At 38.9% G+C, this 72,089-nt stretch overlaps 2 protein-coding genes across 2 annotated transcripts in view; one reads left to right on the plus strand and one right to left on the minus strand.

Moving 5' to 3' along the window:
* Nucleotides 1–28,941: 28,941 nt before the first annotated feature.
* On the plus strand, nucleotides 28,942–58,348 carry GRAMD2B (GRAM domain containing 2B). Its single transcript, XM_084224967.1, has 14 exons — nucleotides 28,942–29,083; nucleotides 42,077–42,199; nucleotides 43,221–43,302; nucleotides 43,622–43,688; nucleotides 44,517–44,620; nucleotides 48,024–48,119; nucleotides 48,814–48,885; nucleotides 49,003–49,083; nucleotides 49,823–49,934; nucleotides 51,586–51,708; nucleotides 51,898–51,985; nucleotides 52,498–52,599; nucleotides 54,073–54,166; nucleotides 57,201–58,348. Exons 1-14 carry the CDS (start codon nucleotides 28,992–28,994, stop codon nucleotides 57,240–57,242), a joined length of 1,278 nt encoding a protein of 425 aa, XP_084081093.1. The 5' UTR covers nucleotides 28,942–28,991; the 3' UTR covers nucleotides 57,243–58,348.
* Nucleotides 58,349–70,989: 12,641 nt separating this feature from the next.
* The window catches only part of ALDH7A1 (aldehyde dehydrogenase 7 family member A1), a 15,868-nt gene continuing 14,768 nt past the window's right edge, over nucleotides 70,990–72,089 (minus strand). The window contains exon 18 of the mRNA XM_084225071.1: nucleotides 70,990–71,490. Coding sequence (XP_084081197.1) covers nucleotides 71,436–71,490 — 55 coding nt within the window. The 3' untranslated portion in view covers nucleotides 70,990–71,435. The remainder of the gene's footprint in view (nucleotides 71,491–72,089) is intronic.

Genomic DNA, 72,089 nt, shown 5'->3' on the forward strand with positions numbered 1-72,089 from the left:
AGGAAGCCCCTCAGATACAACATGTCACCACAGCAAATGCTTACCGAAAACCTGCAATACCACTTGCTATTTATATTTTCAGGGTCAAAAATTCTATTATTATTATTAGTAGTAGTAGTAGTAGTAGTAGTAGTAGTAGTAGTAGTAGTAGTATTACATGTCTTAGCACACTACCAGGTGTGGTATGCAGTAATTATTCAGAAATAAGATGGTTTATGCAGTTCTGATTTCAGACACTTCTTAGGTAGGAAAAGCAAGCTTTCACACCTCAGTTGCCTATGATCTGCAGCTCTACTGAAGCAGCAGCCAAAGAATCAGCCTGAAAACACTCAAGAAGGAATATAAACCACTCCTGAGGAGAGGACTGCCTCCCCAGAAAGCAAGACAGTGGAGCTACTACTACTGATGTCTTTCATTTTTTAGAACCTGCTAATTGAGTATTGCGCCACTCAATAAAGAGATGTAGAAACACATGCTGTGAACATGATCGGCCTTTTTCTGTCTCAGGCTTTGTGGCACCTGCAGTTCTAAAAGCACTTGAATATCATGATCAAGATTAATTCAACTGGTGCTTCATAAATGCAAGGAAACAATTCCTTCATACTTTTCCAACAAACTGTAGCTCTCCCATTTTGGAGCCAAACTTTTCATCTTCACTTTCTTGTGATATCTTTAGACTCCATTCCAAAAAACTAGCATAAAAATTAAGTTTTAAAATCACTTTATTGAATGAAGAGTTTGTTGTTACAGTACTAATTTGGGAAAAGGATTTGAAAATACTCCATAGCAAAACAGATACTTCACAGAATAATGAAATAATATAATGCAGATGCATTATCATTAGCAGATCAGTTCAGAGCTACTGAGGCTTAATATGGTTATTAAAATTATATTATCATTATGAAGTAATAAATTTCAATACAGCATTAGGATTTGTTCATTAAGTAGCAGCTGCAGAAAAAAAACTTCAAGATTGTGGCAGAGTGTACAGAGTGTACATGTTTCTGCATGTGTGAATGGTCCAAAATACAACATTCACAAATTGAGTTCTCCTGTAGGGAATGCTTAATTTAGAATGTTTATAAGACATAACAGATTTTGCCGACTTGCTTTCTGAATTTTAAGTATAAAATGAAAGCATGGATCAATCCCATGCAAAGAAACTGGAGGCAGACATTGCATTCCTCTCATTTGGATTGTTTGCAAAATGCACTTAAATGGTTTAATTCCAGTTGCTGCTACAGAGCAGACATGGGGAGGCTGCTGAAATCTGGGAGCATCACAGGACTAAAGGAATGCTATTGAAATCACAGAGCTCTTGTAAGGCTCAAAGGAGAAGGAACTGGAGACATTGCATGTCATAGCTGAATCTCATACCTTTCTATGCCTGTGGTCAGGCACAGCAGCTCTGCAAGCCTCTGGGGCTCTCCCACCTCCCTTCAGGCATACATTCCTTCCCATGGTTGTCCATTCTGGCAGCAGCCTCTGCTCTGGCAATGCCAGGGCCACTCTATGCCCAAATCCCAGATGCTCCTCCTAGCCTGACTTGCCGATACAGCATAAATTACAATATCCAGGCCAAGAGTAACCCCACAACTCCAGCAGGCACTGGTTGAAGACCTGTCCATAACAACTCTGGCTCAGGAGGTTCTCAAGCAGGACCTTCAAAGCCACCACTTCAGCTAAAATGACAAGGACATTTCTGCATGGGGAGAAGGTGCCCAAGTGGCTTTCACAGTGGGGCACTTGAGATCTAATGCTGCAGTCTTCCCTCCTTGTCCCTGGCCAACATCTCTAACAGACAACAGGACTCTGCACTGCCCTGATATGGCCTACAGCATTTCACAGCAGTTGGATTTACTGCTTGACTCCTGAATCCAAACACCTGCAGCTCAGGAAATGAAAAGTGATAACTGCTATTTATCATCTTCCCCTCTTGCTGCTGCAGCATGCCAGGACACAAGCTCCAGATGCTCCACCATGGAGCATCATGGTGATATTTGAGAACTTCCCCTTGGAACCTGAAGCCAGCCAGTGCCAGTTCCTTGGCATTTGCTGTCTGGCAGGACCAAGCCCAGCTGCCCAGGAAAATGTCTATGGCTAGGAATCACTCTGCTCTAACCCTGACAAGAGAGTTTGAATGGGAGCCATCCTCAGGAAAAACATAATCTGCTTCTGCCCAGGATGAGTCCCTTCAGCTGAAAGACTCAGCTTCTCCTGTCCTTCCAGAATGTGACAAGAAAGCACCTTGTAAAGCTGGTCTAGCATCCCTCAAGGAAGAAGAGCATTTCCAAACATGCGCTGATAACCAAAGTACCAACAGAATTCATCTCCTTTATTAAAGAGGAGTGTTCTGGTGAAGCTGATGATTTTACCTTTCCAAACAGAGACATACATACATACACACCCCCCTTCCTAGATTCATTTGTGGATTCCCCAGGAACTCACATGGACCCTCTTATCTCACATACAGACTCACAGAATATTCTGAGTTGAAAGGGACCCTGCAAGGATCATCAAGTCCAGCTTGCAAGTAAATATACAGGGATTGCATCCACAAACCTTGATGTAATTAACACCATGTTCTGACCAAATGAGCTGATCTCTCAGTATCCCTTCATGGATGTCAGCCTTCTTTAATGCTGCATCACCTGAGGTACAAGGTGAAGTGTCTGGAAGTTGCAGTTCTGATGTGACAAAACTGCAGCCCTGCAACTGGTGCACAAGGTGTCCCAACCTCTTGCCCCCACACTTTTCCAACAGTGCACCAAGGCATGGGGGCTAACAGACTTCTAGGATCTCAGCACCTTTTTGCAACAGTCCTTTCCTCTGCATGTTTGCAAGCACAGCCCCCCATCCTGTGACCTTACCTAAAGCAACATGCTCAAAGTTACAGCACTTAGGCATCTGATTAAGTGAACCTGGAAATTTTCAGATTGTTCTGTGGTTTAGGGTGTGCAAGTATATGTGTTCTCCTTCTGTCTCCTTTTATTTTGTTGAAATCATATCCTAGAAACATGAAGATTCAAGAATTAGAACAGTACTTTGCTAGCAAACCTCTGCTGTTTGCACCCTCATTTCTAATAATTTCAAAAAATTAAATCCCATTCCTGATCATCCGAGGTATAGAATTATTTGATCAGGAAAACCAAATGTATTTCAATTACACAATCCATACATTTTTGTACACTGTGGAAAAACCTTCTTCTTTTAAATTATTTACCTTTTCTTTGTCTGTATTAGCTGTATTTTCAGATACAAAAACATTTTACAGGTGTTGCCAGCCATTAGTTCAGTTTAGAATGGCATTTATAACTCTACATGTGAAATTGAAGAGACAATTGCTCTGTTAAGTACAGCAAGAGCAAAGAACCAAAACAACTATACAGAGACTGAATGAGATATCAAAAATAAAAGCTGAAGCCTCACAGGATAAGCATGCATTTTTGATACTGCATAGCCCAAAAAGCAACACAGGACTCAGTGCAGCCTTTGCTGTGTACTCTCAATATAAGCAACACAGGCCAGGACAGCTTTCTTTCTTCACTACACTCCTTACACATTTCACCAACATACTCTTTAACCTTTTAAGGACTAGGTGTTCTGAACCCTGAAATAACAGCAAGGCATCATGAATTTCACATACCAGCCAAAGCTCCTCTGAGGATAAGTGAACACAGGCATGTTCAGCTAGCAGTTTTATCTAGCTTAATAACAGGCCTTGGAGATTATACATCACCATCTGCACACTTTGGATTTAATTTCCATGGTTTGCGATGAGCTGAAAGGCCAATTTGCCAACAGCATACAATTGCCTGCATTTTGATTGACTGGCAGATGAGGGAAGAGTTTTGTATTTACTACAATGAAATACATTCAATAAGTAACATTGGTAGCATTACCAAAATTAATAGTTCCATCTTGCCAATAGTACTCTTGCTGAAAGAAGTGTGCTGACGCCCTTCTGCCTTCCTGCACACAAAGGCTTCATACAACAAAATCAAACATAATAGGAAATCAAAACACCTCCAAGTCCTTCTTAGCACACACTAGCTCCTCCAGTTGTTACCATAACAACAACAATGAAAGATACACTGGATGAGACTTTACTTTTAACACTGAAATATCTGAAGAACTACTTTCCACGGGAAAAAATCAAGAGGATACTAGATATTCTCTTCTTCAGTGGCAAAAGGACTGCAACCTCTCACAAACCGAAAAGCTGCCTACAAGATGCAATTTAACAGAGGAAAAGAATATACTAATAGTCAGATTTGGAAAATTTGAAGCAAAGCTTCTTCTTCTAGCTGTGTCAAGGTCAAAGGAGCTGTGACAGTACACATAATGTCCACTAAAAAGATAATTAGTCCTGTATTTTTATGTAACTAAATAATGAGATTTAGCATATGATGAAACAGACCTTAAGCACACTCACTCTTTGTTTTAATTTCTGCAATACTGTTTCTCAAGACCACAAAGTTTGTTCATACAAGCAAAAGCACAAAATGTCTAGTTTAAATATGATTTAAATACAGGCAATCAGCTATTCTAGCTATCCAGAACCCTGACTGTGGACTTTGTGGATATCTGAAGGGAAGAGGTACAACTACTCACTGTGTAGAGAAATTGGGCAGAAAAATTCATTCTCCAGATTAGAAAATAAAGTCAAACACTGCAGAAGCCTTCAAAAGTCATGAGTTCAGAAACAGATAGATGTAGGTGAAAAGAAGGTAACGCATTAAGCACATTTAATGGAAAATTTGATATTTCTATCTCTTCAACCTCTTCTATCCATCTCCTTCAAGGAAGTGTAATTTATAAATTTTTTTTCTATACTTTTGGTCCTAAAGAATCTAAAAGTGAGTTTGGGGTTCTTTTTAGCCAGGGGGTGAGGAGTACTATTGAAAATGCAAAAGTCAAGCAAGAAAATCACACAAACATTTTTCCCTCCCACAAAGAATTCTAATGAAGAATGAATGAATTCATTCTTGCAATGAATTTTCAGAATTTTTAGATGTAGTCACGTCCACATATAATTTCAAGTACCCAATTAGTAGCACTTCTCGCTAATACCAACCAGCACTGTATATACTTCTATGTCAGCTTTAGGACTGTGCATGCTGGTTTACTGGGTTAATTTCCTTTCCTTCACAGTGGCTGGTGTGAGGCTGTGTTTTGAATTTGATCTGGACACAGGGTTAATAATACAGAAATATTTTTCTTATTGCTGAGCAGGGCTTACACAAAAAGCCAAGGCCTTTTCTACTGTTTGTACTTCCACTGACAAGGAAGTTGGGAGGGGGTGTGGGAGGATAGAAAGAGACACAGCTGGGATAGGTGATCTCTGTCTAGAGATTTCCAGGCCTTCATGCTCAGTACATAAGGCTGGAGGGAAGAAACAAAAAGGGGAGAATATTTTTCTACCCAAGTAAGTGTTACACATGATGGGGCCCGGCTCTCCCAGAGATGGCTGAAGACCTGCCTGCCATGGGAAGCAGTGAAATAACTTCTTTCTGCTTTTTTTGTGAATGTGGCCTTTGTTTTCCCTATTAAACCATTTTTATCTCAACTCACAAGTTTTCTCACCTTTGCCTTTCTGATTGTCTCTCTGCTGGTGGGGGAAGAGCATGTGGCTGGCTGGGGTGAAACCACAACACTGTGACATTTCTCTTCCTCCAGCTTCAAGCGGGGTTCCACTTAGTTATGCAAGCTCTGCGTTTCCAGCTGAATATTGCTACTAAGATTTTTTTTGCAGGTTTACATCCAGAGGTTCAGTCTGCCAACATGTTCTTCCACAATCATACTCCTTTGTCTTTAGTACTAAGCGGAGCTACAAAGGAAAGAAGCAATATCAAAACTAATGCATCTGTGCATCTGAAGAAATCTGAGACAGAGATTTAATGGGAAACAGGTTAAGAGCTTCACACTACTGAGTATATCAGTTCTTAAGTAAGAAATTCTTTACTGTGACGTGGCAAGGCGCTGGGACACTTGCCTGGAGAGGATGTGAATGCCCCATCCCCAGAAGCGTCAAAGAGCATGTTGAAATGGGGTCCTAAGCAACCTGATCTTGTGGAAGATGCCCCACCTGTGACATGAGGGTTGGAAATAGATGGCCTTTAAGGTCCCTTTCAACTTTTCTATGATTCTGATTCTATAAATTCTTCATCTTAACTTTTGTAACCTCCCTCATAAATGACAAACATCCCAATCACAAAAGAAGATACAGGTTATGCATCAGGATCTCACAAATACTCATACCTGGTGGACATATATTATCTGTTATCCAATAATCTCAAATGTAGAAAACACAATATTGACACACAATGCAGACAACATTGAGTAAAAAGCCACATAATAAACATGCTTTTTCTAGAAAGGAAAAATTTATGAATCTTCCTTCTGTTTATATAAGTTTCTTGATTTTGCACTAAAACTAACAAATGACACACAAAAAGTAAACTATTAAGCACTTGTTTTGACACCTGCCTGCCTTTGGATATCAACTTTCTTGTTTGTTTCATCATTCTTGCCTCAACCACTTAAAGTAGCTTTAACTTAAATTCTTGCTAGAATGATCTACATTTAAGGCACTCTACGAGAGTCAGAAGGGTGAATGACTTACAGTGGAAAAAGCTTTCTTTGAAAGAAAGACCATTGGTGAAGAGTTCTGTTAATATTCATAAATGCACTGCAGAGATAATCAAGAGCGTTCTCAAGTGGGGAACATTTGAAAAGGATGTTTCTAACTGTTATCAGAATAGGTCTTTTTGACAATTAAATTAATCAATGAATTCTTAAAGATCCTGAACTCACCCCAAGCTGTAGAAAAGTCATGCACTAAATTTCTGCATAATGCATTCCAAATTCACTGCAGGATCTGGAGCCTATCATTTGCATCAGGTCCCATCCCAGGCAGGTGGGAACTGATAGCTGCAGGGCCAGCCAGAGAGGTGCGGGCGGGGGTCCATGACTGCGGCTCCGCGGGAAGAGAAAAGCAAATGCCCCCCGGCACAGGCCACCGGGGTGATTGGACCCGCTAGATGGTGCTGTTTGACCACACATTTTGTGCCTTTGTCTTTGAAAAATACCAAAAAAAAAAAAAAAAGAAAAAGAAAAAGGACAGGAAAATAACCATTGCGTGCTACAATTTTTGTAAAAAAAAAAAAAAAAAGAAGAAGAAAATAGCATAAAGTTTCAGAAAAAAAATTTTTTTAAATCAGCTTTGTCCTCATCATTCATGTGAATGGGTGAATGGTACTGGTCTCCATCAAATCTCTTTCTTTAGGCAACATTAGATCATTAGAAAGCTAAACTTTGGCCTAGTGAGCTTAGAGACATGTTCTCTCTTTTTTAACTGTTGTTGTCTGAAATAATCCAATTCATAGGCTGCTCTAGTGATAATGTGTATTATTCAACCATATATTAAATTATAGCCTGGGAAAGACTACTCATTTTATTAATTCAAAGAAATAGTCAGGTTTGAAAATAATTTACATTTCAGATTAAATAAAAAGCAAAACCTAGATTGTAGGAAACAGAGCATGACCTTTTGCTTCCTGAACCTTTTCCAGTGTGCTCACTGACAAATATCATAAGTTCACTGCACAGAAAGACAAAGTTTAGTTTTTCCAAATGGCTTATTCCGCTTTGTCTTCACTTCAAAATAACAGTCTATAACAGTCTAACAGTTCCATAAACTTTGAGTTCCATAAAGCCTGCCAGGAAGGGGGCAGGGGGGAATTATGTAATATCTTCAGGAAATTTTGGTGCAAAAATGGCAGCTAACCCACAAAGGATGGTAATTTTCTCTTGGAAAAATAAAGTTACACACACACAAAACCTGTAGGATTAGGAGGCAAGAAAAATGGGTTGAGCCAAAAGGAAATTTTACTGAAGGGGGCAGGGACAAAGTATGTAAAGCCCTAAGCCATTAATATACAGCACACTGTAAAAGAAGAAGAGTGATAATGGGGACAGTGAAGGTGTAATCACTAGCAGATTCAATAGAATTTAGAAAATAGGTTGCTTATTGCTGGAGGCCTAAATAAAGTTCATGGAGAAGCATTCAAGGATCACATTACAATTTACTTTTCCTGCTTTCTTATGAAAAGCTCAGAAACAAGGCTGAACTCAAAAATTAGCTTCAACATCTTAGTGCTTGCCTGAGTAACAATACACAGGAAGCAAATATGCTGGTGAAAACTGCTTATATATGCAAAGTTACCATCATGCCTCTGGAACCTAGTATAAAACAGTGACTTTTAGAGCATTTTTAAAGACATTGTTTTAGAGACAAGACAAGAGGATGCAGCCTTAAGCTGCGCCAGGGGAGGTTCAGGATGGACATGAGGAAGAAGTTTTCCACTGAAAGGGTTTTTGTTAAAGGTTACCCATAAAACTAGGAATTGAGAAAATATTTTTGATATTTTCTGTCTTTGATTAGCACAAATAACTTACAACCAGATTAGATTATTCAGCAAACTAATAGGCATTATTTATTATAATTTTTAATTTCTAGTAATTAAAAACAACATCAGTGAAGTTAAAGATGTTAAAAGACTTGAAGCATTGTTTCCAGTTTTACTGGAACACTGGGCTGTGTCTTCTGTTTAAGCATAGCCTTTGTTCCCTGCTATACTACCAATAACAAATTGATAGCTTGGCGTAGCAAACTGACCTACAAAACATAGGTTTCAACATAAAAGATTTTTCTGTGCAAATCAACAACTTCTTATGCTATTAGTTTACCAGGTAGCCTACCACATATTTTATTGCTCACTGTAGAATACAGTGAGTACAGAGAGTAATGAGCTGATTAAAATTTCAATTCCTCTAATTTTTAATAGTAAACTATCTTAGTACTGAAAGGTAAAAAAGGGTTGCTATATAATGCTATATCTAGTAAAGATTTTAAAAGTGCTTCGTTATATTTTCAAACACATATCTGGGTATACTAATTACTTATAAAAATTTCTAGGTGTACTAATACTGATACAAAGCTGTCAACTTTGCTGCACTAATGTTTTTTAAATTTGTTCACCCTCATTCAAGGGTTAGGAAAATTTGCTGTAAGAATATTAAAAAAGATTTGTAGAAAATGTTGCTAAAAACCTAAACCCATTTACCCTAACCCCATCTAAGGAATGCATGCAGGCACGCACAGACTAAAATTACCATGGTTCAGCTCCTCTAAGTGATACTATCTACTGCAAACTGACCCAAAGCATAGCTTTATGTCATTCATCTAAAGTTGAATGGTTTTCATGGACACAGTCCTGTATTGCTGGTCAAATTGAAGAGTTGAAGTTTTGAAGGCTCTCCCTACCCCACTTATTTGAATGACATGGGCTGCTTGAATAGGCTTTTTAAACACTCAGCTTTAATTGGTAACAGAGACTAGATTGAAATCAGTCGAGTTCTTTTAACCTTTCCCAAATACCCTCACATCTTCAAGTTTCACTTAATGTAATTGTAAAAACAGGTCTACTGTTACTCAACTCTCAAGGGTGGCATTAACTTCATTAGGTGCTGTTTGTACAATGTGTTAAGCTCCTCATTAGAACATGCACAGAGGTATTTTAGACTAATGAGGCTCTATTGTTATAACCTATCCCTGCTTAATTGCAATTTCTTTATAAGTAGCTGATGTGGTGCAAACTCTCTTAAATGGCAAATACTGGTACAACAATCAGTTTTAATTGATGTGTACATTAAAATAAATCTTCCCATTAGGCTGCAGGCTGTATGCCTATTAGCCTCAGAGAATAAAAAAGTATTTTTAAAAGAGAAAAAATACATGTGTCCAACAATGGACCTCACCCATTTGCAGAAGGGTGCTGCAGACTCCTTCCTTCTCTGCAGCCCTACACAGCACCACCAGATGGGCCCTACAGCTACCAGTGAGATAAAAGCATGGAATCATTTAGACTGGAAAAGACCTCTAAGACCACTGAGGCCAGCACTGCCAAGTCCACACTAAACCATGTCCTCAAATGCCACATCTATGTGTCTTTTAAATACCTCCAGGAATGACAGATTTCAGTTCACCACATCTGTATTTTACAGCAGCAGCCTCCATTGTCACCCTCAGTTCAGTTGATTCACTGCCTTCTATCACACTAGAAAAGATACAGCCCCAGGGGGCAGGATAGACATTCTCTCACAGGACCTAAACTGTGGTATTGGAACTGTGCTTGTGGTGATAAAAGGGACAGATTAAATCACTCAGCTCGCAAATGCCTCAAAAAATGCTCTACACAGGACAAGTATATGGAACAAATCACCTGGAATGAAATAAATTAAGCAAATCAAGACAAAAACAAAAGCAAAATCAAATAAAGCAATATGCAGGCTGCAAGTATGAATTCTCTTTCTGAACAATGTCAATTCTGTGGTCTTCTGTCCTCTTCATGCACGAAGGATGTCATGCCTATGTAAATGTAAATCATGTCAAATATGAAACCTCCAAGGGAAAAGAAATGCACCTAAGCTTTAATTCTTTTGCATTGGTAAGGCTCCTTCAAATTATAATTCCTGGGCAAAAAAGTCTTTTGACTTTAACACAGAGAAAGACAGTATATAAAGCCATGTCTGTGTATACAGGGATAGAAATTAACCTCTGAAAAGGCATTCAAACGGAAAAAGTAACTTTTAAAACAAAACATATCTTTATATTTCACTTTCAGGAAGCACTCTACTGCATAATCACATAAGATTAATCTTGTATCTCTAACCCTTCCTCTTATTGTTTGTGTTTAAAAAAAATATATGGTAAGACATAGGAAGGGACTTTATAAACAAGCGGGGGAAAATTCTGCATGGGACTACATGAAGGCAGTAAACCACCACTTTTCTTATAGAGAACAGAAAAACAGGTTTGAAGTGCTTAACTTTCATGGATCTGTTAACTTTCTTCCGGGTCTAATCTAATCACTTCCTGAGAAAATCAAAGCAACCAAATCCATGAGTTGTTCAAATCATCTTTATGATTACTGTAGGCAAGTTTCTATCCAGCGAGGGTTTTCCATATTCCTACCTGCAAATTAAGTTCAGTGTTACAGCACAGGGTTGTCTGACCCTGTGATTGGATCAGAATTCTGATGACACTTCCATTCACCTAGGTGAGGTTTTGTATAATACCTCAAATGACATTCCTGTTTTAATTATTTGTTGCATGGATATATTAATAAAGCTCTCCTTGTTGGCTTCCTATAACCATGTTGTTGTTGCTTTGCTGACAGCTGTATTACCAGGTGCTATCTCCTTAATATTATTATGGTCTTATGCATCTTCTTTGTGCTGCTTCTTTGGCTGAACATTGCTGGAATTTCCTATTTTATTCACTAATGTCTTCACCCATGCACAACTTGAGAGGAGGTGTCACTATACAGTCAGCAATGATATTTTACATGGTGCATACCAATACCTCATTTACCAAATGAAATGTTTAATAAAGCAGAGGTCTAGCCAGGAGGCAGCTAGCTCACCACAAAGATGACAATAGTACAGATAAGCAGAAATTTCCAACATTTCACAATTGTTTTCACTGAATTGCTTTCTGCCTTTCAAGTCAGCAGCTTAGTAAAATAGTTACTTCTCACTCCTAGCAATATTTTACTCTAGGTCTGCCAGTAATCTTCATCATTAATACAGAAAATTTGAATACATGACCTGGACAAACTCATCAGATTCAGCTGTGCAAATAAAGATATTAACATTAGTATTACAGTACTGAAGAGACTAGATCAATTCACATTTTTTAGTGGATTGATAATACAGCAAGAGTCCAGGTATCATAATGGGTAACACAGTCATTTACAAAGCTGAATTTATTTAACATTTTAAAGCATATCCTACAAAGAGCCAGTCCTTATTAATAGTAATGGTATTTCAGTCAATCAGATGAAGTGGTTTTTTTCTTCTTAATAACAAACGCAAATCTCTCACACAGGGCAACAAATTTGGTTTTTTTGTCTCAGACACTTTTGTCTTACTTTTCCTTACTTGTCCTTACTTTTCCTTTCTCAACCTCAGGTGCTCAAGAATTAAAGCTTGAATTTTTAGATTTCAGTGTTTCCCTCTGTTGAAAGAAAATTTTTCAAAGTCTCATCTTCTAAGGTAAAGTTGCCTTTCATAACCCCACCACATCAGACTGTCTTCTCCACCTCAATGGCTTTCTCCCAGATCCATGGGGCAAGGGTTTGTTTCTTTAAAAAGCTTTTGCTGCCTGGAAGTAGAAGCCTCCAAACAGAAATACAGACCTCCAAAACTTGAGCATATGGGAGTTCCAGGATGAGGAAGGGAACTGGACATTCACGCAGTGGAGTAACTGAAACAGTATCTACTAAGGTGACCACCATGAGAGGGAGCAGAAAAGACATAGTTGAAAGAGCATGTTCTAACAACAAGACTATTGAAGAGTAAAACAGTCACTGGCTTCCACAAATATGGACACCACACCATTGATTTAATTCCTGGCTACCTCAGGCATAATTCTTCAATACTACATGTTCTTCTATCATTCTCACCCCACCTGACCAACAGTTTTCTGTCCCCTTGCTCCACAAACTTGTCTGTGATTCTACACGAGTTCTGTCCCATGAAGCATTTAGAGTAGCACAGGAGGAGGCACAGCAATTCTACATATCTGTCTGTAGCATGCCACATACTCAACATAGCATTTGTGTAAGTTCAAGCAGGAACAGGCACAACTGAAAACTCACTACATGCAAACTGAGCGTCACTATTGCAAATAAAGCACAGATTAGAAAAGATTAAACCCCAGTTCAAAAGGGAAACCAAGAAATCTAAAATCAGGAAAAGGAACAGAATATTGGAAACTAGATATAAAACTTACCTAAAAATGTCCAAACTGATTTTAGAGTGACCAACATGGGACCCATATTTCTTTCTGGAATTATTTGTGGAAAGGCACACTTCTCACATGTCCAATTAAGAGGAAAAAAAATATTACTTTTTGAATAGACTTGGTCCAAGCAGGGAAAAAAAATGAGACAATCCTAACCATGAAAGACAATGTTGGCTTTGAATCAGAGCAGCTGCTTCTGTATATACCCCAGAAAACAAAAATTATGAAAGCCAAGCCCATAAAGCAAGAACTCACCTCCCCATTATTCAAGGCATCATAACAGACTAATTATGCAGTCCAATTTACAGGCCAGTAAATTCTGAAACGTAGAACAAACTGATAAAATGACCATTCATTGATTCCCTTACTCCTTATTAAAAAATCTATAAGCTTCTGTGGCCACATTCCAGCCAAGACATAAGCTCTTATAAGATTGTACATAATAACATTCTCTACTATCTCAAGTCTCTAGTATGACCTCCAGCCACAAGCTCAGCAGCTGATTTATTGCTCATTTGGTTCATTCCTGGATGGTAATAAAATAGAATATTTTGTTCAAAATATACTTCCTGACATCTCTTTACAAACTCTGTCTAACAGCATCTCCCTGTATGATCACTTCAACTTGCAATATCTAGGCAGTTTTTTAGCAGGCACCTATCACAAGGCACAAAGTCCTTCCTAGCACAAATGAAATCTCACTCTCTGAATGCCCAGATTTCACCACTTTTTCTTCCTATCCCATAACAGGAGACTATTTAGTACAGACAAAAGGACTTAAAATGTGTGTAACACAATTGGCATTGTTAATATATTTCTGAATATCTCTATTTTCAGAAGAAGTACTTCAGGGACTGAGAAAGCAAGAATTATCTACTATTTCTTTTCTTGAAGTAATTCACTTTATTTTGATGGAAAAAAAAAAACAACAAAAAAGGCCAACAAAAAAACCAAAACGAAACAAAACAAAAAAAAACCAAAACAAAACCAAAACAAAAAAAAAAACCACCCCACAGTAGTCATGAGTACAAAAAAAAAAGTACATTTTTCCAGACAATTTCTAACTTTTTAGTGACAACTGCTGCAGACTGAAAATAAAATTGTATGAGGTTCAAGGACACCAGCCACATTTTTTTCCTACCTGCCTGCCTCTCAGAAATAATTGCAACAGTCCTAGACTCCACAAGATATAGCCTAGCAGATAAGCAATAACAGAGTGTCAGTGAAAAAGGTTCGAATTAAAGGGTACAGTTTGATAACTGAGAAAAATAAGGATACACTTGGCCCAAATATGAAAATGGAGCTCAAGGAAAGTAGATTAAAGGAAGAGAAGCTCAAGAAATAAAGGGGAAAAGTTGTTTTCATTGTATGAGACACAGAAAGAGATAGAGCAAAAAAAATTTACTCAAGCTTACAAGCTACTGAACTACCAGTTTCTTCAGAACATGAAGAACAATTCTCTGGGGAGATGTCCATGTACAGCAGATAGCTGCACCATCAGGAGTATCAACTTCTTCCCACACCTGATCCATCGCATCAGAAAGAGAAAAGATACTGGTGTCTGTTAACTACTGCCAAGAGATCTGAAGTGAGCAGTTACAAAAAGTAAGTTCTGTATCTGCCCCACATCTCTATGGGTGACATTTCCATAGATATCTAGACATCCCCTGAAAAGAGTTATAAATATCAGAAAGACATGGAGTGATCAACTGCTTTTAAATTTGCCTAGTGGTTATAAACTACATGGTTTTCACATCCTTGCATCAAAATAGGGCAATCCCAAAGATTAAAATACAGCATAGATCCACACAGAATAAAAATTGCATGAATCCAAGCCTTATGATTTATACAGGCACCATCAGGTCAGCCTTTCTGGCCTCCTAACTACAATCAACCATCTACTATTGTTCAGCCCCAAAACGATCTCCAAAACAGCTCAAGATCACAATTGTGCAATGCACTAGAAATCAATAGTAAACTCAGTTTGTGTGGGCCTGATAATGAGAGAAAATAATCTCTTGAGCATATGGTGACAGCAGTACCACCACTACACCTTCGTGTTCCCATTAGAAATGCATCTCATAGGACTGCTCCTTTTCTTTTCATCAATCCAGGGAGTTATTGCTGCAAAATTCAAGGCAAATAAGACCTCTTAATAAGCAAGAGCCATGAGAGTCTCACAGCACAGTCACACAAACCTGTTTTTCTTCACATGGCCATACATAATACTGATTGTCACTGCAACAAAGCTCCTGAGGTGGAATTGACCATGTTAGGTTTACGGATGGACTTGATTTACATGATTCTGTAATTCTGTGTTGTCAGGCCTGAGCTGACCTAAACTACCTCAGTAACACCAGCTGTGTAGGCAGGAGAACTTAACTCCCCAGCCTAGTCCTTGACCTGGTTAGCATTGCACTAGTATGGCAAACCTAGAGGCCCTTTAGCACAGGCATATGCAAGTAGCCATATAACTGCAGGCTGGAAAACACCACTTACTATTGTGGTATAGGATGGAAAACAGTAGTTTAGAAGGCACAGTACCTGCACGAAACTGCAAAACTTGACTGTTTTGTAGAACAGCAAAGATGCATAAAATTGGAGGAAGGAATCATGTCATAGTTTTTCCTTGCTAAGAATGCTCCTGCAATTACTCATTTAGGGAAAAATTCAATTGCCCTCTCACTGTACTTGCTTTTTAACATAGAGAAAGAATACAGTTGCCATTCTGCCATTCTGAAGGGGTTTCATTACATTTTACTGTACAAATAGATTGCTTTCAAAGATAAATACATCATATTAATGATTTACAAGCTCACTATGTCACTTAAGTTTTCTAAACAGTTTTAAGAATGTTTCTTTCTTTGAAAAAATAAAGACTTCCTATCCTAAGTGAATAGGTATGAACAGCACAACAGAGCCAAAGCAAATTCTTCTCGTGATTAGAGAAGGAAAAAGCTTTTGTATTTGTTGAAGGTTATATCACTTGTTTTATGGAAGAGTAATAAAGTACAGAGACTTTGCCAAGTTAGGCAGCCCCGTGTTTGTAGCCTATGATCACACAGGATCAAGAACAGAGTAACAAAAAGGCCTAGATAGCAGGAAACCAAACAAGTACAGCATAGTGACTCAATGAAGCATTAATTCAGAATCTAAGTAGCTTAAATACAGCTCCTTAAGTACAGGTTTCATGGGAAATACTTAAAGATGATGAAAAGCATATATTTTATTCCTTTTCTGTTTTTTTTAATCAAAGTCTTCTCACATTTATTTGGAATTTTTGCTCCAAGGAAGCAGCTGTTTCATCTTTACCTTTCTTAGCTATTATGCTTATCATGTATTTCAATAGTCACTGTCTCACACATTCATAGATTTCATTACAATTTGCTTAATACTGATCACAAGCAAATTTTATATTAAAAAAAACCCCTAGGTATTTAGTTATGCAAAGAAACCAGAAACAAAAGAAATAAAAAAAGAGAAAAAGACATCAGTTTGATTAGATGTCTTTGCATTTACAAATAAATCGTGTGAATAGTCAAAATGGATTTGTACTGTTTTATAAGCTGTTTACAGATGCTGAGAACAGAAAGAGTGTATTACATTAAACATCTGTGGTCAGTCTCATAGACAAAACTCCATTACCACGCAGGTCCAAGATGAAGTTTAACACAATTTCTAAATGCTTTGAATGTTAAATCAGTACTATAAGAGGATTTGCAATATAAAGATTTCTGATTATTTCACTCCCTAACCTAATCATTATAGTAATCTTCAACAAACAGAAAACCATGTAAGTTTGTAGTTAATGTTTGCCAGTTTATGGAAAAACTGGTTAGACAAACTGATTTGTCCAGTTGGGTTCCTGTGAATTGAGAATTAAATGACTATCTGTATTTAAATTGAACAGCAAAGATTTGATTTTTATAGCAGGTACGTGCACACATGTGGTCCAGCTTGTCACTGGAGAAGTGCAATATAATAATTTTGTGATGTTCACAACAGTTGGATGTAGTCACTTCTTAAACATATACAAATTTGTTATTCAAACTTGGACACTTAGACATCACAAAGTAAAAAAGATCACAAAGTAGAATTTCTGACAGAACATGTTTCAGTTTTAGGTACAAACCTGAAAACAAAACATAACTTGAAACAGAGTTCATGTTTTACACTCCTCAATTCATCCAAACAACTTATTGTTATTTATAATGAAATTTCAAAGACACAGTTCACCTAGATTTGATAATTTTTGTTCTCAAGTAAACTTCTGAAGCGCTGCAGATAAAAAAGAAAACTCCCTTATGATGTCACAACACTACGTTACTCATTAACTGATTTTTAAACCTAGTTTGAGCTGGAGTCACACCACGACAGCACTTCCTACAGCAGAGAAAGGCTGTGTGTTTCACAGATCGCTCCAGAATCGAACTTACCTAAGTCTGCAGTTAACTCCATTAAAATGCTGAAGAAAGGAAGCTCCTTGGAGGACTCAGTTTTTCTTTCTGAAAGTCAAAACAGCTTCCGAAAATCAAGTAATGACACCCCAGCCAGTCCTGCGGAGAGTGTTGGATCAGTATTTATAAGGTAAATCCCAATATATTTGAATATTTTGCATGTGCTTGATGATGGGGGAAGAGGGCAGCAACACAGGAGGGCACTGGGACAAGTGCACTGACAAAAATACCTAGATAAGGAAGTCTAATATGAAAAAGAAATGCGCACAGAGGTAGTAATTTCATGAATGCTACTGATTGCACTGGGAAGGGGAGCACCACTGTAAAGGAGAAACTTGTGCTGGAGGGCAGAAGGGTACTTTTTTCTCCTTCCTTATCTATTGACACTGTAATAGGGCTTTGAATGTGTATAACACTATCTACTAATAAAACTCAAGTTTTAAAGTGGCTTCTATGGGGTCACCCAAATATCTATAATATTTGATCTCTGTACAAAACACATGTAAACTTTGTTAGATCAGGGAGTTTAACAAAACATTTTCATGTGTTTTGGCCTAAAGGAACTTCATAATGTTTATTAAACTAATTTTCAAGATAAGTGCCACCTTATTCACAAAAAATACTCAAGGAAGTAGAAAACTTGCTGAATTAACATTGCAAAAAAAATTAGGGGAAAATACGCTTTCTTTTTCTATTTGTTGAATAGCAAATTCCCTCTATGGTGGAATTCACTGCAATGCAGAGTTCTGAATAAATCATGCATATTTTAGCACAAAAAAATGAGGGAAGGCAACATCAGAGGGCTACTGGCACTTAGTGTTTATCCTTCCTCATCTACTGCAGGAGTAAGACAAGTAAACACCCACAGTACTTATGTCAACCCATCATGACTAAAATAGCTTTAAAAGCTATTCAAAATACCATTAGACATTTATTAGTTCTTAATCTGCTTGAAAATTCTTTGCCAAGGGCTGGTCCTTAATTGTGCATGGTGCCAAACAAACCTGAAGAGTGACTTGGAACCTCTACATAGTCTTTGTGTGTCTGAATTACTTTTTTTTGTGGCTGTGCACAAATTCTTTACAGATCTTATCACTAATTGGGTCACTACCATAAAAGAGTCTTTTGGCCTAATTTTTCTCTTTTGAAATATTATTAGGGCTTTTTAATATTATATCTGCATATCATCCTTTCTTCCAACTCAAATGTCAGAGAGATAATGTCCAACAGTTTGCACAGATAATAGAGAATCAGAAATTTTAAGTTTTAATTAGAGATTTCAAAGACTCTTATCTAGAACTAACCACTCTGAGCTTGTTTAAAAAAAAAATTCACATGACTTTTCAAATGCCTCTGGATCTCATTTTCTAATTAGGCATGGGACATAAGTAATATACAGAGGTATTCAGAGGGTGACAGCACAAATTGGTGATTTTTACCAAGTTCCTAATTTGGACAATATAAATTTTGTCCTCCTTTCTGTGTCCTGTCCAGAACACTGGGCAGACAGATCTACCTACTTTTTTATTTACCATTAAATAACCAGTACACAAAAAGCTGCCATATATGCTCTGGGGGCAATGTGACCAGGCCTTACAAAGAACAGGTCCTTTACCCCAGATTTCTCAATAATCAACCTGCCTGCCAAGTACTGAGTGGCAGGAGCAGGTCTTCTAGAAAACCAGTTTACTCAGTTGCTGGTTCACTAAGGATAATATGATTATAAAACCCTGCTGTGAAACCATACCTCTATCAATAGCAAAGATGGAGTAGCAGGCTGCAAATACTAGACAATCTTATAAGGAGGATGCACAACAGCACACAATGAACTAGATGGACTGAGCTGCCACCAAACTTGCTTTTCATGTGTTTGTCACAGTCATGATACATTTATTGAAAATGAGACACATGAAAAATCACAGAAAATGCTTTTGGAAAAAGTAAATGCATTTTTAGGTACCATTTTCATACAATCTTATTCATTTGGAGCATATTTTCTGTATATCAAGATTGACCCGCAGAGAAAATTTACTGTATTGATGATCCTTCTTGTTCATTCTAATTATTCATGCCTGAGGAGAAAAACTGACTATACGCCTAAGTTTTTATATACATCTGTTTTCACCTACTGTAACTGGCATGTGGATAAGCATGAATTTGGTAGAAACCAGGGAGTTATTAACATTTCATATAGGGGAGCTCACAGTTTATCGCCATGGCAGCATGTTGTTCCTGACACAGAGCAAAACTGATTTCAGAGGGAAATTATGACTCTGGAGCTAAAGCTGAGGTTTCAGCCACACATTATCAATCATAAATTTGTATTGATAAAAGTATTGGCCACATGTCTTTGTAGCATTTTATCAGCATGAATGTAGAGAGTTGTTCTGACATCAGAACAAAATATGGGCCACAAAACCAGAGATCTCAAGCTCCCATTTGGAGCCCATCCCTATGAATCAATATCCTGTATCCAGTTCTCCTAAAATTTAAGAAAATCTTAAGGCTTTTGGTTTTGAATAATCCCCTGAGTGACTCTAGGAAAAAAACCCCAAACATACTGAACACAAGAATATTAGTTTTGTCAGCAATTTAGACCACCAGTTCTGTGAATGTCATAATGCTATGTATGTTTATGCCAATCTTAGCAAAAATCACATTTCAGGTTATATATTAAATGCTTTAAAAAAATTCAGCATTGGTCAGGAACATTGATATTAGATGAGAGTTATAAACATTTTTTTTAATTACAAAACAATGTTTTTAAAATTATAGAACATGGAGACATTTGTTTTCTAAATATCTTATCAAAATGGAAATCAAAAGGGTTCTCGACTCCAGTCCGAACACGGCAGCTCATTTGGTGCACTATAATACACAAGTACAGTAAACACAGCACTCACATTTTGCATCTGTGATCTGGCATTAATATTTACCTATCTTTTGCTTATAACTAAATAACAGAAAAACTCTTGAACAACCAGTAACATAAACTTTAAAGATGTTTTTTTACAGACAGGTTTTTGTTTGTACACAAAAAGGAACCCTTCATCCAGATTTCCTCTATGAAGATTTTTTGACAGAAAGCTTTTTTAAAGAAAATTCTACATTGAAATTATATCCTCAGAATCTTCCAGTGTACCACTGTTAGACAGAGGCTTAGCTCAGACTAGTATAAGATATTAAAAAGATAGGCACACACCACCTTCAAAAATGTGTATTGTTTTTATAGCTCAGTTATGAGCACCTGAAACACTGGCAACCACCTGACTGCTCAATGGCTTGTATCTGGGCTTTGGCATTCACTCTTACTGGCCTGAATATGAAGACATATTTACACTTGTTTTGGTTTCTTTTTCCCCAGAGTAATATAGTTATATTACTAGTTCTAAATGAGACAGAACAGTAACTCTATAAGCACAGTCAACTAGCTTATTATTCACAACCCTATCTGATGTAAAGACTGTGAGAAAACTGATAGTATGATTAATTCTTTCACATTATCTTGTGTTCCTTACTTTAACCTCCCTCTTCTAAAGGTAAGAACAAACCTTTCCTAAGCTTCTGGAAATTCTGAGCTCTCTATTTTCTTGTGGAAGATTCAATTTATCCTCAAACAAGACAGTTTTCATTTTTTTACATACTTAATGCACCATACTGCTGCACTTCAGAGACTGCCAGATGACTGAAGTTATTTTCAACAAAATGATCACCATATTTACACATATCATGAATGTTTGCATGCACTTGGGCATATGTGGTTCCAAAAAGGACCCACATGTATTCATTTATGATACACAGATTGAGCAATTATATACATGCATGCACCTTATTCATTAGATACACATCATCTGTGTGTATCTAATGAATAATAACATACAGCTGTAGCTGGATTGAAATTTTTGTCCAAGTCATCTCTATATAGAGATGTCACACTTGGATATTGTCCAGGACTTCCTTGGACATTTATAATCAGAGGATGACAAACCAAGCTAATGTGACCCACCAGAGTAGAACAAGCAATACTTGCATTTATCTTTTTTAGCACAGCTGGACAATATATTAAAGTAGAACATATATCTCTTTTATTAAAAATGGAAATATATTTTTTAAATTATAAATGGAGAAAGCAGAGTTTGCTGCCATGAGATTTCATACAATCATTTTAAATGACAAGATCTACACATCACAGTATTCTAATATGTTAGCATTGACATTCATGAGGCATCCAGGCCAATATACTGCATGAAAATATGCCACAACTGCTCTTTTTCTTTTTTTTTTTCCCTTTTCTTTTTCTTTTTTTTTTTAATCATGAGCTAGGAGGAGACAGTGACATGTTTTTCAGCAAAATGCCAACTGGCTGAATGCTTTCTCACAGCTGGCAAAACCAAACTGTTAACACGTCACAAGGTTGCTTTTTCCAGTATGTAAGAAAGTTGCCATGAACAATTTGGAGTGAGATGAACATTCCTTTATGTCAGCATTTGTACTGTGTTTTTCCATTAACCCTCCATCCCACGCTGCTCTTTTGATCACCATGGCAGAGTAAGAGTGGTGAGGCTCACAGCATGTAGTGTGTCTTCTGTGACTCTACATGGGTCATTTTAAAGGTCATTGGTCCTAAAATGACAGTAAACATGCTGACGAGTACCTGTGCAATGTGTTACATGCTCGCAGAGAGGTGGGCTGACACCATATTACTGATTCCCCAGAAGTTCTGAGTGGCACTCTCTCCCCTTTGTCTTGCTGGGTGTTACAGCATGAGTGTAGGACAGTCTTGTTCACCCATCTGTTTCAGCATGGAGCCCCAAGGAACAGCCCTGGAATGCTCCACCATTTGTGATAAGCTCTCCAACTAGCTTTCAGCCCAGCTTACTTAATTTGCCCCATGCACTGCCCTGTCCAAAGGGGCCTTCAACCAATACAGTAATCCAGGCTACTTTAAACAAAAAACAGGAAGAGATAGTCAGATAAGACTTCCAGCTCAGAAGAAAAATATTATCTGATATGGGTATCTATAAAGTAATCTAAAGCTTCTAAAAGAAAATAAATTATTAAATTCTTAATCCAGGTAAGGAACAAGACTCAACTGGCCACTCAGCTGCATTTTACTCATTACAAAATCACACCATTCACCGTGTTCTGACCCTAGTTATCTTCCACAGACTTTTTTGGACCTTGGCTCCACCTATTTTGAGCATACTTCAGGTACACTGAGTAACTTGAACACTGTTTTTGAACATTCCTGCTTGAGTCAGGAGTATCATCAACACCAGCTCAGATCAGGTATGGCTTTGTCTAGCTGGGTCTTGTACTCCAAAGAGAGTCTGTAGCCTCTCTGGGCAACTTCTTCCAATGCTGCATCACCTTTTTAGTCCAGTTGTTTTGTGGTTTTTCATAGTGTGTATCACACAAGCTGGCTTCACTCTGATTTGGGATGATTTGTGTGAATTCTAGAAATTGGAATTTTTTTCCCTGTTTCGACATCTTTCCAAATGTCTCTTAGTTTGTGTCTCATACTATCAGAGCTCCTATCTCTATAGTATCTAACATAAGACTGCTTTACTATCACATTTCAACTATAAGAACTTATCAGGTCTTTCAACACTTAATAGCTTCCAAGACATTTGCATAGCTCTCACAGAATCCTACTGATGCAGAATATCATAAAGAAAACTGAAGATAAAAGATATACAATGACCTATTAGGCAAAAGCACTTGTATTCAGGCACTATTGAGGCTGTAGCTCTTAATACATTTTTACACCTGCAAAGACATACAGAAGACCTTTCTACCGAAGAGAAATGTGCTCAAAGCACACAGGATGCGTGTAACTGCTTTATTCATTTTCTGCTTTGTTTCTTTCCAAGGAAGTTTCCTCATATGCAGGCATGCTGATACTTGCCAGATAAGCTGAAAAATACTTTATGAACAGCCACAATGACTGCACTGAAATAAGCCCTGTTGATTAAGACAACCTCTAATGCTGTCTATCTCCAGCTAGATTGCCTTTTTTATTATTCAACAGCAATGTCCTAGCCATGAATCTCTCTAGTCATGGGTACCAGTTCCACTGCTTTTTACACTGACCTCTCTGGTATGTCTCATAAGGTTCTTTTACTGTTTCTTGCTTCATGTCTTTCAAGATATGATTCATAACTATTCTGATAAATTGAGAAAACAGATTGGAAAGAAAAAAACAAACAAAAAAGAACAAAATGCACAAAGGATATGTAGATGGTCATACTTAATCAAGTCTTAAAATTTGCTGCCGGTGTACTAGAGGACAGTGTGTCAGCTGACGTTTATAAAAGCTTCATTAGGTCATAGTGCTTGAATACTAAACCTGAGCCAGCCTCACCTGTTGTGAAACACAAACACTCTAACCACAAAATATGACCAGTGGTACTGTGTATAGGAAAGATGAGGTAATCTTTTAAACTCCTCTTTATCCAACCTTTAGAAAACTACTGGTGCTGAGTCTGGGGGATCACGCTTCAGAAAATATCTGAACCTACAAGAGGCAGATCATAGAAAAGAAAAGGAAAAAAAAAAGAAATCCAAAGCCCCAATTTATATGTTTTATTTGAGACTAAAGATAAAATGAAAACGAGGAGAAACAATAGACAGGTTTTCACTGTTCTTCATATTTCATAAATTAAGAAGGAATGGCTTTAGATTTCAGCAACAAGGATTCAAGATCATGTTGTGGATTGAGGACATCCCCTGGATGATAGCAAACACTGAAACTGGTGGCCTGGGCAAACTTAAGACTTTTAAGAACAACTTAGACAGGAGTCTTGCCGGGAGTCACACAGGAATAGCAGGCCTGAGCTTAACTCAGGACAAGAAATTAACTCAATGATTTAGCAAGTCTCTCACCATTCTGCTTTTCATACGTGATTTCATACGTATCTTAAATCTTTTTATTTTGCAATGAGAGTTTTTCTACTGTTCCATCCCTAATTTTTTATCCTTTGCTGTGTTACACATAATGTTGAAGGTACTAATTACTGAAAACCCTGAATGTCCTCTAAGGTTTAATATACTATTCAGAGCAGGAACATGTGAATTTTAGTCTATACAGCATCACTAGCACTGCACAAATTAAAAAAGTAATCAGCAACTTTACAGTACACTACTTTCTCTTTCTCTCCCCAATCTGCCCTTCAGCAGTTAGAGAAAAACACAGACCAGATTTTCTCACAAATCTGTTGGTGACAGCTTGATCTTCAAATACTTGCTTTACTGTATCTGTATATATGAGCAATTATCACATTAAAGTAAAAGGTCCTTTGTGCTTTTTATGTAAGACTTGATCATAATAAAAACATATAGTTTTCAAGTATATTCCACTCACATGAGCAGTTGCACATTTGCTTCTTTAATATAAGGCACTCCTCCCTGAATATTCCTGAGAATCCTGGTATTCAGAGCTTTTATCACTCAAGAGAGTCCCCTCTCAGTCTGGAGTTGCTGCACTATGTACAGTTTGACAGAGCTTGGCCACAGAATTTCTTCTTCAAATCCTAAAAAAAACCCCACAAGCTATAGTGCTGGTTCATTGCTTATTACTTCCACTGTCATTATCAGATAAGAGCAAACTGGACTAAGGACACATCTATCACCAGTCTGCCAGAACCAAGTCTCTGACAAGAGTTAAGATATCATTATACGGAAGAAATAACTAAGCAAGGAGTCCCTTTTTTAGTGTCAAGGCTTTAGGCATCAATTTATTTGAATGTAAGTTTCTTCTGCACTAAATAACTAGACAGATTTATTTAAATCAGCTCACCTTGAGAATGGAGCCAGATGAAACTACAAGCTAGCAAGAGAGACTGACCTCCAGGACCAAGCAGCTCCTTTCTAGTTCTTGCACCACTGAGGTGAAGTTCAGAACTTCTGGCAATGAATGAACAGAACAGTCAGTGGCAGTGCTCATCTCCTAAAGTGGTGGTTACACCTGACAGACTGAGAACCTCAGCACTCAAAAGAAAACAAATTTTATTTATTCAAATATCTAGAAGTCACATTCTCACCTACTAAAATCAGCACTTCTACTGAACAGCATATAGTTACACAGGAATTATTCAACCATGAGTCTGCCTCAAAATTAGGACTAAATTAGCAAATACATTTTTAGTGCAATGAGAAGCCTCCAAAAACAAGATGAGGGATAGGCAGTCACTTTTCCTACTGATTCCAATCCTCCTGTGTACACCTTGTTAGTGCACACTTACACAATCCCCAGGGTACCTAAAACCTCACACAGGTTTCTGCACCCAAGAAAAGTGGCTGAACAGACACATGATGCCTTCCCCAGCCCTTTCAGTGCCAGCTCTATTCATAGTCCAGGCAGCTGAAATGGCTCCTATTCTGTTATGGTTGGATAAACAAAATGCTGTTATATTGCCACAGGTTGTGTCTGGTGTTAGGAGGTGGGAGAGGCTCTGCAAAGCAGTGCCAAGTGCACTCAGGGGCTCCACAAGGAATAATAGCAGCAATCAATGTTTCACATCTACAGGGCCTAACAGGCTGAATAATGTCCCTTGTAAATTAAATCTCATTTCTTTTCCACATGTGCCTTGACATTTATGCTAAATACTACATGAACATTAGTTAATGGTGTCTCCCAGAAATACTGCCATTTTAAATGTCTTCCATTCTATACATCTTAGCACATAGTCTTTAAATTTTCCTGTACTGGAGCCAATTAAACCCACACGGTCTAGCAGAAAACGTACAGCAATCTCACTTTTTTTGCAGGATGTCTGTGCCCAAGCAGCTATGGCAGTCTTGAGGCATTTCAACATGGACACCTCTTTTTTATCACTTATTTCCTGAAAGTATTGCAACAATACCGAAAACGTTTTTCTTGTGTCTCATAAAGACTAGATATTCAAAGGTGCTTAATTTGCTGAATTAATTAATAGATTAATTCTACTTTTTAATTTGAAATGTACATTAGTATCTATTTCCTATACAGATATTCACTAAAAGAAACCTCTTGACTGTATATTCTCCCCTTAGCTCATGTGAATAGTCAGCTGTTACGAAGTTATTCTATTAATAATTTTATTAAAACATGAAAATAGACCTTTGCCTAGACATGTTACTTTGAACTCTCATCACAGGATTTTCTCTCCTTTGATTGTGTACTTACAACCACAGAGTCCATTTAAGCTTTATTAAAACATAATTCCACCAAACTGAAACCTAACTTATTTAACCAAGTAGTAAAGACATTTTTCAGTTAGAGCCTGCCATGCAGGATGATTTGTGCCAAGTACTGATAAATCTGACCTTTCTGAGGGCACTCAACTTGCCCCACAGCTCTGCCAGCACAGGCCCAAGGAAGGCCAGGGGAAAGCCAGCTTGCTGGTTTTTTTAAACTGCATTAGATAATTTTGTCAGAGTTAGTAGAAATGAGACAAGGGCAAGGCCCATCTGGAATTAAATTTGGACAAAGATGTCAAAAACAAGAGGAAGAATGTCTTTAAAATACATCAATAACAAAAGGAAAAGTAAGATGCAAAGGAAAAGCTACTGAATGCAACCTTTCCATTGGTCTTGAAGACCAGCCCTCATGAACCTCTGACCCAGGAGACCAGGGTAGAGAAATGCTGGAACCAAGACTTTTCCTTGGTGATGGACTGGGTTAGAGAATACCTAGGCAAATTCAACATACACAAGTTCACGGGCCTGATGTACCCAAAAGTGCTGAGAGAGCTGATCATAGCTATGCTCTTTATGTTCATCTTTGAAAGGAAACAGAGATCAGGACTAGTGCCTGAGGACTGTCTTCAAACAGGGCAAGAAGGAGGATGCAGGGAACTATCAGCCAGACAGAGAAGAAAAGAAGGTGATCAGGAGTAGTCAGCAGGGATTCATTAAAGGCAAATCATGCTTGACCAACATGATTGCCTTCCACAATGAAACAACTATGTGGATGGATGAGGGGAGAGCAGCAGATCTTGTCTACAAGGCTTTTGACATTGTCTCTAACAGGCAAACTCAGGAAGAGTGGACTGAATGGGAGGACAGGGAGGTGCATTGAGAACTGGCTGAACAGCAGATCCCAGACTCATAACCAGTGGCACAGGCTCTAGTTGAAGGCCTGTCTCTGGTGGTGTATCCCAAGGTTCAATACTGGGCGCAATCCTGTTTAAATCCATCAATGACTTGGCTGAAGGGGCAGAGGCCTCCTCAGCAATTTCACTGACAACACGAAGATGGGAGGAGCGGCCGAGAGCCCAGAGGGCTGTGCAGCCCTTCAGAAGGACCTCAGCAGCCTGGAGAGATGGGCACTGAGGAACCTCCTGAAATTCAGCCAAGGCAAGGGCAGGGTCCTGCACCTGGGAAAAATAATTCAGTGCAGCAGCACAGGCTGGAGGCTGACCTGCTGGAAAGCAGCTCTGAGGAGAAGGGCCTGGGAGTCATTGTGGACAACAAGCTCTTCAGAGCCAGCAGCAAGTCCTTGCAGCCAAGCAGGCTGATGGTATCCTGAACTGCATTAAGAGGACCAGTGCCAGCAGGTTGGAGGATGTGATCCTCCACCTCATCATCATCTATTTGGCCCTGGCGAGGCATTACCTGGAGTGCTCTGTCCAGTACAGAGCTCAATACAAGACAAGGAACTCCTGAAGATGTCCAGCAGGAAAGACTAAATTGATCAAGAGTCTGGAGCATCTCTCATCTGAGGTAAGGCTGAGGGAGCTAGGCACCTCCAGCCTCAAGAAGATACGACTGAGTGAGGACCTCATCAATGCCAAGGGGACAGAGCCAGGCTCTTTTCAGTGGCACCAAGCAATAAGAAAGGCAGTGGGCAGAAATTGATGCAAAGGAAGTTCCACTTGAATATGAGGAAGAATTTTTTACTCTGCAGGTAACCACACACTGGAACAGGTTGCCCAAAGAGGTTGTGGAGTCTCCATTGCTGGAACTGTAGGGACAATACCCCGTGCCATATACTCTTAGATAGTCCTGCCTGAGCCAGAATGCTGAACCCACTGGTCCCTTCCAACATTACCTATTCTGTGGTTCTGTGATTTTTCTGTGCAAAGCAGCGTGGGATGCTGCTGTTGAGAAAAGAAGCATAACTATCTACTTGTCTCCTCAAGATGTAAAGCCACAGACGGAAATACCAGCTAATCATTTCAGAAATTCACCTTAGTGGAGCAGTCCTGAGGCCAGTATCAGTATTTGGATTACTGCCTGCTCCCACGAGTCACCGGGAAAGCGCGCTGACAGAAAACAGGGCCCTGGCCACCGCCACCTTCCCGCCGGGACTGCGTCTGTGTCAAACCGAGTATCTCCCGTACCCCCGTATAAAACATTAAGGATGGCTTTTGTTGGAGCCGGCGGGAGCCGGTGTCTCACGCGACAGCGTCCCGACTGAATAATTTAAAGCTCGTAAAGGATCAGCCTCACGGGGAGCGAGGCGCCACATCCCTCACAAGCTCCGCGGCGCGGGCGGCGCCTGGCCTGGCCGGGCGGGTTCTACCGGTTTGTGGCAGCTCCGGCTCCTGCCGGCCCGAGCGGCGGTGGCGGCGGCGGGTCCGCCCCGGGGCGGGGCGGCGAGGGCGGAGCGGCCGGCCCGGCCCGGCCCGCCGGCGGCGGAGTGCCTTGCGGCGGCGGGCCGAGTCGTGCTGCCCGTGCCGATGGTGCTCATGACCGAGCCGCGATGCGATGCGGAGGAGCCGAGGGCAGCGCGGGCCGCCGGCCGGCGGGAGAACAGGGGCGCTCCGCGGCTGTGAGTACTGCCCGCGCCGGGAGAGGGGCTCCGCGCGGGGCTGTGCCCGGGCCGCCCGCCGGGCAGCGCCGGGGCCGCGGGGAGCTGCGGGCGGGGGCGGCGGGGGAGCCCCCGAGCGCCGGGGCCGCGCTGTCGGGGGCGTCGGCCTGGAAGTTCCCGGGGAAGAGTCACCAAGGGGGCTCCGCCTCCAGGCTTAAGTTGAGCGCGAACAGCCCCGCTCAGGCAAGACCCGCGCTCGAGTTCGGCGTTGAACTCCGAAGTTACAGTTTAAGGAGCAAGGCGTAAAAACACTGCTTCTAGTAGTTTCAGCCAGTAGCCTGGAAATCTTTCTGAGCCGTGGCACTTAAATTTAGTAATTGTGCTTTATCGCTTATGCTCCTGTGGGTTCCCTGTGATCTTTTCCTCTGGGTGCCGGGAAAACCCAGAACTTTGTCGAAAGTTCACAAAGTCTGATGCAGGCAAGAGACATTAAAATGGGAGTTCGTTCTGATGTCCCAGAAAGCGGAGGCTGTCCCTTCTCAGAAGGAGGATGGTGGTCCCTTGCCCGTCCTGGCATGGTTCCCCGCGGGGCCATACCCATACTCACACTTCTGCTTTTTAACCTGAGAAGTACTGTAAAAATTGAGCAGATGAAGAGCTCGGAAATATTCTTCATGAGGAAGATGAGGCCCTGTGGGCCGGTAAAGGCTGTCTGCTTGGACTAACTGATGGAGGTAGGGAAGTCAGAGGGATGGGAGAACTCCCCTGAGGCTGCTGACCTTACCAGCCTCTGATGATGACTGGGAGCATCCAGAGTTAAAGGCTCATTCCTGTATTGGTCTCTTGCTTCCTGCAGAGATCTCAAGTTGTTTAGGTGCTTGTGAGCCATGGTAATGACTATCACTTGAAAATGTTGCTGAAATCAAGCAGCTGTTTCCATACCAGGCTCCCGGTGGCAGTCCCAAGGACAGTTTTGAGAAGTTAAGCATCTGTGAAACAAGAAACAAAAGCATGTGGAAGTTTCACATCAAAAGAAATTAATAAGCGTTAACTTTCTCCTAAACTGGGATTCCTCTTCCCAAAGAATTTTTCTTCACAAATATTTAATCTTAAATAGCTTCTGGGAGAAAGGCAAATACCTTACCAGCAGCTAGCTCTTTCTCTTGAAAGAAATTCTGAGAAAGTCAGTGTTGGTTTTTGGGTTTTTTCCCAAATGTTGTATGTGTGATGTCTAAGGAGGTGTATTCCTCAACTATGTATCACAGTGAAATCTGTTGCCAGAAATAACTTGCTTATTAGAGAGCACTGGGAATCAAAGTGTCTTCTAAGTGTCCTTTATCCTGTATGGTGTAATCACATCAGTGACTTCACACTACAAATGAAACATAATTCCCAGACCTTCTCTAGAGTCTTCTGACTTCAAGCCTTGGATCCTGATCCCTGCACAGAATTATGCCAGTGAACCTAATGAAATTCTTCAGGTATGCAAGATTTGTATCTGATTTTTCTCTTGAAAACAGAACTAGGAGTCCAAGATAGTACATGGAAAGCTTGATCTCAGAGGCATTGAACATGCGCAGGTAACTGACCATCTGTTTTGCCCCCAGGTGTTTAGTCTTTCAGTCCTTCATCAGTTAACAGTTTTAGAAGCAAGGTCAGTCTTAGCTAGTGTGATAAACAAAGAAGTCTTACTCACTGTGGCACTCTAGCTTTTTTTAGCTATCAATTTTTGCTGTTCAGTAGGTGTCATGAAGGGAAGAGCTAGGTGGTCTGTTACACTTTAAGATACAGTGTTCAGCAATAGTAGCCTGACAGCAGGAGGGTGAAAAGACTGGGAGAGAAAAAAAAACTTGAAAAGATTGTCTTAAACTAGAAAGTTGTTGAAGCATTTGCTTTTTGGAAACAAAGATGGAATTTCTTTTCCAGCCCCATTTTACTGAGAAACTTGACTGAGAAACTCTTGTGTTCATTTGATTGGGAGTTAACCTCACAAGCCATGTATCTTTGGTTTGACTAATGTGATAAGTTACAGGGGAGATTGTTCTGAAGCATGGCTTTAATTCAGCTAGAAATGAGATTGCTGGAAATAGATACAAGTTGAATTGTTGAAGATTTGGTATTAGAAGATGTTGTACATAACTGTATGTGGATTTGGCGGAGTTTCATTCCCCTCATGTACTTCCAGGGAACAATATGCAATTAACAGAGCTCATGATGACCTCTATTTGAAAAAAATATTAGCAGGGTTATAGATGTTTATGTAATCTTTAGTGTTTTCCAAAGCTCAGCAGGGAGAGAGATTCATGTGTGTAAAGAGATTTGTGTGTGTACAGTAACCTGTACTTCCTGGAGGTATGCTTACAATGTTGTTCAGTTTAGAGATGAACTTCATGGCTTAATATGCTTCTGGTGCCATAAAGGCTCCCTTGGGGATAGATGCATCTGAAGGACTGAAGCTGTAAAAGTATTTTGGGTTGTTTTGGTTTTTTGGGGGTTTTTTTCAGGGTTTTCTTGTACTAGTTTTTCTTAAGTGTTTCAAGATTAGAAATGTCAAAGCCAACAATGATTCAGAAGAGTTAAGTACTTTCAGACTGATTCAGAAAATGGGCTATTCTGGCATATTTAGTGATACTTATATATTTGCAAAGTTTCCAGAAGAGCTCTGTGAGTCGTAACGCCAGAGATAACACTATGTGGACAATGGGCACTGTCATTATGCAGACCCAAAATAGAGATGTGCCAAAAGTTTGTTGTTATGTGGAGCTCCTTCCAAGCAAATAAAAGATTTGAGGATGGAAAAAACCTTCCAAGTGGAGCTCCATAACCATTACCTCCTGATGTGGCCTTGGACCAAAAAGGATTTAACCCTTGCACTGTATTTAGAGAATATTAATTTTTTTGACTGGGAAGTGGGGTGTGTTTTATTTGTGGTGGCACTGGACCTCCCGTAGAAGCTGTCAGCCTTACTTCAGGGACAGCAGGTGGAATAGATGTTTGAAAATTGAGCATTGAAAATAAGAGTGTGGCACATTAAGGAGAAAAGGCAGAGGAGTAATAGCAAGTGGTTCTCATGCTTTGTCAGCATCCCTCTGCTTTTATCCATGCTTGCTTCTGATGAAGTCCGTGTATCACATTCTGGTGCCACTGGTAATATTTGTTCTCGTATGATTCAATCTGTCTGTATAAGTGTAATGTGATGGATTACAGTATGGCGCAATTCTGCTAACATTAAGTGGCGCATTCTGTCCCCTTATGGTTTACAGAATCAGGTAATGTCCAATTACTGAGTGTAACTTAAAGAAATGAAGGGACTGGGACTTTAAAATCTGAAATATGTGGAAGGTTTTAAACTTTTATTTTTTTCTTTTTAGCAAAAATGCATTGCAGGTACTGGGGAAAATATACTACTGCAAGCAGTGGAAAATGCTTGCAAGCAAACTGGGTACTTCTGGGCAGGGAGAATGTGATTTTTATGGTTTGTTTGTCTGGCATATTATTCTGCTGTAACAGATGTTTCTTAATAACTGTTTATCAGTTGATTAATTAAAACAGAATTAATTGAGTGACTTGTGCTTAATCAAAAGTCACTTTTTTTTATAAAGTCTCTTACTTGAGAAAAACACAAAGTGCAGAGAAAAAAGGGAAAGTAATTTATTACCGACTTAAACTTTTATTTCAGCTTTGATCTAGGTTAACTCCTTTCCAGCAGCCAAACTTTTACTGTGAGGTGGTTTTTTTTGGTTTTTGTTTTTGTTGTTTTTTTGCAAAGAGGAAAAGTGTAAGTATGTACTTTCAGGGGATGAAAATACTAATGCAAGTATCATATTTTTTAATTCTTCCCTAGTAGTTCCCTCCCTAGTAGTTCTTCCATGCTTTTATAGCAAAAATTGTAACACATGATCTCCAAAGAAGGAGAGGCTTGTAAATGAAACATTTAAATTTATGTGTGTGACAAGAGTTTTCCAGTCTAGGTTTGAACCTTCATTTGTTCATTACAATGTTTTTTGATCGCTTCTGTTTTTCCCCTTCTCCCTCCCTGCCATTCCTATGGTGTTCACTTAATGTGCACGCTTATGTTATAAAAGCAGATTTTTAAAAATAATTTTTCCATGTGTAAATACATGGTATGGATCTGATGAATTTTTTCTTTCCACCCAGGTGCCTCATGTGGCTAATGTATTTACTAGTTATATGCATATGAGAAATGCTTGTCAGGCAACATAATAACTGCAGCTTTGGGCAGCAGGATTTGTTGGTGGTGTTTGACAGATGTTGCATAAACATCCCATCACAGTATTGTCTTCTTACTTCCCTCTCCATAACTGTTGCAGTCATGTGGTTAGAAATTATGTGCTTATCTAATGAGGCCACTGCTGAGACTAATGATCAGTATGCTCTGTACATAGCTGTTGCCAAGTCCACGTATATCCTTTCCAATGGGTCTTTTCAGACCTGTGTTACTTGTTACTTCAACTAAACTTCTACTTGGCACTGACTGTCTTTGCCTCTGTCCTTGAAAAATAGCACACTAAGGTTAGGGAGGTTAATAAGCTCCAGAAAGAGTGACAGGAAATGTAGGCTGCAGAGAGACAGCAGACAATTTCAGCGGAACAGAAAACACAGAGGCAGACTGAAGCCTTCACCTTCTGTGGATAAAAGAGGGAAACCTGGTTATCTGACTATGAAACAGCAGTCCTGTACATCCCCCATAAAACCAGCCATACCCTGGCATGTCCTGCACATGCCTCAGCTTGGCCCTCTGGCTATAGTTTCAGTCTGTTTGTGAAAGACTGACCACCTAGGTGAGAGACTGTTGACGTTCTTTTGTAGCTGCCATCTATGCTATACTAGTTCAAGAAGAGCTGCTTAGATTCGCTCAACTGGAGCAAAAGTTTATCTTATAAAAGTCCAGTAAATAACAGGTTTATATATATTCCTAGTTGGTTTTGAGAAATTTTAAAATACATGTAAATATGCTATGGCCAGCATAAGAGTGAGTGTGTTTTGCCATGGAGGACAGCTTGTTGCCTGTGGAAAGGCTCAGACTGAAGAAGCAGGCCTTGAGAGCATTCAGACTCAGTGTCATGGTGACATAGAAAAATAGAAAAAAAATGGTGAAAATAGAAAATCCACTTGTCCTTAGCAGGTGTCTGGCTACCATATGTCACATTTTATCCTAATAAGACTACCCTTTTCCACGACTCTGGAAGGAAAACAGTTCCTTATATTCGGTGTCACAGTAAAAAGCACTGTTGTGACTGGTGTTGGTTAGACCCATTGCTGGGAGCTAGTATTTCCTAGTGTGAAATAGTAGCTTTTGTATTCAATTGTCCACATTGTTCTGGTCTTTTCCATCAACACATGAGTGGGGCTGTAAGAGTAGTCATAAGTTGAAAAGATAATAATGGGAAATTCAACATTGTCCGATCCTTAGTGAGTGGTTCACTTCTGTCCTTGGTGAAATGCATGATGAAACATCAAAAATGTACTCCGGTATTCTTTGAAACTTCTAATTTTGTCTCCTTGATTAGTTGTGTTTTTAACTAGGAAAGCATGATAAAGCACAATAGATAGAAGGAATGAGAAGTTAATTTTCATCTCATTGTTTTTCATTTGGCTTTGTTGTGCGCTATTCTTGCTGGGGAACCTCGCAGAAAATGTAAATAAGATATTTAGGAGCAGAATCCAGCGCACATTAAACAGGGAAATCTTATCAATGATTTTGGATTATCTTTTATCAATGCCAGTTTTCAAAGACACTGTTTCATTAGAAAATCCAATCCTCCTTCCCTTTGTATATAACCTGTCAGAAGAATAATTTTTTTTTTCTCATGTACATTGATTAAAACCCTTTTTGTGCAGCATAGTGAGTCATTATTTCTAAACTTACCATAGAACAGAATCTGCTGGTCAAGGGTTTCATGACAGCTCCACTTTTTAACAGCAGAGAATGGAATAAAAGTGTTGATAAGATTATTCCCAGACCTCTGATTTCTAACTGCATTCTAATAACAGTTGTTAATATAATTGCAGGTGTCTGATTTTTTTTTTTTTTTGCATTTTGGTTTTTGAGCTTTTTTAGTGGTTTTTGGTTTTTTTGTTTTGTTCTGTTTTTTAAGTATTTGAGTCTGATGTAACTACTTAGTTTTTTTCAAAAGCACAATTAATGCTGGAAAACTGGCATCCAATTCTTGCAGCGTGCTGAGGTATGTTTCTCTGGAGTTCTTCTTCCAGAAACCAGAGGTGCAGCTTCGTGCAATAAGGCCAATGATTATTCTATGGTGATCAGGCCTTAGGTGTAAAGATGCTTTTATTTTTTCAGATAGGTACATATTGTTTCTGCCTGAGTTAAGGAAAAGCTCTGATTGATAGATGTTTTTATGGTGGTATTGAACATAGAAATTGTATATAGATGCAGTATTTGTCTTTCTAATTTAATTTGGTATTGAACAATTGGTAGACCTGGCACTTAAGTGTCTTTTTTCTCTTTTTTGTACCCTGAACAAGTCATAAATCAGGAATTTTTTTCTTTTCCCTTTCTCCTGCCACCTCTGAAAGCTAAAGATAAAAACGTGAGTTAAGATTGTACACTGCCTTTTCAGTATGAATTGTGATTCTGTTTTTGTCATGCTTTGGGTTAGAAGATTAGGTAGGCTAGAACTAAGGAGATATGAAAACATTTTCCCCTAAAGGATGCAAGCAGATTGAAAAATGATGCTCCTATCCAAAGCAGAGGTAAATGAGTGTATTTTGCTTAATTTTCTTTTTTTATTCCTCCAGAAATGTGTCTTTCACAGATTTCTGTTGTGTGCTAGATTTGACTATGCCTATGTTCAGATAAATAGTTGTTGGTCATCCTACTGAAACTCCCATGGAAGCTGCATGATGGGAATCTCGTGGAGTTGAGTGAAGATACATATGAAAGGGCTTTTGCTTTTTGAAGTAGATATATGAAACGGAAACTCTTGAGAAGACAAGAGAGCTAAATGGCTTGTGTTCCTGTTCTCGTGTTAACTTAGTAAAATATCTTGTTATAGTGTCTCTGGTTTCAGAGCACAGGGAATTCTTCTGTGGTTGGTTTTTTTTTTTTCTATGGAACTTGATAGCAGTCTGGTTTTGATTAGACAGGGAATACAGACAGTTAATAATAGATGGTATTTAGAGCAGAGAATTTACATACTTGCTAATGACGTCTGCGGTGTCACAGTGATCTTGCTGATGTCCAAGCGGTAAGGCAGTGTGAAACTTGATCTAGTTATTATGTGAAATGTCTATTCAGTTGAGGAGAAAAACCTGGCTTTCTCTGTCCTTAACAGTGTTGGAAGGTTTTCTATTCAGTACTAACTCCAAAATTTCATTGACATTTTTAATAAACACATTGCAACACAAACATATGAAACTATTCACAGGTGAGTAATTGTTTTCTAAGAGATAGATGTGGTATAGAACACAGTAAGCATTTCTGCAATTAATTAGCTTGATATATAAAATTAGTTTCAGATTTTGAAAAAGTCCTAAACAATTAGTTTCGTTTCTCTTTTGGTGCCATCTGACATCAAGGTTCCAGCTTTGCCTACAGGTGTGCTTCATCCTAGAAATGCCTTGAGAAGCACGTGTATGTGCAAGTGTGCCATCCGTATGCATGTTTTACACAGTTAATGTGCAGCTTTGTTACTCCATTATGCCATGTTTGACTCTGATCTCATGAGAAGAGAACTAGCCTGCTCCTTGAATAACCTGAGGAAGTTAAATCTCAGTCTGGTTCATACCTATTCATATTGGCAAACTGACCTTCTCTGTCATGCAGGGTTTCACATCTCCACATCATCATTAATGCTCTACTGCTCTCTCTATTTGGTATAAATACATCTGCTGGCTGTGGATTAACTGTGTATACAAAATATGTACAAAATCATGCACTTCACAATCAACTGCTTTCTTACCTTCAGATTTCAGCCTTAAGTACAAGCTGTGTACTAAGTATATTGAATTATACAAATACCAAATGGATACATTATGTCAATCTAGCATCTATTATAGTTGTTAAGCAGCTTTCTGCCCCTTTGTGATCAGAGTAGCTGTAGCTCGTTTTCTGCCTGTTTTGATAATTTGGGAGTCTTAGTGATAATCAATGTTTGGTTTTCCATTTGCATGGTAAAAATGGTACGTGGTCTTCCAAGTAGGTTGTCACAACATTTTGAGAAATTGTTTCTGGGAGATGTGTTGTCCCACATAAACAGTGCTGCATGCTGCATAACACGAGCACAGCTGTAGAGCTACAGAAGGCATTTTGCTTCTGAGTGACCAGACTGTACTGACCACACCTAAATCCTCAATTTGAGTACTACTGCTAGTTTTTCCAGGATGGAGAGGACAGTAGGAGAGTTTACAGCGGAAAGGTATTTGCTTCAGTCCAGGTGCGAAGTAATTGAACTGTATACAGTATGAATACAAGCTCATCAGATAAAGCACTCCAGAATCTGATTACACATGCAAAAAAGGTTTGTTCAGACTGGTGTAGCATAGAAAAAATATCTAGTAGAATGATTGGACATCTCTTCTGAAAGAAAACTTCAAGACTGTAGTCCTAGTAAAAGGTAGTTGGAGATGATTGCTTTGCTATCACATGATAGGTCAAGGAAACTAAGTGCTTAGGAGGAAACCTGTGACCTGCAGCGTGATGAACAATGTCCTTCCATTGGTATATTCCATCTTAGCCTCTTGTTGTCATCTCTCCTTGAAGCATGTTGCTGGTATGTATTTTGGGTAATACCTAGATAAATCTCTTCATCCTGCTCCATATTCTCTGCTTTTAAAAACCTGCCAGAGTCTGTCATCTTTATTTGGGATCATTAAAAGTTTGGGTTCTCTCCCTTTGACTTTAAGTTTTTGTAAAAGTGACACAGTCCTTTACCTGCATAGACTCATGTAAGAGAGTAAGAATAGCTTAAATAACACTATCTCTCAGCATTAGGACTGTTCACACTACTTTGATTCCTTTGTCAAATCCTGTCAGTCTGCCAACAGCTACCCAATTAATCAAACAGAACCAAAAGATACAGAATGTCATTGTATTTATGATGGATATTTTCTCATGGGTTGTACTAAGCCTGGTTGTGGACATTTGGGGTGAAATTATTCCCCAACTTCTTGAGTTGATCATTTGCAGTAACACAGCAATCTAACTGCTGTGGCAAAATTAATCCTTTTTGTATAACACTACTGAAACTGGACCAACAGGGCTTCTAAGGTAACATGGTGATCTAATATGTCTGCTCCATCCCCAGAAGGAACGTTGCACCAGTGCTTAGTCACATTAAACCCTTGAGAAATATGCTTTGACTCCAGTTTTGCAAACAAAGGAAGATATACCTAGCATCTCTGATTATTCAACAGGTCTTTTTTCTTCCTACATAACTGATCTCTAATTTGTGGACTGGCAGACTGGTTTGTCACAACTTATTGTGGTTTCTGAACTTCTAGAGCAGTTATCAGGCAGACCAAGTAGTGTGGGTGTCCTGAAGAAGCTTTGTAGAAGGATTCATGTGGTTGCAGGGAAGGCAGTAACCACCTGTAGTTCTGGAATTTTGGTCTCTCTTGTGTATGCCTGAGAAGTGTTTGTGTTTGGTTCAGTACTGGGGTTGTCAAAGACAGCAGTTGTTCCTTGAGGTTCACTTTCCAAACTCGGGCCTATTACCACTTCTCTCTCTCATTGTTTTTCTTCAGTGCTTCTTACTCAAACTATATTTGAAGGGAACAGAGGAAAAGGTGCTATTTTAGATTAATGTATTTAATCTTTTTTCTCTTGAAAAATTCCCAATAATGTGGTACAGTAATGTGTTAACTTACACAGGGAGTCTGAATTTTTCAGGTCCTGGTGAAGGTTAATGCCAAACAAGAAAGTTTAAAGTTCAGAGAATTTTATGCAATACAAGGAACTTGATATATGTCTGCAACAAAGTTTTGTTTTCCCAGAAACCATTCAGATCAGAAGAGGTGAAGTTCCCCTAGCTTTTAAAATTTATTGATGAATAATGTGTTTCTGAACTACATTAGAATGGGACTTAGCCCGCTGCCTTGGTTTATGTATTTCATAGCACTTTCCCTTAAACACAACTAATGTTTATGTTAACTAGCTTAGATGCAATGTATGATTCCACTGTAAGTGCAGGACTTGGCTTTGAAAATACTCCCTATGACAACTGTTCTTTATTTGGAAACTAGAGACAACTTCTTTTCTTTTAGCTATTATTTTAATAGGCTTGATGTTAGTACCAAATATTTGAGGATTGGGTTTGTTTTTTTTCATTTAAATGGTCACAATGTCACAAAGTTCTTTTGCTTTCCCCTGACATTTGCAAATCCAGGCTTTTTTTTTTGGTATGTATCTTCTCCGAACAGTTGTCATGTGAATCACTACAGTGATTTTAAGTGCTCTTAATCTAATTTGTTGTTGTTGTTCCTTACTTTTGTGCTCTTTTTACAAAGCATTTATGAGCACTGACTCACTCATGAGAATGTGAGGAGTGCTTTAATTTACTTGTTATGAAGGGAAGGTTCTTCTGATACTTAGAAAACAGCTGATGTGCAGATCTGTAATTATCAGAAATATAAGGACAAATCAATCTGTAGTTTTTCATTATGTGAAGGAGGCATAAGGACTTAGGGTGAAGGATAGACATGGTGAAACTCTATCAGCTAGTAGGAATACATTCTATTGCTCCTGTCAGTGTCATGTGTTTCATGGGTGAGTCTCCTCACACCTGTGCTGCTGCTGTTCTCAGGAGGCATCCTGGAGAGGTGAGCAGGCTGGCAGAAGTTAGCTCAGCATTCCCACACACAGCTGTCAGCAGGATTAGTATATTGAGATGCCTGAGCTCTGCCATCTGAAAGCAGCTGGATGGAAGATTCAGGAGTAGTAGAAGTAGAGAAGACAAAAAGAATGGATGAGGGAAATGGAGTATGAATTGTAAGTAAAAAAAGCAGCAGCAAAGCATCTAACCATGCTGACAGATGTAAATGAGCAGTAGAACCTGTGTTATAGGGTTTTTTAAAGATATTTGTAGTTTAGAGATGTGAGACAGGCCTCCTTGATCATGCTATTCTCGCATGGTAGCCCTCCATGTGAGAACAGCAGGCTGACCAAGGCAGTGATGGACACCAGTCAAGCTTCAGGCTCAAGCAATTAATCTTAAAAACAATGCTGTGTTACCTAGTTCTGTTCACTTGGGAGTTTCCATGCTAAACTGCTTTTTTTGAACCTGGCAATTTTCCTCACCCTGTTCCTTATCCCACTTATTTCTGGTATTCTCTGGCCACCCTCGGAGTCCAAGGATTTGGGTAATAGAAATACAGCAAGACTGTGAATAAGAGGTTTTCAGGATTTACAGACTTTTGGAATACAAACTCCTCTATGATTGCAGGGACCACTACCTACTTGAGTAGGTAGTCTGTTTGTGTGTCTGTTTAAAATTTCAAACAGCATAAAGCTGCTTATTTGGGTTTTTCAGGCAGATTGTGTTCCACTTGAATCTCATGAATTGCCTATTTCGTTGTCATTTATGTCAACTGAAAATAAAAGCTGATGATATGCGGTCAATGAAGAGGTGATCCAAGAGTGAAGTTTTGGGGAAATAATAGGGTGTTTTTCCTAATTGGATTTGTGTATAATTGAAAAGATTGAAAGTCACAGTAATAGTGTGTGACTTAGGGAGTAGGAATTCAGTGCCTCTGTGGTGGGGAGTGCTAAGGGTGCTGAAGAAGGCTTAGATATGGAAATAACTGCTCTGCCTTGAGAATCCTGGCATTTGTCCTGTGACATAAGTTCTAGTTTAGCTGTGAGGTAGGATAACACCTCATTAGGTGAGGCATATCTTCTGATCTTACTCATCAAAGTGTAATAAAAGCAAAAGATCTTTTTGTGCCCTTCCTAAAAGAAGATTAAAATAGTTTGAAAACCTCTGTTAACAAAATTTTTGCCTTTGTAAGAAAAAAACTCTTCATATAAAGACAGTGTCACGTGATGCCTGTAGTCTTGCTGTAAAATAACAGAAATTAAATATTCTAATGGAAAGCTTCTGTGAATGGAGTCATTGAGGCCAGGCTTTAAATTAGTGAGCGACATGGTTTGGCTTTCCTCTTTAATCCTAAGAGCATACTGTAGTTTTTGTGAAGCTTTAGGTTTCTGCAGGCAAGTGTGTGTATGTATTTGTCATGTCATTTTAAAGTATCATTCTTCACACCCTGTTATTAATAATAACTCTTTTTCTCCAAGTTTTCTCGGTTGTCATTTTGTTGGAAAGTTAGGGAAAAGGGAAGCCAGGGGGAGGCTCTAATAGTATCTTGCTTATCCTTCAGACTCTGAGTCTACAGTGTCATGTGCTGTGAAAAGACAATGCACTGTGGTGGCAGTGCTGCTTTTTAAAATAAAACCAGTGCTTTTTGTACTTGGAGAGAAACCTTTATTGTGAAGTATCCATCTTCTGTGTGAGTCCATGTATCCATCATATGTGGACTCACACAGAAGATGGGAAGTGAGAGGCAAAATAGTACCCATCTTCCTCTTGCAATATTGAGCCAGAAATAATCTGCTAAGCACCAAGTGCTGTCATGCAAGATGTTTTTCTCATGGCTTGCCAATCAGATTTATTTCCATTAGTCATCTGAGTCTGAGTACTGAACATGGAATGCATTTTTCCTAAACAAGACGTTCTCTTCAGAAAGGAAGCTAGAGCTACAAATTTTATGAGTGCTGAAATATCCATGGCAGTCTTTCAATTTTCCGCTTTTCATTGCTGAAATTCCAGTACTGGAGCTCAGATGTATAGTACTGTTGAGTCAGTAGACAAAGATTTTTTTCAGGATCTCAGAAAAAATATAAGTTACAATTTTCTTCTTTAATGTATGCTGTATTGTCAACCTGTTGCAGTGGCATTTGACACTATTGTGAATCCTGTAATACACACTTTTATTTCTTTGATTCTTTATTTATTTTATTTATTTTTCCCCCTATAGTTCAGATGGAGAAAATGGAACTGATGAGAAAAGAAAAGCTGGAAAATCACCCACTGTGTTGCTTCAGACCCCTACCAGTGAAATGGAGTATTTTGATGACCGGAAAAAAGTTGATCTTGATAGGTAATGTCAGAAATACTGTCAGTTTTCTCCTAGCAAGATAGTTAGAATGGTTGCAACCCACTTCAAAAGCTAGACTGAGTAGCAATATTTATCAGATATCCTAGGGTTAGCTTGCACACTATGCACGTGAATTGGAATCCAGACACCTTCCTTGGTTGCTGTGTTACCCGTTGCAAGCAGTCACAATAGAATTTAGACTCTGAGCTGGCTTAGTTCCTCTGTTCTAGGAAAAAATATATTGCACTGTTTGGTGCCACTGCTAGTTGCATTCCTTTCATAATCAATTTGACAGGCAGTCAAACAGAGCTGCAGTTTTAGTCCTGGCCTGTTTCCAGAACACTTTCATGCTGGAATATTGATTGTCCATGGTAAAACTATGACATAAGTTTTAATTTTGGATTCTGTGCCATATATTGCGTCAGATTTTTCTAATGTCCCCACAAAGATACTCATTCTTCTTTTGTTGGAAAACTGAAATGCATTTTAAGTGCTTCTAAAAGCTAAAATCCCACGTGGGTGGCTTGAACCTCTGCATCTCTTTCACTTTGTCAACTGAACAGGCAGTAAAAAAGTCAGTGGTCAGCCTGACACTGTTGTTTTGGTCACAAGGCAAATATTTAAAAAACCATAATTTAATTTCATTAAGCATCTTTGAGGAAAAGGTAGTTGAAGGAATATGGTTTCACTTTTTTCCCCCCCAAACATTGTAGTGTTGCCCAGAAACAAAGGTGAAGCTAAGCAATGGGATAATTCATTAAGCTGGAAATATATTTTGAACTTTTTGTATTTCCTTACCAACTAGTCAGTTATTTAGAATACCCCTTCTAATTTAAAAAGAGACCTTCATCAGACTGTCATAGTCTGCAGTTTAAGAAAAGATACACTCCTCTTTATCTCTGCATAATCCTTGATGATTTAGATAAGTTATCTAAAGGATTATTATGTTCCAAGGAAAAGCACATACTGTTGGTAACTTATCAAGACCAATGTCCGGCTTACATCAAATGCTTTAAATCTTTAGGACCAAAAGCAGCACAGATAGTCCAGTCCTGACAATCAAGAGTGACTCCAAGATTGAAAGGAAAAAACGTGCCTCAAATCAGGTAAGCCAGAGACTCTACTTGTTTGCTTACATAGAGTAAAAGTAAACAAGCACATAACTACCATGACGGGGCTTTTGTTTAGCAGAACTATAGTTCATGGTTGTGTAAGGGCACAGGTTCCTTTGTCAACAGTGTATTAGAGTCTGGGTAAGGCACAAGGTAGCATTAATAGCCACAGAGAAAAAAATGAGGATTTCTTGTAAAACAAGTGGGCAGAATGGGAAGGTGTGTGGAGGACGGGAAGTGGAGCTGGTCCCTTGGTTGTCAGACTGTCTAATAAAGTGTGTGTGGTTTTGTTGTTGGGCTTTTTGTTTTTTAGCTGAAGGCGAATGCACACTTTCATAAGCTGTTTCTAGATGTTCCCATTGATGAGCCACTGAAACAAAGTAAGTATTAATCCCCATATTGTTGTTGGCTGTGGATCCTAGGTAATGTTGTTACCCAACAAATGTGGTGATGTACAAGAGGAGCTACCTAAATTTTAAAAACTTTGAACTCCAGTTACTTAGAGCTTCAGGGCCTTGATCCACATGCAATGGGGATTTTGTTGTAATCTTGGAAAACTTAAATCTCTACACGTTTGGTATATTTGGAAATTGTAGCCCACTTTGCCATTCCTGGAGAGTAGCCTAATCTAATGCAGTATTTTTTGGTACTGAGTCTTTCTTGTAGGGAGGGAGTTGTACACAGACATGTATAGCAAATATTTCTTGAAAGGAATGCAGGGAAGGTGGTTCATGAGCAAGAAATGGTTTGCTCAATGTCTGTGAAGTAAAAGCAGTATTACTTTTCTTGTGGACGTTATTTTAGACAACGGCTGTAGAGCTGGAAGTTTAAACACAAAACCTTTCATTAAATTCTTCACATTTAAGTAATACAGTTACCTAGAAGTTAGTAAAAAGTGTATAGGAAGCTATGTCACATTCTGTCAGAAAAGACAATTTTTGACCTTTGGAGGCCAGTTGCATGTTGTAATTCATTTCATTCATTTCAGTTGTCCTTCAAATACTTTGAGTCTTAACTTAGGCCTGTGACATCTTATGAGCTTGCCAGTATTAGTTAAACTTACTGAAAATTTTGAGGCTTCATGATGTTAATCAAAAGGTATAAACCTAAACATATCATAGCTTTGTAAAACGAACAAAACAGAAGCCAAATTGCCTTGGCTTGGGTTGTGACTACATTCAAGATTATAGAATTTCTATTTGTTTCAGGCTTTACCTGTGCTCTGCAGAAAGAAATTCTGTACCAGGGAAAGTTATTCCTTTCTGAAAACTGGATTTGCTTCCATTCCAAGGTTTTTGGTAAAGACACTAAGGTTAGTAAAATGTTTATATATAGAACAGTAATGCTATTCTTAACAATTTTTTCATCACCACAAGTTCAAATTATTGTGCAAGGAAGTATTGTGTAATACTTCCTAGTTGTATTGAATACAATCACTCTTTATAAGTGATGTTTGAAATACAGTCTAGAACTGAACATTGTTATTATTAGAGATTGAATCTTTTGTTTAAGGACTTCATGTCTGAAAGAAACAGATGAGAGCAAAGGATCTGGCAAGCAGCAGTGAGAGCATTGTCAAAACCATGTAACACAGATTGCAAAAATGTTTCTCTTGGGTTAAGTACATAAAAGAGGAAGAGGAGGAGCTGGAGGAATGAAAGCTGAAAAATATTAAGGGCTTCAAGGCTGTAGTTGGAGCACTGGAGAGAAGGATCGAGCATATTAAGGCATTTAGAAAGGAAGAACTAAAACTGGCTTCTGACTTGAGTATCAAGGCTCTCTGAAGGATTCTTCTAGCAGTCCTGTTTTGCAAAAATAAAGAACAGGATAAAAGAAAAACAAGTTGGCAACGTTTTTGTTTGTGAGCCCAGTGTGCAGATCAGAACTGAGATGTGAACTGTTGGGAAGATCATAAATTAGTCTTTCTTGGTGATCCACCTAAACTTAGTACCCCTGAGGTGAATGATATGCATACAGAAAAAAACAAAGACTTGAATCTGTTGATTTGGAGCTTTTGGAGTGCATTTTGTTTACATAAACTGCTTTGGTTTTGACCACTTCTGGGAAAACAGATCAAAATGCTTCAAGGATTTCTTTGCCTTCTTCTTTCAGGTGCATCCTTGAACAAAGCTCCTGGTTACATCCAGTGATCTAGGAGTTGATTAGGGGCTGAGATTATCTCATTTCTCTGGGGTCAACTGTTTTGATGGTGTACCATCTGTTGTTAAAGGGCTTTTTATAAAGTGTAATAGGTTTAAAGAATATTATTGGCAGCACGTTGTCCAGAGCAACATCATGGGTTGTTGTGTTCCACCACTTGGCCCAGGACTTGTTGATTTCTAGTTAATGGATTCTACTAGTCGTAGAAAGTATGTTAATGTGGATGGTTTGTATATTGGTGAAAGCTGTATGACACAAAGTAAAACACAGGTTGACTACTGTCATTCAATATTAGTAACAGCTATCTTTGCAATTTATTAAAATTTAAGCTGCTGTACTAGCAATCTGTGGTTCACCATGAACAATTGCAACTTCTTCAAACTGTGGAACAGCTTTCGAATGTCAACTAAGCTAAATGTACAAGAATATGGTAGAACTTTACTGAGTAGAAAAACTGATGCAGAATGATGACGATGATGTAGTACTTGGAAATTATTTATCAACAATTAAATTCAGGAATATATACATACTCGTGTATACCCTGGAAAGTGAAAACATTTTACAACATAGGGTAGAATAAACACTGGAAATGTAATTATAGCAATATTGCAAATTATTCATTTCTGGGTCTTATTTTCAGAAAACATTGTGGAGAAAATTAAAATTGAAGGAGATAGTCCTTATAATTTATTTACAGCTTCATTCTTCTTTTAGGAATACCATCAAGAAAAAAGCTTGAAAATAGGGATACAGTGAAAAATAATCTTGAGGGAAAGGAAGGAGGAAATCAAGCTGGACAGGAAGGGGAACATTCTTAGCAGTCAGATACACTGAGTGTTTTCAGGATGCAAACCTTCTATTGCTTAAAACTTGTAAAACTATATAAGCTTAGGGATAAAGCGTTTTATTGTGAGAAACAGCATATCTACGTTCTAGTTAATTTTTGATAAGAGTTCTACCTGCAGGGTTTGGGTTTTTTTACTGAAAGCTTTCATTCAAGGAACAGCTATGCAATTCAGGAGTTTTGAGTATGCAGTAAAGACACTGTGTATATTCAAAAGTAAAAGATTGTTTCTGCAGGATTGAATAGGCATTGAAAAACTTTTTTTTCCAGGTAGCACTCATTTGGCTATATATGTTGGCCTTGAGTCTTTCTTGGATTTAGACATAGTTTTACCCTTGTAAATTACTTTCTATGTTACCTGCAGGTTAACCTTTTATTCTGAAATAATTATTGTTGCAGATAAAAGTATTTGTCATCAGTGATTCCACCCTTCCAATCTAATGCGGTGGGAACAGCACAGTAAGCAAGTGCTGAATGGACACATTAGTTTTGATTACAGTAATGTTATCCATCTAAACTGCACACAGTAGAATGCTGTTTACATCTCTGGTATAAAGTTCTTTAAGGTGAGTTGTGAACTGAACCAACTAGAAAAATTGCAAGCTGCTTTCTTGTAGCTTGTAGCAGGATTTCTGTTCAAGCAGTATTTTGCAGTCTTGCAACCAAACTGTTATGTTCAAAGATTTTTTTTTTATCTGGTACAATTTTTCATTTCATGATTTTGTGTTACTGTTCTGAACAAAAGTTAACAAGAAACTGCACAGAGTAACTTCATTCTCCTCCAATGGCATATTTTAATTCAGTGCTGTGATTGCTAACTGAACAAATTATGGACACTTTTAACCGTCCTTCTAAATTTCTCAGGTAGGTCTGAGAGCCTGTGCCAAAGATATTTTTAACAGGATCTCTTTCTTAATAATGGATGCTATTATCCAGGATTATTATATTATATACATATCCAGAATTATTGTATTTGCCTAACTTATTAAACCTCTAGGCTTTTCAACTCACTGTCTTCAACCAGGTTTTTTTACCATTGTAAATTGGGATTTACAGGAAGAACCCATGCAGAATATCTGAAGCGAAATACTCTGAAATTTAGCAGATGTTATGCTTATGGTGTTGGATAGAAACATAAAGGAGGAAGGCAAATTGAGAACTTTTCAATGTAAATGTAGACTACCTCCTTGGCACACACAGGAATCAGTTGAAGTCAGCAGGTGTGTCAGTACTGGGTCTTTCAATCTTGCTGAAGGATGAGCTGTTTACTCACCTGCTTGTTGCAGATCTGTAAGTGGTGAGGAGACTTTTATGCTCATTACTCAACAAGCTTTTCTTGTCTGATATGTACTGAAGTACTTGGTTTCTAAACAAAGAAGCTTTCAGATGGGTTCATTTTGCTGATCTGCAGTGCACTAAGCCCATAGTCTTGTGAGAACCAGAAGGGATCAGGAAAGGAAGACGCAAACAAATGCCTGGATTAGCATTTAATAAAAACAGAAGTACAAGTAGTTAGGTATGGTTTCAGATTACTATTATTTCATGTAAAATAAGAAATAGAAATAATCAGAAGGGCAGTGGAGACGTCTTTAAATGGTGAGTGTTGAAGGTCTGGCTTATCCCAGTAGCTGGGCTGGCCCGTCAGGAGAGAGCATGGTGCAGATTTGTATGCAAGTATTGGGATTCCAACACTACATTGATCTTGTTTCAGATTAGTATACCTGTGCTGTCAGTGACACTTCTGAAGAAAACCAAAACTGCCCTTCTGGTGCCAAATGCTCTGATCATAGCGACAGTGACAGATAGGGTAAGTACTGGTAGAGGACAAGGTATTTCAGTGAGAAAATAAAGAATAGAATCTATGTTTGCCATATGCTCTCTTTAATTCATTCCCTGTTTTCCAAGAATTCATAGCACCAGAGGAACTGAAAAAGCTGAGTCAGGAGGTGCATGCATAGAGGGTTACCTTCTTTGTTAGCAGCTCTGTCAGTGTTCTTCCATTTCCTTGTATCTCTTACCTAACCAGTCACACCTTAGATACACAAAAAGCTGTTGCTTACAGTGATATTCAGGAATTGTAATTGCATCAATCAGTTCGAAATGTGATTATCCCATGAGCAGCTTCAGAAATGCATTTTCATTGCGCAAATATTCTGTGGGTGCAGGAGACAGTACATAAAAGCAAGTTTGGGGTTTTGTTTGTTTGGAGGTTTTTTAAGGGGTAGGTAAAACATAGCATGAAAAGTGTTTTTAAAAGAAAGAACAGATCTGGATTATGCTCTTGTTCCTGCAGCAGAACATGGTAACTTTTATCTGCCTGTTCTGTGTTCATGTGATAAACATGAGGTTGTAGGCTTAGAAGGACCGCAGGTTTTTGCTGCCATACTAAGGTTCTTGAAAATTGTTACTTGATCAGCAAAATCACCTGTCAAGTTTTTTTTTTTACGTAAGAGAAAGACTGTATGTCTTTTGCAAACAGTCATGGAACTTTTATTTTACAGTACATGTTTGTCTCACTACTCTCCAGAGATACCACCTACAAGCTCTTAAAATCTATCTGTACACATCTTGACGTAAGTACTAGTGGCAATGAAAATGGTATGTAGCTTTGTGTTCATTATTACTGCTGTCTTGCTGTGAAATGGTAATTTCTGCTTGTGTTCCTTGTTGACAGTGCTGCTTTTTTTCAGGATACAAGCATGGGCAACAGTCCAAATCCCTCTTCTGCAGAAAACAGTTTCAGGGCTGATCGCCCTAGAACCCTGCCCCTGGTAAATGGCTTAGAAGTTTATTCTTTTGTTGCATGGCATCTTTCATTGCAAGTACTATTTATAATGCCTGAAGAAAGGAAACTGGAGAAAATCATGACATCTGTTTCTAAAATTTCCATGAGTCTTTAACGCTGGAAAACAGTTGGAATAATTAGCATAATTATATGTGACATGCAGTTTGTATACATGCGTACACTTTGAATTTATTCAAGGTCTGTATGTTCTTCATATCTCTGTCTAGCACTCAGATTTCAGTGTACTGACATAAAGTCTGCCAGGGACAGTTTTTGCAGTGTTTCTAGTAACAAACTTTCCTCTCTAAAAGAGTTCATTCATCTCAAAGAGCTGTGAAGGCACATGTGACGACCAGAGTCCAAGTCTATGGACTTGTACTGGACTTCACATTTTGTCTAACTTAACAGTCCTTCTTGTAGACACGGCAGGAGATGAAACTTGAATTTGTCTAACTTAACAGTCCTTCTTGTAGACAAGGCAGGAGATGAAACTTGAATTTGTCTAACTTAACAGTCCTTCTTGTAGACAAGGCAGGAGATGAAACTTGAATTCTGGTGGTCTTATGGAGCTTTTTTTTTCGTTTGATCTCCTCATGTTGCTATCAGAGATTGTTCTTGGTTTAACAGTTCTGGAGCTTTGATCTTTGGTTCAGATTCTAGAGGAAATTACGTTGTTTTGATTTAGAACGGGGCTGAGCCTTTTTGTGATTCATTCTCCCCATCAGGATTTCAATGAAGATTATTCTGATCTGGATGGAATAGTGCAGCAGCGAAGACAAGAGATGGAAGAGTCCAGCAGCACAGGCTCACAGACACCAGAGCTGGAGTGCTTCCAAGGTGAGTGGGATCATGGAGCCCCAAGAGAAGGAGAATGGACTAGCTCTCAGTTTTGCTTCTGTATCCCCTTCTGATGTGGAATCTAGATTCTACACAGTCCTGGAGAATTATGTGGATTTTGAGATCTTCCTCAAGGCCCCAGTATCTACATTTGTTACTGTGGCCCTCTGCGAGCCAGGCTCAGGCAATGACTTTGTCATCAGCAGTTCTAAATTGTCACTGCTGGTTCCAGTTGCTTAGCCATGTGAACAGAGATGGAATGGAGGAGCCGTTCATGCTTTAAAACACAAAGGAAAAGCAAACAATCAAACCCCATTCTAAAGTAGTTCAAGTCACAGTGCAACTTCTGATCTATACAAATAATACTTTGTACCATGGTGACTTTTGGTCATCAGAGTTTTTTTTGTCATGTTTTTTTGTGGGGTTTTTAAAACATTCATTTTATTCTTTACAACTATTAAGATATTTGAAGATACCATCCAAAGTTGTTCTTTCTTTACCATACTCTTTGTAATCTCTTGTCTCAAGTTCTTCACCTAACTAGCAGCTGTTCTGATTGAAACTCACTTCATAACTCATACTTCAAAACATCATGAGAACAGCAATACTTGTTTTGTGTAGCTCATGCTGAATGTTCTTATGAAAACCTAGAATATTCTCTTGTACAATTAATATATATTAAAATATTAATGCGTTGTTATGCTGCTAGTACTCTGGGTTCCATCTTGACTATAATTTGTATAAGAAACTGCTGAAAGATACTGTCATTTTTTATAGCAATTCTCAGTTATGTTATTTTTTATTAACTCTCCTTTTTGCTCTGTGTCTTGTTCAGCCAAATGATTTGGAGTTATTTGCTTTCGTTGGTATTTTACATTTACTGTGCATCTGTCTTTAATTGTGTATTGCTGTTCATTAATTTGTGCCGTCATCACAGGCCACAGAAGTGCTTCTAAATAATGTTTAACTTGCTGTCTTACTTCCTGATGGCTAGTAACTACTTCAAACCATTTCTTTTTCCACAAATGAAAACCAATGTCCAGGCAAAGAGCCATCCTAGGAAAAGGAATTGAAAGCGGAGGTGAAAGGTAGCATGTCTGTCAGTCATGGTTGTTTTTTGTGCATCATTATAGCAAGTCCAGGGTAAACAGGTAGAGTATAAAACTGAGTGTGATTAGATTTTTCTGTTCCATTTCTTTCAAGATACCACTGGCATTTTTAAAGACAGTCAGGAAAGGGAGTTTTAGTGTCCTTTTTAAAGTAACAATGCACTATCCCCATTTGATGTTGCTATTAAAGTAATTTGGAATCATTAGCAAATTCAGGCCTTTTGAGAGATTACTTTTGTGACTATAATCTTCTGCCTGGAAATTCAGTAGTAGCTTTCAAGATTTTCATGGGTTGCTGTCTTTTAAAAGATCTGGAATATAAATGCACTGTATATAACCTTCTTGCAATCCAAGTGCTTCTTTTTGTTTTGTGTTGATGTGGAATTAATAGGTAAACTGTTTCAAGGATACTAAACCAACTTCTGCTTTTTACCCAAGTAAAGTATAGAAATACACCTTTTAAAATTCTCCTCTTCCTTTATTTCTTGACCAAAATAAGCTATCAACAATTTCACCTTTAATAAAATTCTTTCTTTTGACAGATTATCATGTTGTTGAAACAGAGACTCATTTGAAAGTTTCCAAGCCTGAGGCCAAGTCTGTTCGTTCAGATGCACACAGTAAACGTGGGCCTGATGGGAAAGCCCGAAACAGTCCTCGAAATGGTAAGAAATCAAGGACAGACCTGCAGCTGGAATAAGTTGAGATAAGTTTGCATAAATACATCAGTTCTCATAACATGGAAGATCTCTTTCTTGTTTTTCCCTCTACATTATGTGTTGCATTCTTCAAAACACTGTTTATATTCTGTGGTCTGCTCTGCTGAAAGTAAGACTTGGTTCCTTCCCTTGCAGGCCATTCTGAAGCCTTCAGGTTCCTGCACAAAGTGAAGTCCCAGAAGCTTTTATCTCTGAACCATGTACTCGTATTTTATGCAATTCTGTAAGTTAGCAATAACAAGATTGTCAAAAACTAGGATTTTCTTATGTTTACATGATTGATATAATGTAAGCGTGATTGAAATAATCTAAGCTTTACTTGAGAAAAGGAAATTATTGGAAATTGTGGCCTTTACACTTCCCAGAAATGTGTATATACATACATGCATATGTATATATATGTATGTACATATATCTCTATAAGCCTGCTGTGACAGGCTTATACTTAACTGGCCATTTATTTTTAGAGGCAAAGGGTCTTTTGATTCAGAAAATGTTAAAAGTGTTTAAGTACTTGCAGAGGTTCCTTTTGCATGTCACTTAGCAAACACATACTCAGGTTTGAGATTTTCATAACTGTCTGAATACCCTTGATGCTATTCTGAAATGTTTCTAAGAACAATACCTTTATTATTGAACGTGTGCAAGTAACAATTTAAATAGCCTTTAACAACTAATTTCTTGGGTACCGCTAAAGTTTTCTTAACTGATATAATTTATTTTTCTCTCTTACAGTGTTTGTGTTTTAATACTTTCTACCTTCTACATGAGATATAAAATCAGTGTCCTGGAGGAACGCCTTATGTCCATGACAGCCTTTGATTCACATATTAAGGAGTAAGATAAACTCTGGAAAAGTATTGGGGATTTTAAATCTTTTTCCAGAGCAATGATTCCATGAAAAAGGTGTAACTTCTGTCATCAGTCTTAGTGTACTTTGATTAGTACGTTAGAAACATGCTCTTTGAGCTAATACATCTGTCTTGCTTATATAAAGCTTTGTGTTGTCTATTTAGAAACTGATATCCTGTCTTTCTGAAGTAAAAACCCCACACCACAAAACCAAACTAAAGCAAAATCCAAACACACCAAGGGACAGGTGTCTGTGTATTTGAAGAGGAAATAGGGAAAGGGACCACAGTTACAGAAGTAACTCCTTTCTGTAGCTGGGGTCTTGGCTGTCATCTGCCCCTGCAGTTAGGTTTTTTGGAGTTTTTTTTTGTCTCCGTGTTGCATAGATTGAAAATATGCAAACATTAAATGGAGAGGCAGTGCAGAGGTATGTGGTTTTTTTCCACAGTAGTTTGCCTCTATAAGTTGTATTGGCTCCCTCCTCTTGGATACTGCTGAGAATACTAATCAGTTCATTGAGCATTAGATTTTGCATTAACTCTTCTCCCCTTCTTATAACAGATTTTTTTTCCCTGAGCTGCTCTGAAAAATATGGCTTTGAAAGTCATTTATAAACTCTGCAAAACCTGCAGCCACATGCAACATGAGTGGAAATTATGATAGCCGGAGAAGCACCACATGAAAAAGAGAAGGGAAAAATTAAATTCAAGACAGAGCTGACTCAGGCATAGTGGAGCTGTTTGCAAAGTGGTTCAAATTTAGCAAGCTCTTGCATAAGCATGCTTTTAAATTCAGCTTTCTTTGATTACCCATCCATGACAAAACAGGTCACTCTGACATTGCACTTGTGGTCATATCAAACAATGACTGTGCTGTTTATGATCCAACTGGTCTCAGCTGTCATCTGTGGAAAGCAGTGGGACTTGTATGCATGTGTCAGAAGACAGAGCCAGGTTTTTCTTAAAAAAGGGGATAGAAGAGAAATGGTGCTCTATCTATGCGGCCTTGCATTTGTATTTTACCATTTTATAATGCAAGACGTGGGGTAAACCTGTCCCAGATTGTAAGCAATGTCAAAAGCCTTTTTTTCTCACTTCTGGCATATTTTTATTAGCAGGATACTGTGTCCCTCTTCAGAAACACTAACACAAGAAAGTCTCCTGATTCTGTTGCTCTGATCCCAAACAGTACAAGATACAGGAAGGAAGATCTAATGTGTGCTTCTGCAGTGCCAAGGGCTTGGGCTTTCCGATTTCCTCCAAGTTGCAGGATGTGGAATTTACGGAACTTTTCAGGGGAAATAGCTCTAAAGTGTTCTATCCAAACTTCTGGAGAATGAGATTTCTGTAGACTATACAGTTTCCAGTTTTGCCACTGTTGCCATCTACATGTGTATCCAGTTCTGTTTTCCTCATTTTTTGAGTCTGTCACACTTAACTTTTTCATTCTATTTGACAGGCATCAAGTGCACCAAGATTTGGGATCTCACCTGCAAATTAATGCTGATGCCCTTTGTGATGAGTTAACTGCTAATCTTAGAAAATTGGAAAAGGTAACATCATATGATATAATGCAAATGCTGATAGACCAGTTAGGTTCTTGCTGTGTTTTTATGATCTTTTATCTTGAAAAGTGTTGAATTACCCCCAGATTTGATACCAAAAGGTGGCATGTTTTCTTAGACAAAGGACTAGTTTTTGGACTATAAATTAACCCTAGTATAAACATTGGTATGTGTAAAAGCTTTGCCTTGAGCTGAAGCTTATAACCAGGCCAAGTGTCCCTGAGGCAGACACTTCAAGGGTGATTATTGCATTATGTAGCGATCTCAACTTTTTTCTCTTTAGTCCATCAGGGCTAAGGATTTTAAACTCAACATTTATTGGTATTTGAATAATTTTTCTGTTTGGGGCTTTTGTTGGAGTTTTGGAGTTTTGATTAAGAAAAATGGTGCTTGCTTACACATGTAGTCAGCTTCTTCACCCAGAGTGGCTTAGATCTTCTTGTTTCACTTCAGTAACACAAATGCTGCTGCACCTGTTATGCAATTCCCTATACCTGAGCCTTGCTTTTTACCATTCTCTAATTGGAAAGCTAAACATATTTCGTGATTTAAATTGCAACCTTATGTGAAACAAGTGGGTGTGCAGACCTTATTTCCTAATTTGGTGTTTTTCTAAAACACACTCCTCTGCTCTTATGGCTGTGCCCTGTGGTGGGTCTGCTGGATGCTGTTGGAATGGCTGTGTCCAGCACAGGGCATCCCCTGGCCCTGGCACACTGCTGCTGCCCCTGCAGACCTTGCCCCGCCTGCCCCCAAACCTTGACAAATGCACCCACTACAGGTGGGTGAAATGCTGTGTATTGGGTACACATACACAGGCTGAGCATGACAAAAGCACTAGTGGAACAAAACCAAAAGTTCCTTGAATTCCTTTGTACTTAAGTCACATGGGATATTTTTGCCTCTGTTTCTAAAACTGAGTCTGTGCCAGGGTCTTTCAAAACCTTTTTTTCCCCCAAACCAAATTTATCAAATAGCATAAAGCTAAGAGTATATAATATCACTGTTTACATGTGTGGCATAGAAAGAAATACTGGCAAAAAGGGGTTTCTTCCCCCACATCTTCACTCTCTTGACTATGGAACTCTAGAGTAATGCTGGCTTAACACCTCTGTATTTTCTGGATGGTAACAGTGTGAATACAAGGGGAAAACACTTACCAAATGGTTGCCAGATACAGTCTTCAGCCAAATTAGGTCATTTAAGAGGTTGCTGCTTTCTGGCTGTCTGGGACAGGCTGGCAAGATGGTTCATAGGAGACCTCATTTCAGTGGGAAGCCAGCCAACCAGCCCTTTGCAGCAAGGCTAGGCAGTGTCCTACTCCCTTATATAGTCTGTGCTTGGAGACAGTAATGGACAGCTGGATGGTTAGGTCATTCAGCTGTTCCCAGAGAAGTGACCTTCTGTCCTGAATTAGAGTCTTAAGTGGTGTGCATTTTTTGTTTGGTGTCTTGCTTTCTTTGTTTAGTGTCTGCAGGACTGGAGCCTTAAAGACTTACCTTTATCTGCCAAATATTCAGGGCAATGAAGTGCTCTGCATACAAGCTAAATCAGAATTGCCTGTAGCTGCATATTGCCACATCCTGTCTAATCTAGATGAGCAGTGGTTAGAAATCTAACAGCTTTTTGTTAGAAAAAAGCTGAGCAAAGTTACTGCAGTTGTTTAACAGTTTCACATGCCTTAGTGAAAAGTGCTGGTAGCTGCTGCAGCAGCAAAGATAGCATACATGTTCTAATATAACTTGTTGTGTCTCCCCTTACTTTCCCCGTGACCACAGCACTGTAAACTGGACCACTGAGACTATCTAAAATTATTATCTAAAATTATCTATCTTATTTTGAAAAACTAAAAATTACTCTGCAGTTAAAAATTGGTTAGTGCACAAATATGTTGCAATGACTTTTTCAGTGCGACCTTGTGATTTTTACAAGTTCTCCTTCATACTTGGAGTCGAGGAAATGCCATTGTTAAGCAAAATTCTGCTAACTTGGCTTTTAATTGCATTTAGCAGCTTGTTAAAATGCACCATATCTAACACAGGATTAAGCATTAAATTGTGGGAGGGACAATGTGGCCTAATATTACTCATTCCTTTACTCTAACTTACCAAGCTAAAAGGAAATTCCTGTTTACGTGTGAAGCAACTCTCATAAAATTGTGTGCTTCTTACTGTTTCCCTTTCCTCAAAATGTCCTTCTTGAGAAATGTGTGCATCTGGGATAGAAATCACTCCATAGGACTGAAAAGTAGAATCTTTGAACAGGAGGTACAGTGGCTCCTCAAATTAAAGCCTGAAAGTAGCTGTGACTAAATCTGTTACCAGTGCTGGCAAGTTACTAAGATACTGAGATATTGAGAACACATGTGTCTGGGGATGTGACCCATTCTATTCCCATTAAAGACAAGGAGATGAAAAGTGGATAAATAGGCTGTGTAAAAATAGATCTGTTCAAATTATTCTCGAGGATGCAACTGGCTGACATTACTTTCATTGCAGCTAAAGGAAGACAGCCCACAGTCAATTCACTAAATCTGGTAAATGGGACATGTCTGCTAATGGTTACAAGACTATACTTTGCTGTGCACATATCATGGCTGAAGCTGTAACAAAACTACTTGAATTATCCATTTAGCCAAAGAGCTATGACTTGGAAGTTTTAGGCTTTTACTGGATTTTGATCAAGGTGAAAATAATTCAGTTTCTTGTCCCACTGCTTCTAGCTCTGATTTTTATTTCTGTCTTACAACTAATGGAGGAGACAATCTATAGGAGAAAATTTCAGGGGATATTCATTATATGAAACTTGCTAGTTAATTGTCTAGCTGTTACATTTGATGCACTTACATTACATTTATAATAAGAGAAACATTTAACAGGAATACATACCATAGGTATGAAAAGGTGTGACAGAATTAACATGCAGACAGAGTATATTGAAGAGTATGTCTTGATTTTATTTTTTATTTAAAATGCATTGTAACACTTCTTGCCTCACAACTCTTTCTCTCTCTTTTTCTAAGATACAGAACAACTTACAAAAACTACTTGAAGATGGTGAATGAAACATCAATGTTCTTGGACTGCTTCAGACCTCATTCTTCTGTCTTGACAAACTGTTCCAAAGGAGCTCTGCTGGCCAGAGTTCAAGCTTCTTTATTTTCAGTCCAAGCCAAGCTTAAACTACTGTAAAGCTCATGTCATAATGCAAAAAAAGTCAGTTGATTCTTCAGCATGTATCTATATATTTTGCAAACATATATGGTTTGGTCTACATGTATCTATGTTTTAAAAAGTGGGGATTTTTCTTTCTCTGTTGTGTGTGAATTAATGGATTTTATAGCTTGCTTGATTTTAGAGTTGCTTTCACCAGTGCAAACCTGGTGCATATCCTTTTACCTCAACATATACTTTATGCCTATTGTCATACAAATATACACATGAAGAACTTCAGTCATGATTCATGTACTGAAATGTTGTAGCAATGAGCAGGTATCTGTTTTAGCTGTGATTATGGATTGGTGCTGTGCTCTTCATTTTTACTTACTTCTCTGCACCCTGGCATCCCAAAGATCAGAAAACAGATGCCTCTGTGTTTGGGTATGCTAAATCATGAGTGTTTGAGGTCTGCTCAGTTCTGCAGTGCTGTAAAAAGGCTCAATTCCACTTTTTGTGATGCTGTATGGCCACTGAGGGTAAGGTCTGTTTCTACTGGGCGTTCAGGTTCCATTGAAGTCAAACCTGAAATCTGTATGGACTTGCCAATTTGCAATCAAGTTGCTTATGAGTAGCAATATGGGTGTGACACACCTGCAGAACTTAGAAAAACTGCTTGTTTTCTGTCCACTCATATGGTCTCTGTCCTTCAAGTTAATCAGCATGAAGATCCTCAGTCAGCTTTCCTTGGAGTTGCATGGGTTTTGGTTGGCTGAGCAACTGCAATTTGTATTCCAGTAAATGGAAATCTCATCTTGGTATGTGACTCCAGAGACTGGATATTTCCACATAATGAGAACTGGCAAATTAATGGTGCAGTAATACAAACAATCAGTATAGCGAATGAAAAAGTGGACACCTGCTTCATTATATCACATACTGGTTTTTTCCCAGAGTGCCTAAGATGGGGATTTTTAGCTTTCTGATTCACCAAGCAGGCTCATTAGTTTTTAAAAAGCAATATTTAGGATAATAACTACTATCTGTGAAGTAACAGTATTGTTTATAATATGCTATGCATTTTATAACCATTTCTGTGAAATGTACCTATTTTGTTTAAATAAACTTTTTTAAAACTAGTGACTCAATACTATTATTTGGATGAACCCAAGTCATCCTTCAGTTTTAGTCAAATGTGATGTTCATGAGGCTTATACCTCATGGTACAGTTTGTGCAAAACCCAGCACGCAGCACAAGAGATTAGGAACTGCATCCTGCTGCAGTCCTTCCTCTGACTCTGTTGTGTGTGACTTCTTTCTGCATCTCAATGACAAGAACAAATAATATCTCAATGATAAGGGCAAATTTGGCCTCCAGAGTTTTGGGGACACGTTAATAGTTTTCTCAAGTTCCCTGGGTTTCTCAAGTTTCGTCCTTGGAGGATATTGGATGGGTATCAGAATGCTGAGGGTTCTGAGGCTCTAACATGCCTGCATGGCTCAAGATTCCACATGAGCACAGTATGTATTTTTGAGATTTGACTGTTCTCCCTATTGAAATATCTGCCTTTGCTTCCTCAGCTATTGTTACTTTACTGGAAAACTCAGCTTCACAAGAAAATTTTTCTATTTTCCCCCTACTTTTCTCCACAGTTGCACAGCTTTTGTAATGTTTTGGACTCTTACCTCATCCTCTACCTTCTCCTCTTCCCTCCCTTTAATTCTGTATCAGAAGTCTCTAGCTCTGTGGTTGAAAAATTGATGCCATGAGTCAGTTTTATCAAAGGAACTACAAGAAGACTTGGTTATATCCAGCAGCTGAACTGAGTTAGCCTTTTACTTACCTTACATTGTCAAGTCTGTGCTTCTCTACAGGAGAACAGGGAGAAAGATAATATTTGATAGGTGCCTTAAGTAAATCAGGCAGGCTAAGGCCTTATCATTAGCCATACGGAACAAAATAATTGCTGTATGGAATGAACAATCAGAGGTGGATGTGTGCCCTTTAGCCTGCTGCAGCAGCGTGCCAGGGGAGGTGAGTCTGGACAAAGGTGTAACAGTGTTTTTCTAACACAGGAAAGTGAACTACGCTCCAGAGAAAGGATTGGCTTGTGACAATTCAGTCACAGTGGCCACATGAGCCCTCTGGCACAGTTCAGTGTGACCTCTCCCCTGCCCCTCAGGTGCTACTCTCACTCCCCCTTTTCCTAGAGGGAGGAGGAGGAGGATGTCTCAGGATGTCACATTCTTCAGGCATCAGGACAGAGGTGGGCAGTGTGGAGTGATTTAAATCCTGTGATTCAGGCTTGCAGCTGGGGTGGTTTGGGTGGTTTGCCCCAGTGTTTGGGAAGGGAGTGCTAGCCGCAGGGATAAGCAAGGAAAAGTTGCTTCCCCCAAGGCTGGGAGTCTGTTAAAGAGCAGGGAGACCTATTCCAGTGTCTGTGGCAGGAAGACCTATTCCAGTGTCAAAGGCTACGAGGAGGGTTTTGCCTTTTGGCAAAAGCGAGGGTTTGCAGAAGCAGATGGGAAAGATGTGTGACTTCAGGGAAGTCAAAAATGCACACAAAATTCTTAGCACACACTCAGTAACTAATCATTCATAATTTGCTGCATAGACTGCATAGAAATCTACTTAAATAGGACAATTTTAAAATGTCTCGTGTGTTTGTTTTTCCAGTTTTGTCTACCTTTTGTCCTTGACAGCACAGAGGCTGAAAAGAAAGAAGAAAAACAAACAAGAAGAACAGCTGAGTTCTACCAGTCATGCAGGACTAGTTAGTAGTGCCAGGTTCTGAGAAGGTGCTTTGAGTTTGCAGGTGAAAGCCAAAAGGGGCACATCACTTGTGTTTTCTCTAGTTGTAGTTAGTGAAAAAAGGAACAAGGATTTGTAATGGCTGCTTGGATTGAGGAGTTGTTGAATTAGTTTTCTGTCAAGGTATCAAGTTTATGGTGCTGTTGCTGTGAAGGATGCAGCTAGCGCTCTAGGCAGGAAGTATTATCAGCTGAAAGCCCCCCTCTCAACAGAACATCAAAGCTTGTAGGTCCCATTAGCATTTGCAGGAAAAACCAACAGTTTTGTATGTGTTTTTGTCTGATAATATCTGAATTTGGTATTATTAACTGCTTGCGCATGAACCTTTGTACGGGTGTGTGGTAATGTTTTCTGCTTCCTGCTACGTCTGCACTTTCATGCAACATGGAAATGTTTCCACCTCATAGCCAGTTGACAAATACTAAAAAAATATTGGTGATATCCAGGCCTTTGCAAGCTATTGCACCACTGGTTCAGCTGCAATTGCTAGTGAGGCATTATTCCCAAATACATAGGAGATTTTGCATTTACAGAGCAGGTGTGACGTGCAGTAATGATCAGAAGAAGCTGGCTATTTAGACATAAAACTGAGCAAACAGTTACACTGAGCAAACAGTTCTTTTTGTGTTCAGTGCCTGTGTGTGTGCTTCTATAAACAACAGAGGAATAATGTCATTTGAAAGGATTTTACCAGCACCTGCTTTCCAGTTTCCCTGGTGAGACTATCTGAGTCTGACAGGCAAATTTGCTCAAGAGGGAAAATTGACTCATCTCATTTGACACTTTCGGGTTTATGGTTTGAACCCAGTGGACCATTCTGCTAAACATGGTTGCATGTAATGAGACTTTACAATGGGTTTTTTGCCTTCTTGGGTTTTAAAATCGGTGTAATATCATTTTATGAATGTAGAGCCTTATAATATCCTGTTTTTCACTGAACAGCCACAAAAATGTATGTCAGTAAATTTCATTTAAACGTGTCTAAAGTTACTCCCTGTTTATCACAAACCAGCCTGGATTTTAACAAAATAACAGTCAAATGGGAACAATAAAACAGTGTACAATCTACAGTAAATCCACAACACTTGTGAGAGTTTATTCCCTGAACATCATGGAATGTTGTGATGCCTATCACTATTCCTGTTCAAAATAGAAGCATTTCACTTATACTGCTGTTTTTTCAGACCTTATGGTCTTCTAGCTGGTGGCACCTACTTACCCTCAAGTTTCCATTTAGTCAAACTGGCCAGTGAGACTATGCCTACTCATCTTGGATTAAATCTCTAATTATTTGGGTGACAAGGCCTAGATCTAGTGTTCATAAGACCACGATCATACCTACTATTGGTAGTACCCTCAAAGGGATGATCCTAAGAAGGAACTGATTAGAAGTGTGCTATGAGAGGATACTAGCTGGGTTAGTATGATAATCAGAAGCAGGTTTTTTTCTCCTGTACCTAGTTTCTTATCTACTATAATTTACAAACAAGGGGTCAGGATGCAGCACCTTAGCAAGCAGACTTTGGGCAGGAATTCAAGGCATATCAGTAAAGCCTTTCCCAAGCCTTTCACATACAAAAGGGACAAGAATATTCCAGTTATCCCCTACTGAAGTGAAAAAAGCTTTTCTTGAATCACTTTATCTATTTTCCCCACAATAAGCAGTATTTGTGCCAGAAATCCATTCTGAGTTGGATGTCTGTTCACTAAGTAAACACCTCTGCTAAAAACCTTGGAAATTAGTTCAATTTGCTGAAGAGAGTTGTTGTAGAAAAGATTGCCCTCCCAGCCTCCATGAGTTCAGTCTGGATAGCTCTTCCCCCTGATTGTTTTTTTTAAATTTGTCCACTGTGGGCAGAGCTTCTGCTGATATATTTTACTGTCTGTGTGACTTTCTTATTTTTCTAGTTTCTGTACTAAGTCCATTTGGAAACTGCTTAAATGTTCATTATGTTCTTGAATTTGAAAAGATACCTTTCCCTGGCTTTACATTAACAGCAAACTCATGTCATGATGATGTAGTAGCTGCATCATGTTCTGGAGGTGTGGCATTCTACATTAAGCTTCATAACAAGGATTTTATAGTGTTTGGCAATGCAGGTACTTTGGACTGTACAATAAAGGCTCCTTCAACTCCTGTTCTCACTTAATGGTATTGATAAGGTAATTTTCCACTGACTAGGCATTTTAGCAGTGCTTAGCAGGAGATTAAAGGAAAATCATTCCAATGTGCTGTCAAGTACTAAATTAAAAATCAGCTCTTCACACTATCTACAGGTAGATGGATAAAGGCTCCCTCCAAGAAGAAAAGGTAATGAGTAACTTAATTATAACCTTACATGCTGGATCTGGCATGCAGGGCTAAAAGCAGCTCTGAATTCTTCCTGCACTTAGAGCTTGCTATCAGTGTGCACACATGGGCTCATTCCAGAGCAAGGGCAAGGTGGGAAGTCGGCTGGTACTAACAGCTGTTTCCACAACATAAATAAAGAATTACAGACCTTCTCTCACAAACGGATCATGAAACATAAATGCCTCAACACTGGCTTATGATACTTGCATGAAGAGATGTCCTTCTGTGTTTTTCCCAAAAGTTGTTTAAGTGATGCCACTGACAATACACATAAAGAAAACAATATAATCTACATTCACTGACTTGAAAATGGTCACACTTCTAAAGACTCTGATCAATAGTAATGGTTATTGGGAAGGGAATTCGCTATTGGCTAAGGGAAGATTGCTGTGTGAAAGACCAAGTTTGTGCTTGTATGAGCACATCTTCCACACTTCTCTTCAAAGTCTCTTCATGGATTTCTGATTCTGCAATCACTCTATGGCCATCACAGTCAATGCTACCACAAAAACATTTGGGTTGGGGTCTAATTGAACTAAGAAAGTACATGATTTGTGTTAGGTTTAGGGTTAAGGATATGAGACTGCTTGTAGCTGAATATTGAGAGCTCTAGTATTTAGCTACTCCCTTCTTCTGTTTATAGACCATCCTCTGCCTCCATTTCCCATGCTGTTCTACCAGATGTAGCCTGAATCCAGAAGCTGATCTTCTTAATAGTAACCCATCCAAAACCAGTTAATTTTCCCCCAGAAATATGGATAAAAATCTGTAAAAGAGCCCAATATCAAATGCAGGCATATTGAGCAATGCCTAAAATAATGCTTTAGGAGCTTTGCTGACATTGCAACTTTTTTCCTCAATTGTTTCTGTAACTGTATTCCATGTAATATGAAGCAACATTGGAAACTGCAGGAATATTCTGAGGCAAGTTCTCTGCACACCTGTCCTGTACCTCTGTGCTTCCCCAGGGAGCCACGGCCACAGACAAGGGACCAGATCTGTCAGCAGTAGTAAGTTAGGCTTCTACACAACTCTGATGTCTTTCCTGAGATTAAAAATTAATGTAAAGAAATCAGCACTGCCTGATCCTTAAGGTTTTAGCTATTCATGTGCCTGAGCCACTTCAGGCTCTTGCACATGTCCATCCCCTCTGCCATTAGCAATTAAGTGAAGCCAGTTGTGACTGTTCTCCAACCTGCCAGCAGCTGCTCTCCTTACAAACCAGTATTACTGTCACCCTACCCTCACTACCTTCCTGGTCATGTGCTGCTGCTTCCCATGCCTACTAGTACACCTGTGGTGCAGTATCCCTTATTTTCTTCCAGGAAAATCAGCTGGAGTTATTTTGTGCAAAGTCCACATTGCAAAGGTATGTTGCATCACATTTGCTGCATCAGCTTTGCTAAACAGATTAGAACATCTGAGTAATCAGTTTGGTGAAGGAATGTGAAACTAGAAATGATGAGTCTGGGTAATAATACATTCATGTCTTATTGGTAAATGGGGAAGATGCTGCTTTAGGTGTCTGTTTCCCTTTTAGCAACCTTTCCCATGCTTAGGCCAAGGTTGGGTAGGACCATCATACACATCCCTGGACAAAAAAGAAAACAGTTACAGCTAAGTTTTGCTAAATTTCCTGTCCTAACTCAGAGAAAACTTACCAAATCAGGCTGACAAATGCTTCAGGACAGCACCAGATGCAGACTTTTTGGTGGGCCACAGAAAGAACAGCATTGCTTCAGAGGGGAGCACATGCCTGGGGTGGGAAACAGCAGGATGAGGTAGCAGTGTAACCAAGATCCTGGTCAGCCTCTGATTCAATGCACAAGCCAGTCTTACTTTGCAATGCTCTGACCACATCAGTGTAGAGGAACTCTCTTTACACTGAAATCTGTCCCTGCACTGTGTGGCTGTGGAGCAATAATAATTCTCTGGAAATCTTGCAGGCAGGAGCCGGCCCCACTCAGCCCAAGCTGTTCCTGGATTGCTCTCGCCCGGCAGTCAGGATATGCTGCAGTCAAACCATCTCATTTGTGGCTCATGCAGTGTGAGGCCTTTTTTGGCAACTCTGATCCCTGGCAGTCAGCCCTGCTGATGAGAAATTGGGAGGGAACCCCAGCTGGGAGGATGTAGGCTTCTACAGTGAAAGGTAGCAGGAAAGCACAGACAGCTTTTTTCTTGGATGAGTAGGACAGCAGAAAAGCATATTGGAGAAAAATACAGCTTTTTGCAGCCACACTCCTGGGAAAAGGAAATGTTCAGAACAGATTGGGAAGAACCTGATTTTTGTATGTTGGCTTGCACTCATCTTGCCTGGGTGGAAGAGAGCAAAAATTAATATGTTGAGTTTTAGTTAAGTGGCCTGGTAGATCCAGGTTCTCTATCCCCAGCAAATACAAATCTAGAGTAATTAGAGAGAATTATGCTAACAGAAACAGTACAAATTCAGAAGAAGAAGGAGCACAAATATATTTGGCTCTGCTCTCATGATTTACTGAACCATAACAAAAGTTAGCTAAACCCTCAGTTCCAGGGAATGAGAAGCTACAGAATGATGAAACAGATAAAAAAAAATTTAAATAGCAAGTTCATGGAGATACTATAGAGACTATTATGTCAGTCAACCGATATCAAGGGGAAAAATTAACTGTTTTGACTTGGCTAATGTCTGCTATATTTCTACAACAGAACTTGGTCCCATTTCCAGCGGGCAAATGGTGAAAGACCATGGCTTCCATGTTTTAACCCACATTGCAGAAGAAGTTTTTTTAGCAGCTTAAATAGAGAATTCAAATTATGTTTTCTGAGTAGCTGAAAGGCATTGAAAACAAAGAAAATAATTCATTTTTGCATATTCAGCAGGCTCCAAAATACCAATGTCTTATCCCAGTTTCAAAAAAATCCCGAAGAAACAAGCTAAACTCTGAGGAATTGCAATCTTCTCAATTAATTAGGAAATTTGTGGTGTGAAGAACTCAAAAAAGAATTGTGCAAAGTGTTCTTCAAATTTACTGTCTCCCGTAGGAATGACACAGCATGGAAAAACACAGACTAAGTACAAGGAAGAGTTACCCTTTCTGTGAACTTTCAGCATTTGTTCATAAAGAAGAAGGTAGTGAACAGCCGGAAGAGAAAATGATATGATCAGCGTGCAAGCCAGAGTACTTAGACAAACAATGGCTGACATAAATCTCACAGAGATTTGAAATGCAGGGTTTGCAGCATCAGAGATGATTTTTGAAAACACAGAACAAAGAGTCTGATGTGGTGTTTTGGCTTGGGGTTTTTTTCCACAAAGCATGCTTCATGACAATGGGACAATTTTTACAGCAAAGATCACATTAAGGGCAACACAACCATCTAATGTTTCTTCTGCTCTGAGATGACTTCCTTTGTCTTCTTGGGTTTTTTTCCTTAATTGCAGTAGATAGTTTTGACAGCTGTTAGATTCATGCTTCAATCAATGAATTCTGAACAGATTTGGAGGTTTGGGGTGATACTGTACCTTAGTGAATATGTCTATATCTACGTCTCATCTGCCATATGTGTTAGCTTAAACTACATCTGGCTCCTTTCCCTGTATTTTCCTTATACAGTAATACTCTTATCCTTTTATATATTCAAAACCATATTCTTTCAATTTATCCTATTTTGTGCACTCTGCCCCACCTCCCACTTGAAATAGTCTGATCTTTCCCAGCATTCCAAATGTATTATCCAGCAGTTAAAATCCTGGTACTGGTCTTATCTGCCTACAATCCTGCTTGTGCCTTTCACATTGGCTTCCCTATCATCAGCATCTCATACTCTTTTCTGACGATTTTGAATTCCTCATCCTCACTTTCAAGGCCCTTTCATTTTCTGCAGCCAACAATGAGTTAGTGTCTTCCAACACGGTCTCCAGAAAAACTAAGGTGTTTTTCAGACTTTGCAGGGAGTCACTTCAGCATTTCCTTGGCAGGGAAAAAATAAATAAATCAGTAACACCGCTAACTAAAAAATATGTGAAGAAAACAAGCAGCCAAACAGTCACAGCAGCCAGTGTTGGTTAAGCCAAACTAAAGTCCTAATACTGGATTATTAACTACAAGGACTCACTACAACAGCAAATCTTCAGAGGATAGCTTGACTTACACTGTTTCATGAAACATCATCATAAACTTTATTCTGCTATTTGTTCTGCTTTAAACCAACACCACAAATCAACTGTTGTCTAGGTCAAACTGAGAAGAGGAAATGTGGCAAACAGATAGCCCCCATCTCTCCCAAACATAATCACAAGCACATCCAGTTGTAAGTGAATACAGTCAAATAGGAGCTAGGAAGAGGCTTATATTCTTGGATTCTACAGGAATCCTGAACACTTCTTGTGGTACATGTGTTAATAAAAGTACCAGCAGTTGTAGTTAGACATACTGCAACTCAAGGAGGGGTATGTGCTACACTTTTTAGATATGTTTCTAGTACAGCTGCCACATTGGACTGAGCTATTTGTATTATAGGTCAGTTTAATCAGGCCATTGACTGAGTAGCCTTATAAAATCTGTAGAAGACAGGAGGCAATCTCACTTAGTAACAGTTTGTGGATTAACTAAAATCCTTAGAAGCAAGAGAGCTTATATTTATCCTGTTCCTCCTGAATCTCCCTTTTTTAAGCTCACATGCTGCCATGTCATCACCTCTGTAACACTCTGCTCAGTAAGCAAGCAACATGTTAGCTTCACAATCACAGCTAAGGAGGTTTGGGACACCTGTAAGGAGGGTGTCAGGGAAGCATGAAACACAATTGCCACACTCTTGCCAGCTTTTCAGACTTTAATATAATGAAAGGATGTGCCTTCTTCTGAAATTCAGAAATCTAACTTGAGATGCTTGTTCCTTGTAAGTCCACCTTGAAATCATGGCACAGGAAAAGAACTATAATGCCAGAGAACACCAGCATACTGGGTAAAGTAAGTATTAAACCATTTGTTCTTCCTGGCTGAAACACTATTATTTTTAACCTTTGGCTTTTGGAGTTAATGTTTTATATAACAATTGCACTAATCAACTGAGGCTTCTGCAGAATAGAGTGTATTTAATTACTAGTGCAGAGGCAGCAGTCCCAGATGTACTGGAACATAAAAGGCATTCAGACAAAGAGGTCTGTGTTCTACACAGCTGGCTAGCAAATGCAAAGGCTGCCCCTGGGCAGGCTTTAGCCTGACCAACAGCGACACCAGGAGGAACACAAAGGTTTTTAAAAAGGCTCTGCTATGCAAGTCCCTGTCCAAAATGCATATACATTTTCTCATTATTTGGAGGAAAGTAATCAGCTGTATGGAAAATCAGTGCTAATAATTTAGCAGAAATGAAAGACTGTTAACCAGTATTTACCTTTGTACCAGCTATCCGTAGGGCAACCATGTTCAAAATGTGAGCCAAGACGCTTCTCACTTCAGGCAACAGTTCAGTGGCAGCAGATGTTTGCACACTGAATGCAATTAATCCATTCGTTTTCAAACACCAAGCATGTTCCACACAACAGCATGGCTGCTGATTAAGAAATACCAAAGAGAAGACGCTAAAAAAATGCTTACTGAGTCACTGTTTTTTACTCAAGAATTTGATTCTGTGTGATTAAGTCATTTTACCCCTATATTAGAAGCCTTAATTTTTTTCTGCGTCCACCCAGGAAAATAAGAGGACACGCTTGTGCAATACATGACCAACACATTAGTGCAGGACCAAAATAGGCAGAGATTCAAAAGAATATCCAGGCAAAGTCTCCTGTAATTTACACTTTTGCACATAGTTACTAATGAAATAAATGCAGAGATATGGTTAGTACACCTAATGAGCCTTGAATGCAGCACCCAAACACATGATTTCTCATACAGAAACATAGATGCCACAAATCAAAAGTTCTGGCAGCCATATGGTTTTGAACTCATCCAGCAACAACACAAACAGAATGATGAAAAGATCATGATGAAAAGAACATGACATAGCATGAATGGGCTGGTGTATTACTGCTGAAAGAAAATGGTGAACACTTTCCCAGTTGCTTTAAATTCAGCACTGCAGGACCACTTTTTGCAAAATACCAAGCAGAGACCCACTACTGGCAAGTAGTGCTCTTGGTTCCTGAAAATCCTCACCTCTGCAAGAAGGGCACAACAGGATAGTAGAAAAGCAGCCTATAGCTCCCATTCTCACATGTCATTAAAAAATCAATTTCTCTGTTCATCAGCAAAAATATTAATAGAATTTTCATCTTTCTTCAGGTAATAATATGGCAAAAAAAAGGAAGTTACTTGTAAGACTGTTCCCATCAAGGTCATTTCACAGTAAGCAATACTGTGCTAACAAATGAATTATTGATCACGTGTCATTTAACACTTGTTATTCACTGGTGTTACACACTCAGTGGTAATTAAGTTTATGCAACAGTGGAAGACGCTGATAGAATTTGTATTAAAACTGCAAGTTCATTATGTTGAACATATCAGTAGCTCCGAGACACATTTTATGAATTCTCAAAATTGCTTTCCTTGGGTGAGATAATCCACTGACAGCTAATGCAGTTTACAATCTCCTGAGCGGACTTTCCAAATTAAAGCAGAAATTGAGAAACTGTGTGCTTATAGTATCTTTAAACCTCCTTAGTTCATTACTTCATCATAACGATAACTACTTAGAGGCACCTGCATGCCTGCCAGAGCATATTACAGTCTGCAGCAGTCTTTAAAAGATGCTCTTCCCAGAGCCACTTCACAGGAAGTCGTTCAGAAAGCCTGTTCTAGTAGGATTGTTCAGCACCACATGTAAGGAATTCCAAGCTGTCTGGAAAGAGAAGCAGCACTATGACTAGCTGCTCTGACGCCATGCTAGCAGTCCAGTGACAGCACAGATAACAGGTCTTTGGAATAGTAATTCCCATACTTAGCAAAAGTGGGGCTGAGTTTGTAAACTACTTACAGAGAGCCCATTCTCTGCCCATACAGCACGGACCTAACCCACTTATTCCTAACACAGAGAAGCAGTTACACAAGTACTTCATGCTGAGTCCCCACAGTACAGCTACCCCTACAAAAGTTTGTTTTGAAGAAGGAATTATGTATCAAGTTGTCAAGTTGATCTTCAGAAGTTTAGAGTGCCCTCTGTGCAGCCACCTCTTGATCACATTTGTACGTTTATTCCATTTATGTTAGTTTCCACATGAAGATTTGAAATCCAGTCAAAAACCAGTTTTGTTCTGTTTATGAGCTAAGTTCCCATATCTAAAGCCAGACGGCAGAATCAACTTTATTTCTGTAAATTAAACAACTGCACTTGGGAGATTATTTTACCCTAAAAAGAGCTTCTATTTTCAAGAAAAAAATCAGATATGACATGAGGCTATCAAAAAACTATGATAAGCAGTAAGAAAAGAGAATTCTTGAACTAATTTTCCATTGTTATGAGTTTCATAGTAACATTCAGTACCACAGAATAACATTAAAGAGTATAATTTCTATGAATTGGTGGTATTTGCTGAGCAATTATATTTGGGAATTGACTTGTTTCTCTGCCATATCTGCTAGTGTTTATCTGTCTGTTTAGAGTATGCCAGTTCTGTGTGTTTATGTACAACATTCTTTAATGAAATGGCCAAACTCAAAGAACTAGAGGAGAGGATACTCCATGCAGTAAGAGATTCAGTAAGAAAAAAAGCTTTGGCTGCCTAATGTTTGATTTACAGAACATGACACCCAAAATACCTTGTATAACACAGATGTAAAATTCTAAACACAATGCATTTTAAAATTAAAAACACAGCTGAAAGGAGACCAGCTAGCATTGTGGTATGGTGGACTTCCAACAGTTTGAATGGCATTGCCATCAAAACAACATCAGAATAAATCAATAATCAAATCAGATTCCTAGCCTCTGAGCCCATAATAAACAGTTCTGCCACGTTCACAGATAGTGGAAATTTGGTATATAACATAGAGAAGAAATCCTCAGAAATAATACATTAAGAACCTCAGAAATTCCCCTGTGGAAAGCTAAAATCAGTCTAGTAACACTGCGTCTTTTCTCATCCTGAGTCCTGAGCAAGGCTCCCAAATGAGCTGTTGTTGCGTGTAGTCTCCAGTGGCCAAAAGAAACTCTCATTTGAGGTGAAACACAAGTAAACAATACGTCTTTCCCTAGAAAAGTATTTCCTCTGACTGCATCTCCAGTCCTCATCTCCAGCCAGTCTGCTCGTAAGGTATCACAAAAGCTGCAACAACCTGAATTGGCTGTAACCCCTTAAAGAGTTAAATGAGATTACAAGGCACTGCAGTAGACCTCTATCTCCTGACAAAAGCTGAAAGTCTCCTTTCTGAAGAAGAGGCAGTAACACTAAAGCAGCACTTTTAGGCCAATGATTCTTTTCCCAGCTAGCAACTCAAAGTCTGAAAATGGATAGTCCTCTGAATATTGCTGCTCAAAAACCAGTGAATAAAACAAATGAGAAGCCCAAGATAGTTCACAAAATGTACCTTTATTTATTCATTGAAAAATAGCCCTGTACTGCAGCCCAAATATCCCCCACAGCACCAGCTGCCTGCAGGAAACTTGGCACACAGTTTGAAACATAGACGTTGTAGCTGGAAATATTAGCAAAAGGTGGGGAGGGGATAGAGGCAGTGTTAGTACTGAAATACAGTGTTAAGGCAACAGGTTATCCAGGCCACCCGAACCCACGGTGGTTAGCTTTAGCCACCCTCCCTTCCTCCCAAAGACCACAGACCTCTCATTTGAAGACTAAATTAGTAAATACATACATAGAAAGTGAAGCAATGTAAGAGTAGCTGATTTTCTGACAGAATTGGTTTTATATAATTAATTTTTATCCCCATAATGCTTAGGAGCTGCTTGATTCAGAAATTCTAGGATGGTTCATAGCACAGCCATTCATAAGATTTGTTACTGAAACTTGATTCCTTGAGCCAAGGGCAAATCTTTGCTGTAGTTGATTGTACTGAAAGAGAAACAACAATTTAGAGACCAGACTTAATCACTGAGACAGATTATGCAGTCCTACTTCCTATGTACAAACTGCTGATTCCTGTCACATCTAAACAAGATTTCTCTAAAGCAGTTTGCCTACTTAAAATCATGAACTAACTTTACTCCAGTTTTCAATATAGTAACCATGTACAGGAAAAGACCACATTTGCCATTAACTCTTCCTTTATGGAGGATCTTACTTCTCTTTATCTATTTAATCTCTTACTAGGAGAACATCCAGATAGAAAAATCAAGGTGGGATTTCTCATGTTCTTAAGTCCTTGCATGGAAAAAAACGATAGCACAGGTAAAGGCTATGGAAGTCAGCAGAGAATACCAATGCTCATCCACTACTGGCTGTCAGGAGATTTGTGGACAGATAACCAGCACGTAGCTGAATCATCTACCAGAGGCAATAGTGGTGCCCTCATGGTCCCCTCACTGTGGTTGCAACTCAGTGTACTTCCTGACAAGTTTCAGTAATTTTAAAGTTGAGTTTAATTAATTAATTAATTTTCAGTTGAGTTTAAGATCAATCAATGGTAGGAGAGAACCCCAAAACCACCTAAT

This window comes from Fringilla coelebs (assembly GCF_963513975.1).
Source record: "Fringilla coelebs genome assembly, chromosome: Z".
Taxonomy (NCBI): domain Eukaryota; kingdom Metazoa; phylum Chordata; class Aves; order Passeriformes; family Fringillidae; genus Fringilla; species Fringilla coelebs.

Coding starts and splice junctions, on each gene's coding strand:
- GRAMD2B (XM_084224967.1), top strand. CDS start 28,992: ATGGTGCTCATGACCGAGCCGCGATGCGATGCGGAGGAGCCGAGGGCA. Junction 29,084..42,076: donor AACAGGGGCGCTCCGCGGCT/GTGAGTACTGCC, acceptor TTCCCCCTATAG/TTCAGATGGAGAAAATGGAA. Junction 51,709..51,897: donor CCGAAACAGTCCTCGAAATG/GTAAGAAATCAA, acceptor CTTCCCTTGCAG/GCCATTCTGAAGCCTTCAGG.